Source organism: Necator americanus, chromosome III (genome assembly GCF_031761385.1).
Source record: "Necator americanus strain Aroian chromosome III, whole genome shotgun sequence".
Taxonomy (NCBI): Eukaryota; Metazoa; Nematoda; class Chromadorea; order Rhabditida; family Ancylostomatidae; genus Necator; species Necator americanus.
In genome coordinates, this window is record NC_087373.1 from 4,990,755 (window position 1) to 5,043,982 (window position 53,228).

At 38.2% G+C, this 53,228-nt stretch overlaps 7 protein-coding genes across 12 annotated transcripts in view; 3 read left to right on the forward strand and 4 right to left on the reverse strand.

The window, feature by feature from the left end:
- Positions 1 to 7,850, reverse strand: part of RB195_008647 (uncharacterized protein) — a gene marked incomplete at both ends in the record, with an annotated part of 9,776 nt that extends 1,926 nt beyond the window's left edge. For both annotated transcript variants that reach the window (XM_064195249.1, XM_064195248.1), the window contains 8 exons: positions 694 to 806; positions 898 to 1,016; positions 3,299 to 3,396; positions 3,963 to 4,067; positions 4,856 to 5,040; positions 5,217 to 5,344; positions 6,236 to 6,348; positions 7,755 to 7,850. In XM_064195249.1, coding sequence (XP_064046393.1) covers positions 694 to 806; positions 898 to 1,016; positions 3,299 to 3,396; positions 3,963 to 4,067; positions 4,856 to 5,040; positions 5,217 to 5,344; positions 6,236 to 6,348; positions 7,755 to 7,850 — 957 coding nt within the window. The remainder of the gene's footprint in view (positions 1 to 693; positions 807 to 897; positions 1,017 to 3,298; positions 3,397 to 3,962; positions 4,068 to 4,855; positions 5,041 to 5,216; positions 5,345 to 6,235; positions 6,349 to 7,754) is intronic.
- Positions 7,851 to 11,534: 3,684 nt separating this feature from the next.
- Positions 11,535 to 13,853, forward strand: RB195_008648 (uncharacterized protein; the record flags this gene model as incomplete). Its single annotated transcript, XM_064195250.1, has 5 exons — positions 11,535 to 11,629; positions 12,117 to 12,178; positions 12,355 to 12,411; positions 12,559 to 12,638; positions 13,710 to 13,853. 5 exons carry the CDS (start codon positions 11,535 to 11,537, stop codon positions 13,851 to 13,853), a joined length of 438 nt encoding a protein of 145 aa, XP_064046395.1.
- Positions 13,854 to 15,212: 1,359 nt separating this feature from the next.
- Positions 15,213 to 18,277, reverse strand: RB195_008649 (uncharacterized protein; the record flags this gene model as incomplete). The annotated part of the gene is made up of 5 exons (XM_064195251.1): positions 15,213 to 15,326; positions 16,592 to 16,726; positions 16,832 to 16,885; positions 17,549 to 17,647; positions 18,200 to 18,277. The coding sequence occupies 5 exons, from the start codon at positions 18,275 to 18,277 to the stop codon at positions 15,213 to 15,215; spliced, it is 480 nt and encodes a 159-aa protein (XP_064046396.1).
- A 1,440-nt stretch (positions 18,278 to 19,717) lies between these two features.
- RB195_008650 (uncharacterized protein) lies at positions 19,718 to 22,330 on the reverse strand (the record flags this gene model as incomplete). Of its 2 annotated transcripts, XM_064195252.1 has the most annotated exons (6): positions 19,718 to 19,831; positions 19,995 to 20,153; positions 20,219 to 20,272; positions 21,467 to 21,568; positions 22,059 to 22,137; positions 22,266 to 22,330. In XM_064195252.1, 6 exons carry the CDS (start codon positions 22,328 to 22,330, stop codon positions 19,718 to 19,720), a joined length of 573 nt encoding a protein of 190 aa, XP_064046397.1. The 2 variants fall into 2 exon arrangements, with proteins under 2 accessions (XP_064046397.1, XP_064046398.1); XM_064195253.1 differs by lacking the exon at positions 22,266 to 22,330 and having other exon boundaries at positions 22,059 to 22,136.
- Positions 22,331 to 24,003: 1,673 nt separating this feature from the next.
- Positions 24,004 to 24,687, forward strand: RB195_008651 (uncharacterized protein; the record flags this gene model as incomplete). The annotated part of the gene is made up of 6 exons (XM_064195254.1): positions 24,004 to 24,060; positions 24,132 to 24,189; positions 24,269 to 24,309; positions 24,378 to 24,480; positions 24,527 to 24,554; positions 24,618 to 24,687. 6 exons carry the CDS (start codon positions 24,004 to 24,006, stop codon positions 24,685 to 24,687), a joined length of 357 nt encoding a protein of 118 aa, XP_064046399.1.
- An 809-nt stretch (positions 24,688 to 25,496) lies between these two features.
- RB195_008652 (uncharacterized protein) lies at positions 25,497 to 34,092 on the reverse strand (the record flags this gene model as incomplete). Of its 3 annotated transcripts, XM_064195255.1 has the most annotated exons (25): positions 25,497 to 25,587; positions 25,733 to 25,840; positions 26,111 to 26,207; positions 26,459 to 26,556; positions 26,614 to 26,684; positions 26,825 to 26,889; positions 27,238 to 27,384; positions 27,442 to 27,535; positions 27,618 to 27,665; positions 27,724 to 27,818; positions 28,271 to 28,370; positions 28,639 to 28,709; positions 28,983 to 29,052; positions 29,170 to 29,285; positions 29,384 to 29,456; positions 29,519 to 29,644; positions 29,701 to 29,793; positions 29,856 to 29,978; positions 30,500 to 30,649; positions 31,782 to 31,831; positions 31,907 to 32,028; positions 32,094 to 32,180; positions 32,826 to 32,929; positions 33,159 to 33,307; positions 33,924 to 34,092. In XM_064195255.1, 25 exons carry the CDS (start codon positions 34,090 to 34,092, stop codon positions 25,497 to 25,499), a joined length of 2,517 nt encoding a protein of 838 aa, XP_064046400.1. The 3 variants fall into 3 exon arrangements, with proteins under 3 accessions (XP_064046400.1, XP_064046401.1, XP_064046402.1); XM_064195256.1 differs by lacking the exons at positions 31,782 to 31,831; positions 31,907 to 32,028; positions 32,094 to 32,180; ... (1 more) ...; positions 33,159 to 33,307; positions 33,924 to 34,092 and adding exons at positions 30,956 to 30,995; positions 31,056 to 31,102; XM_064195257.1 differs by lacking the exons at positions 25,497 to 25,587; positions 25,733 to 25,840; positions 26,111 to 26,207; ... (14 more) ...; positions 29,856 to 29,978; positions 30,500 to 30,649 and having other exon boundaries at positions 31,731 to 31,831.
- Positions 34,093 to 35,282: 1,190 nt separating this feature from the next.
- On the forward strand, positions 35,283 to 37,545 carry RB195_008653 (uncharacterized protein; the record flags this gene model as incomplete). 2 transcript variants are annotated; one of them, XM_064195258.1, is made up of 4 exons in its annotated part: positions 35,283 to 35,344; positions 35,495 to 35,514; positions 37,134 to 37,345; positions 37,420 to 37,545. In XM_064195258.1, the coding sequence occupies 4 exons, from the start codon at positions 35,283 to 35,285 to the stop codon at positions 37,543 to 37,545; spliced, it is 420 nt and encodes a 139-aa protein (XP_064046403.1). The 2 variants fall into 2 exon arrangements, with proteins under 2 accessions (XP_064046403.1, XP_013304669.2); XM_013449215.2 differs by lacking the exons at positions 35,283 to 35,344; positions 35,495 to 35,514 and adding an exon at positions 36,261 to 36,342.
- Between the last annotated feature and the right edge of the window lie 15,683 nt (positions 37,546 to 53,228).

The window sequence follows — 53,228 nt, forward strand, 5'->3', positions numbered from 1 at the left end:
TATGGCGAAAATGATATTGCAGAAAGGTGCAGAAAGGTGTACTGGTGTTATCCAGTACACCGCCGAAGTCCAACCCAAAAAGGTTGAATACCTTGAGGGAGCGTAAGATCCCTCGATCTCCGTTTTGTTACACGAAACTACCGGAAATTTTCGTTTTGAGGGTACTGGTGTCACTCGGAGTCGATCGACACTTTAAACAAAACCCCCACATTTGGTAGGATATAGAACAATGACGCGGCGGGTGTAGCGCAGTCGGTTAGAGGTTCCACCACGTCCGCACGATCGATCGGAGGTTCGAATCCGCCCTAGTGCTTACTAAGCCCCTCATCTCTTCGTGGTCGATAAATTGGTGCCAGACTTGTCTGGGAGGATAAAAGCACTGGCTGGACACATCGGCTAGCCACCGCAGGTCATTGTATGGGGCCAGTTACACGTTCGTGAACCTCAAGCGATTCTGAATTGAAATGAACGTGGTGGCGCAGGTCCCAAGCGGATTGATTAACGCCAGACACTTTACACACACTTTATGGAACAGCGAAGAATGGATGGATTCTCTACGAGCTCTCGCTATGGATAGAAAAGATCTGACAGAGCCAGGTTCGAGGACGACGCCCATGGAAAAGATGTGAAGAACCTCGTCAGGCGATGATACCAGCCACCAATTAAGTAATTTTTTAAAAGAGAAAATCCTACCCGTTGATCACACAAAGCTCCTCCGTATCCATACGGGCAATTACAAATTGTACAATTTTTTGGATTTGGTTCACCACCATTTGCACATGCAGCTGGAGCAACTGTACATTGATCTGAAATCTCGTCCATGCAATGGAGAATGCCTATTTCAAAGATCACATTCACTACTATTGATCCAGAGAATTCGGCATAAAATTAGCTTACCAATGCAATTGTAGTGATCGTTAATTGTTTTAATGTCATAGAATGAGATCGCACGAGAACCCAACGTGCGTAGAAAACGTCCTTCAAGCGGAATCATTGAGTTCCCTTTGCTTGTGAATCTGTAAACATATTTCTGTATCCGAAGTCATTTTTGAATAGAAAATATTGGAAGATTATTAGGTTGCCCCAAAAGTATTGCACGAAAGTTCACTTAGCTTTTTTATTTTTTATTCTTATTTTTTATTTTCTACTATTTTTCATCTATTACTTTATTTATACTATTTATTTATTTATTATTACTTTTTTACTTCATTGTCCACAGATATTAATCAACAAAATAATTACCATAATTATCCACTACGTTTGTCCAACGCTTCATTAGACCATCAATTCCAGAAGTGAAGAACTCTGTCGGCTGTGAGTCGAAGAAGCGCAAAATCTCACCCTTTAGCTCTTTCTGATCATCGAATGGTTTCTCCCGTAGATGCAGCTTCAGTGCCCAAAAGAAATGGTAGTCAGACAGGGCAAATTCAGGAGAATAAGCAAGCTGCAGTGGAATTTCCCAAAAGTAGAACTCCAATTTTCAGACGAGTAAGTTTTACCAAGTCAGGTCGGGTATGGTCATGAAGTAGAGCAAAATTGCCAATTTTCTTACACTTTTCTTAAAGGCATCACCTCACGAATCTGAGGTGGTACGGATTTCAGATGGAGTATTCTTATAAGGGATAGTAGATTATGGAAAGGAGGGTGATTCCGTCCATCTCTTCCTAATTCCCGTAAAAAAACGGCCCGGAAGATGCGGCGCCGCACAAGGCGAGCGCGCTTTCCAGTCGAACTCCTTGTAGAAAATAGTGCCCCAGAATGCCCGAAGCCGTATCTTCCGGGCCGTTTTTTACGGCAATTAGGAAGAAATGGACGAAATCACCCCCCTCTCCATAGTCTCCCCATCCCGTATACGATTATTCCACCTGAAATCTGTGCCATCTCAGATTTGTGGAGTGATGCCTTTAACGTGGCTCCCTATGACTGCCATTTCTTTGAGGCATTAAAGTTGCATCTACAAGAAAAAAAAATTCGACGATCACAAAGGGCAGGGAAGTGAGTTTCACGCCTCATCGACTTGCAGCCGCCGGAGTTCCGGATTTCAGGAATTGATAGTCTAGTGAAACCTTGGACATACGTAGTTGATCTTGATGACCATTATTCTATTGATTGATATCTATGAACAATAAGGTTACATTTGTTTGGGAAAAGTACGAAATTTGGTGAAAGACTTTCGGACCGACCGAATAGAAATAATTTGATAATGATATATAATATAATTTAATAGTAATTGAAAAATTCTAAAACTTGAAAAATAATAAAAATAGGAAAATAGAAATAATCTAATAATGATATATAATTTATTTATATATATATATATAATTTAATAATAATTGATATTTCACAAATCATGAGGTAAAAATTAACATATGGAAAAAATACAGAAGTCATGAGTCCTTTGAAAACACTAACATATCCCAATACTCCTATATTCCCTCCACTATTAAATTCAATACAAGTGCAGTCGTCATAATTTAAATAAATTATCGATCGATCGACACAACTGTGGGTACTTTAAAGCACAAGGCACCCCACGAATCTGAAGTGATACGGATTTCAAGATGGAGTATTCGTATACGGGATCGTAGATTATGGAGAGGGGTGATTTCGTCCATCTCTTCCTAATTGGCGCAAAAAAACGGTCCGGAAGATGTGGCAGGTGCACACGGCTGGCGCGCTCCAATCGAACTCGTGGTAGAAAATAGCGCGCCATTTTTTACGACAATTAGGAAGAAATGAACGGGATCACCCCCGTCTCCATAATCTATGATCCCGTATACGAATACTTCACCTGAAATCGGGTCCACCCAATAAAATAACATAACACGCAGACGCTCGGTGAAACAATGAAACACAAGAGTTTATGCCAAAATTTCCCCTATATTGACATTACAGAAACATTTGATCACATAAATAATTGCCTAAATTAAGGATAAGGGTAGAGGACAAAGGATAAAGCGTCTGGTGTGAGCGTGCCTGTCCGTTCCCGCAATCCACTTGGGACCCACGCCACCGCGTTCACTTCAATTCAGAATCGTTTGGGATTTACGAACGCGCATTCTACAAATACATAGAATGACTTCCGGGGACTAGCTGCTGTGCCAATTCAGTGTTTTTATCCTCCCGGACAAGTCTGATACCAATTCACCGACCCCTGAAGGGGTGAGGGGCTTGGTGAGCACTAGGGCGAATTCGAACCTTCGATCGATCGTGCAGTTACAGTGGAACCGCTTACCTACTGAGCTACATCTGCCCGAAAAGTAAGGATAGGATCTGATTACTAAAAAAAAACACTTACGTATTTGATGCATACTGCATAATACTGCCATATTCGTACGGATTGTAGTTTATAACTTCAGCCGAGGAGACCTTATAGAAATTTCCTTGCATATTTGGCTGAAATTTAATTTTTACACTCATTTTATGGAGAAATAATATCATTTTTCAAATCTTCATGCATCTGAATTCACAGCACCTTTTGGTTAAAAACAAGTTTCTCATCGAAGCAAGCGAATAGTCCTTAAGTCCTCTAATGATTTCATGTTGATGAAAAATATTTTACTGTGAAGATACGCATGACGAATAAAGTCCCTTTCATATTTGTTTAATATTTCCGCGATCAAATTTGACGCAGGAACGAAAAAAAAAGAAACTTGTATTAATTCTGATGACACACAATGTGCCAAATTAGATAAAACCAATCGGTTGGGGATATCCTCGAACCCTAATCATCTAGGTAAGTCAGGATTTATTCATTCCACAATTAGCTACATTGAAACGTCAAAATTCCAGGTTACCAGATTTTTTTTCATTTTTCTGCTTATCTAAGATCGATTGGAAATGAAAAAGGCAGCAGCGATTATCTGCCGGCGAAGTAGGCAACGACGATTCGTTCTAAGCATCCTTATAGTTCCCAAATAATTCTTAATAATTCCAGAAAAATCACGCTAAAAACACCTTACCGCCACATTTGTCAAATCAACTCGAATATAATCATCACGATCATCTCGCATTTGCATATGCCAAACCCCCAGGGCATGTGTGAATTCGTGTGCGACAAGACCCATCTGCAAACAACAATCGTTTCAGTTAGAGCCAATTTTTGAAATTTGAAAAAAGTTAATAATGATTTGTAACATAATTTAGTAATAATTTTAAAAATTTGAAATTTAGAAAAAAAATAATAGGAATAGGAAAGTAGAAATAATTTAATAATGATATATAATATAATTTAAAACTTTGGAATTTCAAAAAAAAATAAAAATAGGAAAGTAGAAACAATTTAATAATGGTATATAATATAATTTAATAATAATTTTAAAAAATTTGGAATTTCAAAAAAGGTAAAAATAGGAAAATAGAACTAATTTAATAATGATGTATAATAAAATTTAATAATAAAAAACTTTTAAAATTTCAAAAAAAATAAAAATAGGAAAATAGAAGTAATTTCATAATGATATACAATATAATTTAATAATAATTTTAAAAAAATTAAAATTTCAAAAAAATAGTAATAAAAGCAGGAAAATACAAATAATTTAATAATAATCATGTATAATATAATTTGATTATATTTTAAAAATTTTTGAAATTTAAAAAAATTATAATAAAAATAGGAAAATAGAAATAATTTAATAATGGTACATAATATAATTTAACAACAATTAAATAATTTTCAAAATTTTAAAAATAAAGAAATAATTTCAATTTTTCCAAAGCAGTGAAATTGTGTGCGTAATTTCGGAGTCATCACGTTGTTAGACGCAAGAATTCTAAGAAAAATTACAGGTAGACAAAAAATCAGATGGGACCCTGCCTTCAAGAGGAGCTGATCACAGAGATGATAAGTTACCTGAGCACAACCATCTCCCAGCGATAGATCTTGTTCACCACCTCGTCTGCCAACCGCTGAATAACATCCGCCACCGTTGAATACTCGTATTCGATTCGAAGCTGTTGAATTTTCGACAAAATTAATACATGTCCGAGCTTGAATGTAATTTAGTGCCATCTTGGTGATGGTTTTTTTCCGTTGAACTGAAATTCTCGGATAATTCATTGTCACCACCTGAGATTTTTTTTTATGAAAAGAGGCTTTTTTCAGAATTTTTTTCTTTTTCTCGGCTTTTTTTTTCAGCAAAAACGTTTTTTCTCCGAAGAGCTGCAATCCAGAGCAAAATGAATCAAAGCATTTTCTATCCTAGATATCATACCTATACTTGGATCATAGTAGTAATAGACAGTATTATCCAACCAAAGACCAGCATTCACGGCTACTTGACGTTTACTTCGAGTGCTTTCGTTCGAGGCGATACTTTTCTCAATCGACTCCAGCTGTTCCCTGTGAAAACGGCGACAAATTTTCACATCTAACGTTACCGATTCTATGCAAAAAAAGACAAAAAATAGTTAGAAATGAAGAAGTATACGGTACGTGAAGGCATAGAGCAAGAAGTAATAAAAATAAAATAAATAAAAATAAATTCACTGGCGTATCAAACCACTCAGGATGTGCCAACGCGTTTTACTGGAATTCGTAATCGTTGAGGTTTTCTGGAACGCGTGTTAACCTCCTACAATGACTTGCGAGGGTCAGCCGATGATCAAGTCAGTGTTTTTATCCTCCCAGACAAGTCCGGTACCAATTTATCGACCCCGGAGGGATGAAAGGCTCGGTACGCAATAGGGCGGATTGGAACTCTCGACCGTGTGACTACAACGGACCTCTAACCGACTTCGCCACACCCACCCCAGAAGTAATAAGAAGTAATATAATATTTATTATACACACACGAGTATCGTTACTAAAAATCTACAGAAAAGTATAACAAAGAAAACAAAAGAATCAATAAGTCTCGAGCTCCACCTGATTATTGATCGTAATCGTATACTAGATTGACCCTCTGTTTTCTTTGTTGTACTTTTCTCTGGATTTTCGATATCGGTACCCGTCTGTATAATAAATATTATAATTCTATTAATATTAATTCTACTATTATATTATTATAATTACTATTATTAATTCTATTATTATACCATTATATGCCGTTATATATACTATTATATAATTCTATTAATATTAATTCTTATTACTTCTTGCTCTATGTCTTTATTTACCGTACACTAGTTCACTTCTGTCTATTCTATGATTACCATGGATCAGTATTTGAGGCAATTTTATTTCTGGAATATAAGACAGTAAATCAACAAGTAAATAAACAAATAAACCTACTCAGATAAATTAATATCCGACTGGAAAAGAAAGTCGGCAACACCGCCTTTCTCGCTGAGTTCCACTATGTCGGGCTCACTGTCCGGTTCTAACAGTGTTTCATTGGAAAATCCCTGTAAAGTGAACTGTGAACTAGTTCTTAATTGATTTTTCTGAGCTGCAGCCAAGATTGTTATTGATTTGATATGATATTGATCGCCTTTATTAAACAGCGGCTAACGTTTCGGCGTTATCGCCTTTGTCAGAGCCTGGAAAAATCAAAGCCATTAGTGATTTATCCTCTCAAGCACCTCATCACCCTACAGAAAGCATCCAGACGATATGAAAACTCAACGAACTACCCTTCAACAACTTCATACGATTCTTAATAAACAAGAAAAAAAAAACAAAAAAAACAGCTAGCTATCACTAGAGTACATGAAGAAATCTGAATAAAATACATAATATAAAATAAAGTAAAATAAAATATATAATGTAAAAAAGCCAAGCCGAGCACCTCTTCAACTGTACTCGCATTCTGAGGTCTGGGCGTAGTTCCTTTGCTGGCATACAATACGGAAAGACGCTGCAATCTAGCCTGCCGCTCCTCCAGACTCTTACCTCGAAGACTCTGGAAGAAAAATTATTACTGATAAATTGTATTTAATAACCAACTGTTTAAAAGGATAAAGGATAAAGTGTCTAGCGCAATATTTATTTATTATTTGAATTATTATTTGAAATGTATTTGAACATCTATTTATTTGTTTGTTTGCGTTATTTATTTGAACATTTCCCCCTCAGTACTGTCGAAGAATATTATTTTTCTAACTTTCTTTCCTCTTTTTTGAAATGTTGCTCAAGTCGTTACATTAATTAAAAAGGATAAAGTTTCTGGCGTCAATCAATCCGCTTGGGACCCGCGCTACCACGTTCACTTCTATTCAGAATTGTTTGAGGTTTACGAACGTGTAACTGGCCTATGAAATGACTTGCAGGGGGCAGCCGATGTGTCAAGTCAGCGTTTTTATCCTCCCAGACAAGTCCGGGACCAATTTATCGACTCCGAAGGGATGAAAGGCTTGGTGAGCACTGGAGCGGATTCGAACCCCCGATCGATCGTGCAGGAAGCGGAACCTCTAACCGCTACACTACACCTGCCAACCAACTGCTTGTATTCATAAATGAAGCAACATTGTGGATTTAATTTTACTTACAGTTTACATGTTTATTCGAAGTTTACAGTTTACTTCGAGTAAATATGTAAACTGTAAGTAAAATTTAATATATAATGTTATTGCTTATGTTTATTTTGTTCATTTGTCCTCTCAAACAACACACAACAACAACAAGCTTCATAATTTGCTCTTGACTGATATCTACTATTATTTTTGAAGTATGTATTCTCTATTCATTTTTTATGATTATACTTCTATTTTATTATTTTTATTATTATTTTATTATTTTGATCATGTTTCTATTATTTACGTTTGTTTGTATAGATTTATGTTTATTTGTTTAGTAAGATAAAAGAGCTCACCTTAATTAAAGACTTCCTTGTCTCTGCAGACAATGCAGCTGCACTCTGAGCCAAAACGGGTAAAAGCAGGAGAACAAAGCAAAGTTTGAGGCACATTATTCCTGCGAAATCTGGGATTTTGGAAAGTTTTTTGTGTAAACCACAAAGATTACATTCATAAAAAGTCAAATCATTTCAAGCTTTTAGATAAAACTCTGATATTTTTTATTCTAACAATCACGATGAGAAAAGAATGCTTGAAGGAAATTATAGCCATTCAATTTAACTAAATGAAATTTAATTTAATTTCAATTTAATTATAGGCATAAAATTTCTAATAATTCCTTTTTTTTAATTACGCTTTCCTTTTCCCCTATAATTTTGCATTAGAACTCATCAATGATTAAAACCTCTACAACAGAAAAAATCTAAAACAAAAACAAAATATATAACAAAAAAAGCACCGCCAAAAGTATTCAGTCACGAAAAAAGTAGGAAAAGGAAAAGTAGGGGGCGGAGCGGAAAGAGTTCATAAACTACGAATTATTTCCGATTATGCGTTTAAATAAGCAAAGCGAACAGCTCATTAAAATAGTGGGATCGTACGAGCCTCCGTCGAAGTTCTCTCTAATCCTCTCGATCAAAAATCTTACGATTACAGTGAAAAAAAAATCAAATCTATAAAAAAACCACAAAAGAGAACTTGAACGGGTACTATGATCGAAAAAAGTAGCATATTTTTTCTGTAAATTTTAACATAAAGAGAAATTATGTTAATTAAGCTTATGTACTTTGTGATTGTAGCACCATTTATTAATATTTATTGTATTATTTTAAATTCCATCTATTAAAGGAAAGATATAGGACGGGTGCGGCGCAGTCGGTTAGAGGTCCGTTGTAGCCACATGGTCGATGGTTCGAAACCGCCCTAGTGCAAACCAAGCTTTTCATCCCTTCGGTGTCGATGAATTGGCGCCAGACTTGTCTGAGAGGATAAAAACAATGACTTGATTATCACTAGGGGGAATTTGAGCAATTCCATCTTTGCCTCCACGTTGCAAAATGGCAGGAATCGATCGATCTGCATCCCTTCTCAGTTAAAAACCGACTAATTACGAGTACTGTATTTGTCCCCAACGATACTGTAGTCCCAATACCGATAGAATTTTTTCTCGTATGGAAAACGTAGGAGGAGACAGGAAGACAAATTGTGTTCGCATGAGTTCCTTCCTCTTAATCTTCTTATCCTTACCGTAACCAAAACGTAACGTTTATATATAGTGTTCATTTTGTGTAAACTAGCATTCTAACTTCTATTTTCTATTTTATCTATTTTTATTTTCTCATTCTTATTCTACAGTTAATCTACAGCGTCCACTAATGAGATAGGGTCAGGTGAATCGCAGCTAACCAAGCAGTAAAGAATCCTCATGTGGATATCTCCAGAAAATCTCCTGGCACGATCCACAATCATGAAACCGAACACACGGAAATTCCTATGACTATGCACCTAGAAAGATATGATAGATTCTCAATGATATCCTCATATCCAGGGAAATTTTCGATGATACCGTCAAATCCTGTAAACAAATTTTATTTTTACCGTGAATTAGCTAGTATACATTGTAGTCAATGATCGATCGATGATCCCAATGAGGAACCGTCTAATGATTTGAAATGAAAGTGAGTGAAAATTCTTCCAGACAAAATTTAAAAAAAATAACAAAATATAACTGAAGTCAACCCAACCCCCCCCCCCCCCCAAAGACAGGGGACTTTTTTACGCATCTTGCCCCAATCGACTTTTTTTCATCAAGGAAAAAATAATACATAGATTACACATGAAATTAAAGAAGATTAGACTCATAAAATACAAAAAAAGAACTCGAAAAATTTAAAAAATCGCGAAGAGAGTCGATGAGAGACGGTGAGCGGCTCACCGCGTTGAGCCGCGCTGTCGTCAAAGGATTAACGGATTCCGTCCATTTATCAGCCAGCATATCAATATCACGAAGTGATCTACTTCTGAGGGATTTTCTAAGGCGGTACGGTTTATTTGCTCTACTCACATCATTTTAGGAGCCCGTCACGTAATAATCACATCCATCATCTGTAAGTACCGTATAACACTCTTCCTTCTCCCTCATTTACCACCGCTAATAGCGCCGCAATAAAATTGACCACACAGTCTTGATTGTAAGGATATTATAATTTACTGGGCTTTCTCATCGTTTCAACGTTCATAAGGTGGCAAGAAGTGAATTAAGGATAAAGGATAAAGTGGTATGGATCCGATCCCTATGGGGATGCGTCTACGCGTTCGACTTTAATGCAGAACCTTGTGAGGTTTATGAACGAGCGAGTAGACAAAACTTGCGCGGCAGCCTACGCCCCGATACACGAAATGTTTTTATCCTTCCAGATAAGTCTGGTAGGGGCGGGTGTGGCGCAGTCGGTTAGAGGTCCGCTGTAGTCACAAGATCGAGGGTTCGAAACTGCCCCAGCGCAAACCAAGCCTTTCATCACTCAGGGGTCGATATATTGGTACTAGACTTGTCTGGGATGCTAAAAACACTGAATGGATCATCGGCTGGCCCCCGCAGGTCATTGTATAGGCCAATACGCGTTCCAAAGCCTCAACGATTACGAATTCCGGGAAAACGCGTTGGCGCATCCCAAGTGGATTGATCAGCCAGTGACCTCATCCTTTTTTATCCTATTAGATAAGTCTGGTACCAATTCATCGACCCCTGATGAATGCAGGGTTTTGTTGGCACCAGGGCGGTTTCGAACCATCGATCGATTGTACGATCATAGCGGAAGCTCTTACCTACTGCGCTACACCCGCCCTTAAAAAGCAAATTATACAGATTAAAATCACAAGGGCAAGATTTAAGGTTCCCAATTGTAGGTGACTATGATCAGCTCATACATACTACTCAAATTAGTCAACAAATTTTCTGGATTTTTTTCTCTTTGATTGGATGGAAACGCTCAGCATAGTGGGAGTTTGGGGAAGGGAATCAATAAGAAAGAAAAGTTTGGAATATTCGAAAGAAATCTGATTAAAACTATAGGTTATTTTAAATCAAAGACAGCGCATCATGGAATCGACGACGTTGGGATCTTTTAAAGAATCGATGAGGTTACAGACGAATTAAATCAGTTTGAATATCTTACCTTATCTTATCTCTTATCACGTTTGTCTTATCACGTTTCAATTCCACCTAGTTATCCCGAAAAAAGCATGTAAAGCGTGTGGTACAGCAGAATGTGATCCCGTCTCCCCAACGATGCAACTCATTACGCAACGCTGTCGTCGTCCAACTTTCGCAATCCAACTAATATATAACACAAATAAAAGTATGGGCGAAAAAAGTTACGCCATCCAATCGTGGACATGTTGCGGTTCGCCCTCCTTCTATTGCCCGTAAAAAGTTGTGTCGTTAGCAGGACGAGATCACTCAAGGGAGTTTCATCAGCGTTTTTCTGGATTATTTCGAGGATTTGATCGCAATGACACTTATGTTCGACCCCTACTCCTATTTATTTATGGAGCAATCCTAACATCGCCAATTTCGCGAGATGTTTTGTTTAAAGCCAATTCGACTCGAAAAAAAATCCGAAATTCAAAATTTAATCACGAAAATTGAACGATTCGACCACTAAGTTGTGGAGAATGTGCAGAAATGGTTTAGAAATTGATGTTATCATCTAAAAATCATAAACGGAAGATTTTGAGATTTTGGCATCGATCCAGATACATCAATACTAGCCGATCGTTAAATGTAGTGTTCAGGAATGGCAGGAAGAAAGAATAGCACGTTTGATTTGGCACCGTCTGCACAGAACTCTAAGGCTCACTTTGAGGGATTCCAAGGCGTCGAACCACTAAGGTAAAATCGTCGCAAAACGACATTGGCTTTTTTTCTGGACAAATGAAGATAATGTATGGCATTTATTGTGCTTTATCACTTTCAAACAAGAAAAAAAAGAAACCTGAACAGAATTTACTCGGCGATTCCCCAAAAACCTGCCGGAAAAAAGTACATCGAATACACGATGGGACCCAAAACTTTCTTGTGGGACCCTAATGGGATTTTTCACTCAACGTTACGTCCACAATCTAACTTCCATCAAAAACATCATCTTCATTTATTTTCATGGAATAATGAACAAAATGTAATAATGACCATAATGAACAGAGAAATGAAAAATTTTTCCATGTTCCACCAATAATCTGTACTAATAATCCACCATATATTGATTTGTAATACAAAATGAATATCAAATAATTTGTGGCTATGGCTATTCTATTTCTTTTTAAATTTTTCTTTTCGTTTTTTCTTCTTTTTTCTCTTAATCATTGCCCCAATTTTTTAGGGACGGTGATGATGTAAATTTAAATTCAGAGAACGAAGTGAATGATGATGTAAAAGGAAAAGGTGAGCAAGAGCATTTGCGAAGAAAAAAACGGCAAGAAAAATTGATTGAGCAGATTTGAGATTTTTTCCAACTGGTGTAGTAAGGATAATTCCGAAAAAAAAACTATAAAAAATGACTTGAAAAAATTAATAATGAGTGATAACTGTGCCTAGCAAAAAAAAAATAACATATTTAGACAATCTGGATCAACAATCTAAAACTAAACCACCATCAACAACAGGTCCACCACCGTGTAAGTTTGTTTCATGAAACTTACTGAAATACAGTAATAGTACCTGAAAATTGGGGAAAATGGCTATTTTAGTTACAGTTATTTGATATTATTGTTTATTTGACTGCTTTTACTACGTCTACTGTCAAAATCTACCTCTTTTTAAAGCAACCTCTAGAAATGTAACAGTGAGCAAGAATTCAGCACCCGGAAAAAGTAAAAGTAAGTCGGAATCATCGGGAAAAAAGGTCAGCTCCACTTATATGATTCTGCTTTTACGATTTTGTACTGTCGTTAGAGAAAATTAAGTTTACTAAGCCAGTAAAATGAATATGAAATCCCTCAAATGTCATATGCCTTTTACTGCTTAAATAATTACATGTGAAGAAGTAAATAATGTTTTAAAAATGTGAATTAAAGAAAAAGAATTACCGGTTGAAGTTATATTGACTCTGTTATATCTTTTCTCTTGAATAAGTTGACGAGTGGTGATATTTTTTGCAAAATATTTTTTTTTCAGTCGAAGTTTCTATCATGTACGCATATAATGAATCTCTTTTTGTAAGAAGATTCAAAAATTATTACTCTTAAAGGTAGTACAAAAATCCCGACCTCTCCACGATAAGTTAGAGATGCAGAGTACGAGTATAAACGTCATCACTCTCAATTTCCTTTAATTTTCCTGAAAAACAGCATAGGAAATGAGCATGGCGATCGAATTTTCCTACGATGCATCTGGCAACGTGTCACGTATGCGTAGCATTAGTCAGATGTGCCGCATCTGCGGGACAAATTCGGACAATCAATGGCCTGCTAAAGTTGTCTGTCACGGTCTCGCTTTACAGGCGCGGCGCGTGTACTTGCGTTCGAACACACGAGATGTTGTTAGGTGCGTCGTAGGGAAATTTTATCGCCACGGCACATCACTATCACACGTCGTTTTCCAGCAAAAATTAGGGGAATTAAGCCGTAGTCGCGCTGATACACAACATCTACAGCCTTACCCCTCTTCCTGGAGAGATTCCAATATCGTCAATTTTATAGGATCCCGCCTTTAAGCATAACCTTATGAGGTTCTGGTGGAAAGAAATGAATCCTAAAGGGAAACGTCTTTGAATCTTGAATTTTAAATCTGGAATAATAATAATAATAATAATAATAATTTTAAATCTGGAATAATATGGAATCTGTTTAAAATCTATTTTCTGATAGATACTATGAGAAAACAGATTTTAAACAGATTCCATATCAATTCTCCTGTATTCACTTTTTTTTTCTTCGTTTTTTTTTCCAAACATCACTTATATTCTTGATTTCAGAAGGTGATCGTGTGTGCACTGATAATCATCATAGCGTTGTTAGTGTTAACATCATCGATGACAATAATAGTTACATTGCATTGGCATGGTACGATTCATTGGTTCCCGACATTATCCGAAGCTCTTCAAGCACCAGACGAATGATCAAACAATACCATATGTATTTCGCATATAATCCTTCCAGTTTACTGTCAAAAATGCTATCTTCTTTCGAAATTATTGCACTACTAAATACAATGGGAATAAAAAAATTGATTATTTGACATAACAGCCGTTTTTATTCTTTGTTGTTCATAAAAAATGTTGGGAAACTATTTTACAAGGTCCAAACAAACTCCTATCCATCACTACGTTCAACAACATTCAACAGTGAATTTGTATGTTCTCCTTCGTTCGAGGCACTTCAGCTGATCTTATCACATTTCTGATAGAATCCTCTTCAACGCTTAAGGATATGTTGACAGAATTTCCGAGAACTCAAGTAAATTCACTTGAGAAATCCATTTCAAATCATTTTTATTCCTTCTTTTTTCTTCTGCTTCCGTTCCTTTCTTTTACTTCAATTAACAGCCATTTCGCTTCATTTCTAAAAGCACTTTTTGATCACGTTCATGGTCACCCAATCTTATATTGTGATCTACCCTTTCACTATGTCTTATATGTAGATGAAATACAGTTGTTGTTCTATCCAGATAGATGAACGCATTCAATTGCAATTCAATTCAACTGCATTCAACAGAGGCAGCACGCAAGAGAGAAAGAAGAAAGAGAAAGAATGAATGAATGAGTGAATGAACGAATGAATGAATGAATGGGTGAATGAATGAATGAATGAATGAAAGGGGGTGTGTGACGATCTCACCGACAAGTTCCGGGTGTCGCGTCGCGTCCGACCGTTTGAACATATATTCGAATCTGACAATGCAGCCCAGTTCAGCAAATCTCTAGCAATTTCATCTACATGTAATCCTTTTCACTTCTTTTTTTTTCAAGACAGAAAGAAATCGTATGGGAATTGCTTGGAGGAACAGCATTTCTATCACAATGCTCCCGGGGGAATCCAGATGGTGATATCCAGAAAATTTCAATAGATTCGTGACCAGTGATCGTAGATTCTTTCATCATCTTTAGAGACATCAAAGATATGGCTTGACGGTTCAGAAAAAGACATGTCAGGGTCCCATGACATAAATGCTGCTAGTGCAGTGTTATTCGTCATTCAATACCAATCTCATAGGATCCATCTGAACCGATCCAGCAGAACCAACAACAGGAGTTAGAACCAACATTTACTTGTATTCGACAAATATTATCGAAAAAAAGTGCTAAAAATGGTTCAAAATTAATAGTAGTAATTACCGATATGACTTTTTTCATAATTAAAAACCGATAACATAGGCGCTTTGATAAATGACAGTGACATTTCGGGATGGATATGAAATTTGAGGAACTTGATCATTAAATATTAGATTTTAAAAAAATTCTAAGGCACCAATAAGATGTCTATGAAACGTGTACGGAATGAATTTCAACATCTCCAGTGATTTCAACCGACGAGAATTTGAAGCCTGGTTGACGTTCACGAAACTCATAGGTAAATCGACCATTTATGTAAACCTAAAAATAGAGCACAAAAATTCGTTATTACTGTGGTTGGTGCCCCTATCTTCCACTTGTGGTTTTGGACAAAAATTCAAAAAAAAAACCGATCAATCAAAAACTTACAGGTTATTTACTAATCGGAACTAATCGGACAGGTTTCATTAGGTGCATTGTACTGTTGCTGTCGCCAACACTATACCACTACACTACTAACCGAAATAAAAACAAAGATCACAGTCCCTGTTCACAGGATATTTTTGATTTTCTTTAATAACTTAAAAAAAGAAGAATGGAATAGTTTTTCTAAATGCTAGGATATCACAAAATTGACGATGTTAGAGTCATTGTCGGACAATACAGAGTGTAGACTACGAGGGTAGGCGTGGATACGCTCAGTTCTTTCTGATCGTCCTGGAAAACACGCGTGTAAACCGCCTTAGTTCCTATGAGGTTTGTTAGAACACTCCACCACTGCGCACGCTACGGTTCCCTCTACAGCCTATTGATCGGTTTTACTTGAGTAAGCTGCTGAGGAGAACTCATTTATTTTCGACCGTTTGCTCATGCAGGAGGTGTGTTCTAACGTATCTCGTGGGAAATAAAGCTGTTTCCCACGCTGTATCTGAGGACGATTAGGGAAAATTGAGAGATTAGATTGATATGAGAGCGGCCATGCTCATAACAAACTACTCTCTATTGTCCCACAGAGACCCCAACATCGTCAATTTGATTATGCACTTTGCCATTAGGGTCCCAGCACTTTTTTTCGTCAAGTCAAACTCAACAGAAAAAAATAAAGTTGGAGGAAAACCAAGTACTGAGCAGTTTTAATTCTACCGGTAGCAAGAATTTGTTTCACCATCATGCTCCATTTCTTTTATAAATTTGAGTTCCCCTAGCCAATAAACAAAAATATAGCAAGAAAAGCTAAAGAGAGAAGCTATGCTCGCCACCTACACATTGTTGCAACAAGACAAAAATATGAGCGATTTCTACAGCTTGTGGCACAGCTGCATAAAATTCTTTAAACCAGTCGCCAACGCGTTTGTTATCACAAGAAACCTGCGAGATCAAAGCACCGTGAAACCAGTCATATTATTGCGATCAATTCCGCTTTTCCTTGTTTTCGTGAAAGAATTATATAAAATTATCCCAGGAAAATCACAAAAGAAAAATAATTTTGTCGCCGAAAATCAAATTTTGGCAATAAGTATCAAAAAATTCACAGTTCCCCACTTCCTAGAATTCTGCTGATGATTAAGGAAGAAATAGTCACTTACGAAAATAGAATGAAAACGAGTTGGCACGAAGTCTATAGTATACGTTTTAGCCATTTCAATCGGACACGGATATGACAACGTTTCTTCGATTTGCCAATGACCGTTGTAGAATGAATTGAAGGCAATGGTTTGATGCTGGAAAAAAATAGTTCGACGATTAGATATCTATCAAAAATGGAAAACAACTTGATGAAAAGCATCAAAATATTCAAAGTTTGCAGAAATTCCAAACGAACGTACCATAATCTTTACACTCATTTGCATCACAATATCTTTTCCATCTTTGAAGTTGATCTGGAATTGTTTTTCTAATAGACAAGAGTTGAAAAAATGAAAATAGAGAAGTGGAATGGAAAAGCTATGTTCGAGACTGCGATTCATATACATTCATCTGATTCCCAGATTACTAGTAACGAGTCTGGTTACAAAATAAATGTGATCTCATCAAAAAGACTAGTTGAACAAAAAGCTACTACCCGTTTTCGTGTCCAAGTTCTGGATAACTTAGGCTTTCTCCACAGTCGGATGAGAGATCAGTGGCAAAAATGTGCACTACCCGATCCATCGCTGACTAATCTCCACACTTTCCATGCCCAACGCATTGTGTCGTAAGATCAAAACGACATGACGCACCATGCGTAAGCGGATGCGCTCGAAGCGGTGCGGTACAGATAGCAGGTTGGAATCGAGGTGAGCCCATCTGCAGCGGGACAGTGGTGATATCAAGGGTCCCCACTCGATCCTTACCGGTACACCCACCGCACCGTTTCGAGCGCAGCCGCTTACGAGTGATGCGTCATGTCGATTTGACCCTACAGTAGTGAACTAATACGGAACTTCTAACCAGACTAACTATTGACTACTGGTAAGCATATCGCAGACCGGACCAACAAGGTTTATACTTTTTTCTATTCATAATGTACACCATAAAATTCAAATGAAAATGAATATTCTCACATAATAAAACCTGTAGAATAGGGTTGCGAGGCATCGCAGCACAGCTCGAATTCGTCGTACATGTGTAAACTCCGTCACTGGGATTTCGAAGGGAGCGTTCTGCAAAAGATGAGCCTCAACCACCATTTATTCATCATTCGATAGAGATCTTTCTGAAGTCATTGGCAGCGACTATAAAGAATCACGCCAACATGCAGTTTTTATATACACAGAGTACTTGAATCTAGAATTTCTTTTGAGAAGGATTTACAAAAAGAAAAGAAAGCGAAGGAGATTTTCAGACATAAGCATAGTTGACCGTGAATATTGTTAGTGTACCAGGAACTTTTCGATTTCGAGTAGCCGAATTATCCAAATGATCGAAATCGATCAATTCATTCGAAAGATCAAATAATCTATCAACTCGGTACTAAGCTAACCAAGAAGGATAACCTGTGAAAGGCTCGAAATAACTCAACAGAAAGATACTCACGTATAAGAAGTAATGGATTTCCGTAGCCTTACTACAAAAACTGGTCACTACGCGGATGCACCAGTTCAGTCTAACAGAACAACGGTTTCTCATGGATCGTCCTCTTTTTGACTATCTCCTTTTATTCTTGCGTACTTCTTGTTAATAAACTAAACAAATGAAAGCAAATAAGCACATACCGGTCTGAACACTTCCGTAGCAAATTCTACGACTGGGGAGCGTTCGTTATCGTTATCGTTAGTACTATTTGCTGTCATCCTGGAACTAAATTAAAATGCGTAAACACTGAAGCGACTGTAGTAGTTTTTGAAATCGATGAAAGATTATACCCAAGGCAAAAAAAAAACACTTTGTAAACACTTTTTTCTGGCTAGTTGTTATGGAACAGAGTGAGCAAAATATTATTAAGTACTGTGAATTCGAGAGAATATCTGCAGTGATTTTGCATGCGTTGTATGCGCGGCAACAAACTGCACACGGCCATGAATTAATCCAACACGAAGCGAAATCAGATTCATAGACATGAACGATTACCTCTTACTTAAATGGATGTTAACACTTTTGAAAAGAAAAAAAATGAAGGAAATGCAATCATGGGACATTACTACAACTCCGCAGTCACATCACCCTCGGTGATAGTACAAGTACAAGTAAACATAGTACTGGAATGGATGGTAGGAAAAAATGAACATGATTTGCCTGAGATGACTCACACTGTGCAGCATCGACATCAAAGTGTGGACAGGCAGAATTGTTGCTCAGCAATAATTTGTCGATACTTCACATCTGTAACCTGAATATTCTGGCAGTGTTAATAAGTATGTTAATCGTGATAATTTCAAATAAAGTTGAACGTAAACATTTTTGCAGAGACAGCTAAAAAAAAAACGGTTACATGAAGGTAAAGTAGTTGACATTAGAGATTGAAATGCAACGACAGCAATAACGATTTAAAAAAAGGCACATTATTAATGTGGGAACTCTCACCATTTTCTTTTACAATGACAAAAAAAAGACTTGAGATCAATAATTTATTGTCAATACAACATTAGCAAAGGAAAAGAAATTAAAAATTGGCAACAACCTCTTAGGAGAAATTTCACTAAATTTCTGAGTGATTTTACAGTTTATTTCATTTAATATAATAATATATACAACATTTGTATCTTGGACTAGTCCGTTTACTAAGCTTGTGCTTTATAAAGTAAAATATCAAAGCTTCACGCCAGTATCGACCATTTCTCCACTGCAAAACAAACTGTTTGAGGTTTTTCTTCTTAAACAATCCTTTATATAGATAAATATTTAATTAGACATTTGCACTGTGACAAAAATTCCCCTCTTCTTGTGCACATCAACAAAGTATAAGGGCAGAAGATTGTGTGGGGTAGTAATGCGTTTTTAATGAGAAATACCAGCGCGGACGGGAAATTATTGATGCAGAATTATTGACGCAGAGCTATAGATTACTACATGCCATAGCTCGGACCAGTGTAAGGCTATACTGTATACTTATTGAAATAAAGGAGTTTTTACTTAGTATTTCACTTAGTAAATGAGCTCATCGAAAAATATCACATCTCAGAACTTACAAGACTCACTTGGGCCAGTCGTCGGAGATAAGGCAATGATTAATACTACCAAAAAAAAAGATGTTACCAAACACCACAACACTCAGTGTCACTAATAAAAATAAATTATGGGAGATGTATAGAGTGAACTTCAATATCTCCAGCGATTTCGAACGAAGATACTTTGAAACCAAGATGACGCTCACGAAATTCATGTATAGTCCGACCATTGACACGAACCTAAAAGCTATAGCACTGGAGACACAGTAAGCACTAATCATGTGCTTTTTTTTCCTGTATGTACGCAAATTTCTTTGCTTTCTCGATGAATAGCATGGCGAACAGTAACCAAATGGATTAAGGAATGGCAAACGAAAAGTTTACACATGAAAAAAGCACTCACATAAATCGAGTAGTGACCACTGGGTGCAAAATCTATAGTATAAACTTGGGCGATGTAAAAAGGGCAACGATCTGCGGATTGCTCCCCCGATTCCCATGCCCCCTTATGGCGTGTATTGAAAACGACAAATGCAGAGAATGTAGTATCCCCTTCGTCCATCTAAAACGAGAGAAACATTTAGGAAAAAGGGATTTAGCAGAATTCAACAAGCTTTTTTTTCTCACCAGTGTGCGAGCTTCGAAGCGAAGGATGACCTCACTGCCACTTTTAAGGTCGATCTGAAAATTAGCTTTGAGACTAGAGAAGAAAAAAAGGAATAAAATCACTGGAAAGCGACGCAATATCGATTAGCATCTGTCGAGCATAATAAGAAAAAATTCACGAAAAAAAAAACCTTTGCTGTACACACCCTTCGATTCTTCTTCACTCAATAACTAGTCCTTTAGGAAATTGTTACCGTAGAAACACATCACTATAGTCGAGTCAGAAAGAAATGAAGCTCGGTGCAGTTGCGCAGGAGACGCAGTGAATCTAGCGGCTAGGATCGCTGCTGGACCATCACGAAGTGCAGCGATGAGTGGTGCTTGCGAAGGTTCCACTCAATCCTGATCGCTACCTCTACCGCTTTGAGCGTAGATGCACTAAGCTTCGAGTCGTTCGGACCCAACTATATCATACACGTTCTATCTAGCGAGAAAAGTTTCCAGACACTTGGGTTGAGTGAGCCGTTCAGCATAACTTGGTAGTAGAACTTTTTTCTTAAATCTCCAGGTTTTCCACATGGAATACATGGACTACTATGCTCATCGTAAGGATGAAGAATAAGAATGAATGTTTATCCATTCACATCGTGGAAATTTTAAGATTTCCCAATCCTATACCTGGACAGAAGAGCGTTTAATGTAGTATTCACATCCACATAAGTCGGATGTTAAGTTCAATGAAGTCAATAGTAAAACCCTTAGCGGGATTTCTGAAACTCGAATTGTGTGGCACGCGTCTAGTCGGAAATAATTGTAGAGGAATACGTAGGTGCGATAGAGAGGGGCCGGACCCTCGGGTGAAGGGAATGAAGCTCATGAGGTGCAGCTCAAGTGATGAGGATCCCTTCGCCAGCCGTCCAAAAGTGAAGAGGATCGGAGCTCCGGCTCCGATTATCGCATTTAAGGAGGAATAGACTTTAAGAAGGGGAGAGTAGATCAATAACCCTTATGATTTCCATAGTACTCACTAACAACCAAATTAAATTGTCAAACTATGCACAATTCGAGTTTCCAAAATCCTGCTGACGGTTTTCCTATTCACTTTATTTAACTCAACTTCAAGAACGTACTTCACAGTTCTGCGTGAAGCAAGCAATATTCGTTTGCATATCTTTAAAAAAACACTTCTACTAAAACATCCATTCCACCTATGAATATTCTGACGAAAAGAAAAACAATGAAATTGTAATTGAATGCAGAACCACTTACATCAAACTTGTGATTTGTGACAAAACTGGGCGACAAGACGACTCGAATTCGGTCTCCGATAGCAAAACTGCTCACAGGGAACGTCAGCGGCACCCCTCGCGGCTATAATAAAGATAACATTACTGCTCAGTGAAAATGTTTAAAGGCTTGGCTTCAATTTACCACAACTTGCCCTACTTTCTCACAGTAGTAAGTGAGATATTAAACAGCAAAGCGATCTATCGGCAAAGTAATCGGCAATGATAGCGGACTAAAGATACATAGTCTGCGCGCCTTTCCAGCATATTCAGAAGAAATACAGTGATTCTACGACAGTAAATGTGGAAATTCACTCCTTTTTTTTGTAACGGAACCATAGTTCTTTTCTTACGCTACCTCTGCTGTCCAAGGCTTCAAAAAATGGACAGAATATTGAGGCGGCTAACCTGAGGAATTAGTTATTCATATACTATTTCACACACAAACAGAGTGATAATGATCACATCTACCATGAAAACCTAAGTAAAATGTGAGCACGAGTAAATAGCGTTCGATTTTATAGTAGACCGGCGGCTTGTTCACCATATATGATCAAACTCGAAGAAAAACGCACGAGATTAAAAATATCCTTGGAAAAATGCGTATAAGATGGCGTCTCAGAGGATAGCCGCTGTGCGGTAACAGTAGCCATGCTGAAAGTAGTAAAAGAACTCAAAGAAATCTTCCAATATGTAATAATAAGGTTAACATAACCAGTGCTAACTGTCAGGGTTTGACGAAGGAAAAAGGATTAACAGCAATTGTTTTCGTAGGAAAATACCTACAGTCTAGAAAGTGAACGCCATACAGAAATGACAGAGAAGTGAACGATAAGCCATCATTCATGGAAACGAAACGGATTCGATAGATGGATGAGTCACAGAAAGTGCACAAAGTGAAAAACACTCGATAAACGTACGTAGATGCACAACGAAAGCAGGCAGGGCCGCATTTTCACCGTTGCTAGGGACGTTGTTTCTGTACCACTTTCATCAGCTTCTTTTTTTTTCGTCCATTTTGTGAACCTAAGCGGTGAGTACAAAACCTCATTCCAAAGGTGAATGACTTTCATTTCACCCAGAACAGAATGAAAATAACAAGACGATGGGGGATGTTGGAGTATAGTTGGAGAGAGGTGCACTCAGCTGCGCTCTTGTTTCTGGAGGCTCTATCTTCCTTGTTCTCACTAGTGGGCCATGTCATAAATCCTCCAAGACTAATGCTTAGGTTTTAGGACCCCTACAGAAGAAGGAGAACATGTATTCTATTAACAAGCGGTGTGTTCTCGTACACACACGTTTGAATATCTTAGCAATATAACGTCAGTTGAATCGAAAACCATTGATAGGGGTTTTCGATGTAGCTTGAGTAACAAATAGGAGACGATAGAATAACAAATAAATGAACCCTACTAAGCTATTCACCACCAGAAATAAGAACAGAGTTGAATACCCCATTCCCTCTTACACTTCACTCGTCGATGGGTTGCCTAGCAACATAAAAACTCAATGGTTCCCATTCGATTCAATCATTTAGAACTATTACCTTGAAACAAGTAAACCAGATTCAAATCTGCACCCCTGCGCGTGTAAAAAAATACATGGTGCGTGTGATTACATGAGGTACATTGAAACAGACGGCAATGTATGGAAACGATTCACGATAGGTTTGTAGTCACTATAATTGGGTCAAAACGAAATGAAGCATGGTGCAGTTACGTAGGCGGCTGCGCTCGAAGCGGTAGGGTTGGGCGTAGTGGCTCGGATCGAGTGAAGACGCCTGCTGCCATCGTTCATTGCTGCAGTTCGCGATGGTCCAACCTTGATTCCAACCGCTATCTCCGCCGCTTAAAGGCATCACCCCACGAATCTGAGGTGGTGCAGATTTCAGGTGGAGTATTCGTATACGGGATGGGAGACTACGGAGAGGGAGGTGATTCCGTCCATTTCTTGCCAATTGCCGTAAAAAACGGCCCGGAAGATGCGGCGCCGCACAAGACTGGCGCGCTCCAATCTAACCTCTTGTACAAAACGCCAAAACGAATGAAACCGTATCTTCCGGGCCGATTTTTACGGCAATTAGAAAGAAATGGACGGAATCACCCTCATCCCCATAATCTACGACCCCGTATACGAATACTCCACCGGAAATCCGTACCACTCCAGATTCGTGGGGTGATGCCTTTAACCTGGAGCACAGCCGTTTTTACGCAACTGCTCCCTGCTTCATGTCGTTTTGATCCGACTATATGTTGCGATGAACGATCGGGTGAGGGAAAGGATGGTTTAGAAAAAGGCACTGTCGTATAGGTACAAACACTTGCTCTCATCTGCCTGATGTCAGAAGTAAAATGCGATCGTATTCATTACTACACCTGCACTGAGGAAGAAGAAGGATCCTATCTCGCCTTCATGGAAGCTTTTTTTTCTTGATCATGCTATCTTGATAGGTGCAGTTGATTATCACTTAGTTGTTATGTGGATATGTACACATCACTAATGTAACATTCCAATAACGGGATGGTTGCGCGCAAAAGACCACCCGGAAGCAGCTCGGGATCAAAATCTGGAACACAGGCAAGCATCTTGCATGGATCCTCTCTTCCGTCTCTCTAAATGTTATCGACACAAACGCATTCAACTTCCAGCTGGACACTCCAGATATTGACAAAGTACCTGATCCATCAATACGATCCGAAAAATACGGTGAGTTGGCGCAATTCTCAGTCTAGAAAGTCCTCAGATTTACGGTTTTCGCTAACTGAGGTAGCTGATAGCTTTTCAGATGAAGAGGAACTTGACGAAATATGGTACAACGTGAAAACAGTAGGACCACAATACTTCTAACATTTATCTAGAAACACAAACACGTTACCATCGCAGGGAATTTGCAGTTTTTTCTCGGATGTTTCGTATTTCTACTCTTCGGTATAATGATAACTTCATGTGCGATGGGCTTTTGGATGCTCATAGCAGCAACGCTTAAGAAACAAGGAGGTGATATAACAGTTATTATGGAAACCACCACCGTTGCACCGATAAGAAAGACAACCAAAAAAGGCAAATAGCAGGTTAGAAAGCAACTTTCTGCATCAAAAATGTTCTCATGTGTTCACAAAACAGATACAATTCAGGACTGGAAAAAAGACACCAAAAATGAGAAATACGAAACGATGCAAAGCAATTCTCTTAAATAAAGTGTAGTCATTCAGAGTGTATTTGTATAAATGAAAGTACTTGCTTCTTTCCCAAGAATTACGAGCTGCAAATGGCTCTGGTCCTTACAAATCCCAGGAATAACCAATACAGGATATTTACTGGAAATTGAAAATGAAAATACCATATTCACAAAAATGACTTACATGAACTCAATTACATAACTCTTCTCTCAAATTTAGAATATAGTTGATGTCAACAAGAACGAAACTTTAACAACAAGAGCAATAATGTCAAAGAAGAGCAATAATAGTAACAAAAATCTACAAAAAGAGCAAGAAAAACAACAACAACAACAAAGAAAACTGTCAACAGCGAGTGTGGCTTCGCGTGTGACAAAGCGTAAATGCAGGTGCAAGAATAACAAAAATCTGATGGAATTACTTTGTGAATGCCCATATTTCTGTAACATTAAGTAATATTATGATTTCGCAACTACAAACATGTCTTCTTTCACAATACAAAAAAGAAAAGGACGGGAGTTGCAAGAAAAGGTGGTACTACGGTCCGTTGCGAACCTTTCGAAAATCGATTCTTAAAGAAATGACAGTAAATTCAAATAAAGGAGGAGATAAACATTCGGAAGAGAACGATGGATACACAACATTACAACGAATCAGATCCAAATACCTTCAAATAGCTATACAGAATTTCTAGAAAAGAAATAATTTACTAAAGATCGTCACGGACTTTTACACACTTATCTCAACCATTTTTTTGAAGCCCTTAACAATTCAGTCAAATCTTTAAGGTTATATTTTTTGTCCTCGCCCCACCAGAGCGTGTGATCCAGAAGATCACGCACTAGGTTCATCCGTGGAGCTCCTATTCTGACCCATAATATCCGGGATGTCCGCACGAAGTTGCTGACGTACTTCTTCGAGGCTCCTAAAGAGAACTCAGTTCTAATTTTCCTTTAATGATAGTTGCCCTGTGAGATCAGGAAGATTAGGGATCAGTCACTTTATAAAAATGAAATTAGAGAACTTTTACGGCGCCAAAAACGCGACAAATCTGAAGAGATCCAACTAACCTTATCAAAGTTTCTCTGGTAACCAAATTTTTTGAAGCAATGATCTGGCGTAGACGATAGGCAGCCCTCAGCAACGTTCTGCGCTTAAGAGTTTCGGGATCCATAGTTCTGAAAGTCATTTAAATGGGTGACCACTTCTGCAATTCATAACCAATAAGAAAGTTCTTTGAAATCCCGAAAAGCATCAGATTACACCCGCAGCTATGCATAGTTAACAACGACTTACCTTTCTTAATTCTCATACAAATGAATAAATGAGAATGTAGGTTGCTTTGAAGCAATTTTCATAGTCATTTACTTCGGTTTGACTCCTTTCATTACTTCTAACTGGATTCCGCAACGAAAAATTATCCTGATAAGCTGCCGAAAAAGAATCACCTTCTACCAACATTCTTCTCATGAAGACGTTGGCTTAGTTCCCTCGCTGCTTCGATGACTTCTTCAGGAAACGTCGACAGTTCCACCAGCTCAAATCCTAGGAAATATTGGTTTAGCTACTTCATAATGAAAATGAGAGCATCGACGCTTCAGCAGAAAAAAAAACTCATGATCGCATGCGATAAAAAAAAAAACACTGAAGACTTGTTTTTTATGGAAAATCCTGGAGCAGTTTTGTCACAATGTTTTGAGCAACAAATAAACAGCAAGGATTAACATTTTAGCAGATATGAAAGTCTGGTGTTAATTCTTTTCATTTTCACAGAGACGCGGCTGGAGATGACTGACCGTAAAGCGGCCCTCTATAAGGTCCCTTTTCCAGTCTATGCGTTGGAGCTAACTGCTCCTCACCATCCACGTAGATGACCTGAGGAGGAAAGTGCAAACTGAAATAAGCGTCAAGAGTGCCAACGAATTATACGGCAGATTTATTGTCAACGTACTTTTCGACTTGGGGATAGTTGATATCCAGAGCTGCCAAATCGAGGAAATGTGTAGCAAACATGGTAAAGGTCTGAACATAGCAAACAATGATCTACATTTGATTTAAGAAGAAACATGCGAAGTTATTCTTTCATAGCACCATAGAGGAAACAGGATTAACACTAGGACAGAGAAAATGAAATCAAACAACGAGAAGAAACAAAAATTTACCTTTTGTTGGAGAAGTTTCTCGATTATTGCATAACATATGCTAATGCCTTCCTCTACTGATGTACCTAAAACACTGATTGAAACCAGTTATCAGAGCTATATTATATTCTTTTGCCTAATATGCTTTTGCTCCGTTTATATCAAAAAGAATCAACCAGTTAGTTTGAACCGGAACTTCCCCGTAAACCTCTCAAACTATATCGTTTCATATGTTCGGAAAATCTGGAAATTGATTTCTGATTATGTTAGATCGTCTGCCTTTTGTTGCAAACTCTGCGCTTGCCATCAGCTGAGTGGCAAATACGGTATTTTTTTTTATAAAACTGCTACGGGAGACAATGAAATTCAAGTTCTACAGAGGCAAAATCAAATTTTAAATGAATATCAGAGAAAAATTAAAACAATGAACCAACTTCTTGCCAGTTCATCAATTACAAGGAGTGTGCGGTCATCTGAGTACTGTAGAATCAGTGCCATCTCCTGCATTTCAAGAGCAAAAGCGGACAGATTTTTGTAGAGGTTGTCATTGTGCCCAATTCGAGAGAAAATGCGTAGAAAAACTGAAAAAAGTGGACAATTGTAACTAAAATTACTCAGAATTTTTAACGTAATTTTACCTGGAAGTACAGCTATCTTTGCCGGTACGTAAGAGCCACATTGTGCTAGAATACATAGTTGGCACACCTGCTTCAAATAAGTGGATTTTCCTGTCTAAAAAAAACCAAAAATTGTCCAGCTCATGATACCTGCACAATATTTAAAAAAAAATCAATGAAAAAAAACCACAACCAACCATATTAGGTCCTGTTATGATATTAACCCTCGAGTCTGGAGAAAGATACTGAAATAACTCCTTATAGTGTTTCTATAAATAAGAGCGATTATCACACAAAGCATACCGTATCATTGGGCACCACTTCGTCATTCGTGGAATAGTCTAACAGCGGATGCCTTCCTTCCTTGATTATGATGCTATTCCCAAACCTCGGCCGAACTGCAAATAAGAAGACAGGGGTAACAAGAGAAAAGACTGAATTCTGGTGGACAGACACCAACACGAACAGAAACTCAAAGAGTAATATATTTGCAATATAAACCAAATAACACGGCAGCTTCTCTATGATTTGTGCAAATTTTTCGTCTTCGCCCTGCTTCTTCGGTATTTTAAACTTCAGACCACACTGCCTTTTTTATGTTTTTCATAAACTAGGACATGATGAAAATTGTAGGGTTGAGTTAACGGGACTCTACGTGCTTGGAAGAAAGATTTCGACGGCAATTACTGGATTTCTCCCATTGCTGCTGTGCACGAAATCGTACCAAAACGAAGGAGAGAAGATCAAGTGATGGAAGTTTACACGATTTCTTGAAATGAGCTTTGCTAAATCGTGATCAATCGCATCTCGACTAATCGAGCAACTTTTTTTCGCCTCCAAAGATACACACCTGTTTCCCTATTGAATGCATACACAGCAAAACTGCAAAGAAAATCAATCGTAGCAATGCAATCCATAACGTGATACAAAACGGCAATAGAAGGTCGAATCTGAAAACATAGGAAGCGGACGACAATTGAAGAGTCTTTCATAATACAGTTAAAACAATGATAACACATACATAATACAAATAAACTATAAAAAGAATAGAAAAAATACAAAGTAATATCGCTTAAGCTGTTAATGATGAAGTTATACCTTGTTCATCCTACATGTTTAAGTAAAACTGAATAGAAAAATGTATGAAATCTCAAAAGTGACGTTGGAAATGTGAAGAAATAAAAATGAAAAGAAAATAAAATAGAATAGAGAAGATACCTCCTTGATAATCTCCTGAACAACAACATTTGTGGCAATCAGAACTTCCGACATGGACTGCTCTATTCTGTCTACAAAAGAAAAGAACAAGATATTCACTTCGAAAACAGGAAGTTACGATTAGGAGTGAAACGATTTCTATTCAGAGCCAGTCTATTATACCAACTAAAGTACCAATTGAAGCAAATGCTCCCATTGATAGTGAAATAACTCTTTTGAACAAGACGCTCAGACGGAGCTCAAAAAAATCCTACTGTCATCTCGTTTTTGCGCTGATTATTTACTGCACTTAGCGAAAGCGCTCTTTTTCTTACAAAACTTTGTTTAGAATTTGTATGACCGACCGCTGTAGCGCAATAGATTCCTTGATGTGAACGTTAGAGACGAACGATGTCGTACGACGTTGATGAACACCTGAATAGACTTGAAAGGTTGGATTTAGACTTTACAAAATAAAGAAGTGGGACGGTGGTCGCTAGCGAAGAAAATTAGAGGACACAGTGAAAGAGAAGATGTGTAAGAGAAACAAACCGTTGGCACTTTAACTGTACCAGCATTACCGCACACCCATACATAGTGAAATCCACGAGATTTGGAGTAAGCAAGGCGAGTGTCCTCTCCCGGTAAGAGTTTATTGAGCTCTTCTTCTAAAAATTAGGCAGACAATGAAAAGTTGCAAGTACTTTCAGATTAAAACGACTGTTACAGCAGGAAGGATTTGAAGAAAAAAATCCCTTGCATCCACCTTGTCCTTGGATATCCCGTAGTAGCTCTTCGTAAGCTCTCCTAGCGACATCTAGATTCACAGAAACACCATCCTACATAGAAAAGTTTGAAATGGTCCCGTATACATGAAAGTTCAGGAAAAAAAACAAAATACCTTTATAGCATAACATTTCTTGTGTCTCTGACTCAACGAATTCTTCTTGTTACCGCTTATAGTCTCTGACTGAAATCTGTCATCCAAAAGTTTCTTGATAACATCTATCCTCTCATCACTGAGCAGCTGAGAAGGGAATATTAAATGACATAGCGACAATAAGTAAAAATTCTTACTCCAACCTCGTTTTTTCCACTTAGGAGATCGCACTTGAAAATCTTTAAGACTTGACGTAAAGGACTGACTACGTTTAACACACTATACAGACGCAAAAGCTAAAATATTCAAAAAAAAAATTTAGAAAATGAGCGCACTAGTGGAGACAATAAAGCGTAACCTGAGTCAAGTTGTACTCCGCGCTCTGTACCGTTGTAGGCTCTATAGGAGATTCGATGAGTGCATCAAAAACATGGTCCAGATCGTAAGTTGAGCCCAAAACTTGACGCAATTTCTCAATTAGCTGAAATTAGCAAATGTACTCAAATTTTTACACACATATGTTGCTCAGAGAGTGACATTAACTTTCAAGAAAGAACATTTTCCTTATTGGGCAGTTGAAAATTTAGTGCCACCGCTGGAAAAAGTGACGGCAGCCAAGTTTCTGCATCTCCCTCAGTTCGTGTGCCAGTCTTGGGGCTCAACCGATAACTAACGTCAAACGTACCCTGTTCTTGACGTTTTCAAGGTTTACGTCATGGAAACTGATTATATTGGATTCCCGGCACAAAGAAACTGTAGGCAGCAAAGGTATACAAGGCATAAGTATATACATAGCATCTCAGCACGTCTATTATCTATCGTGATGTTCACGTATCACATCCTTTTGTAGTATTTTATGGTTACTGAAAACAATACGAGAAAACAAATGTGGACATGGTAACTTGAAACACTGATCAGATTACTTATAACACAGGTTAGATAGTAATGCCTTATGTCACACATTACCTACTTCCACATAGTAAAAGTAAGAAGCGAACTTACATAGGGATTTTCCACTAACTCTTCAACTGCGTCCAACCTTCCGTTAATAACTTCCTGGTCACTAGACGGTTGGAGAAGGTTGGAACGAAGCAATCGTGCTCCACCAGACGTTAACGTTTCATCAACTACAGCCAGTAACGAACGTCGTTCCTGGTAAAGTTATCAACTACAGTAAAAAAAAAGAAAAAAATGAATCTGATTGGAATTGTGTGATCTACAAATGAGTAAACGTGTCTGTTTATATCGTGAACTACTTTTATGAGCAGAGCCAAGATAGTTATCGATCTTTATTCTGGCGCATATTTCGGCATCATCGCCTTCTTCAGAGCGGGGAAAATCAAAGGCAGGTGTAATCAACCTTCTCATACGCCTCGTCACCCCATAAAATATGACTTAGCAAAACAGATTACTGAAAGATAATGTAAGAAAAGTAGACAGCGCTACAATACCGCTCACCTTGATATCCACGACGTTGCGGGACAACCGGTTGTTAGGACTGCGTCGTTAATAGTAACTAATAACTATGCTCCTTGCCTCCGACCCCATAGGTCAAAACCCGCAGAGGTCTTGATATGGCGCCAGATCGTCGGTCACAGCATTCATCCTCACGATTCATGACTGGACTTTTTATTGCTATGTAAACATCGTGTTTGTGTGCTAGGTGTTTTTTCATGTTTTCCGTTCTTCTATGCAATGGATTGATTTGCTATCGATCAATAATAAACGTGTCCTTAACATTATCCGGCAATGGAAGCTTCGCCAGACATCAGAATATGTGTTCAAGGTTTTTTTAAACGCAATAAGATAATAAAAATTGTCCTGATCACCACTTCGCCCAACCGGTAAAGCAAATTCTCGTTCACTTCTCTGTTGAACTCCCTTAGACAAACGATTTTCGAGCTTGCTTCCGTCAATTGGTGCCCAAATCTTTTTGTGACCTACTTATTTCTTGAGACTCATGCTACCTTCGTGGTTTTTGAGGTTAGGTTTTCAAAGACTGCGGCCGATTCTCTCTTGCAGTTGGGTTTTTTCCTTAGACTTGGTATCCAAAAGTGCGGCGCAATTATGGCTGTGACCCTACAGGTAATCTAACTGTTCTATTTCCTTCTGTTTCGCGTAGAACTTGTCGTTAAGATAGCTGTACTAATTTCTTAAACGTCAGATTTTACGTTCACGCTACATTCATATCTGGCAAACTGCTTCAAGATCATTACGCTTCAAACTCGGGTAATTAGAAGTTTTTTTCCAAAAACATCACGTGACTAATTTGATCTCTCCTTACCTTCTTCGGAAAGCTGTTGACGATCTCGAGGTTTCGCCAAGATCCAACATCTGTTCAGAAAATCTTTCATATTTAGTCCATCTAAAAGATAAAAAGAAGAAATTCTCTGGCTCGAGGAAACCAACCTAACATGCACGTCTTTTCAACATCACAGTAGCTAAAGCGTAGGGTTTTTGAGGCAAAAACCACGTTTTGAATATGCTCCACATATTTAACAAGTGCACAACAAGCTTGCATGCAAAATTGCCTAAAAGTAAAGGAGGTCCGAACAGAAGAAACGGAAATGAACAGAGAAACAAGAAATTCACTTACTTCTGCAGTACCACAGTGTCACAGTTGGATATTTCTTCATTTGAAAGCTGAGTAACAATTTCTGCACCACGGACTGGATTGAAGAACCTTAAGAAGTTCCCTTTCAACAAATATTTCGTTTAGAATATCATTGCGAACATCGTTATGGATAATTGTATTAAGGATGACGCATGATCCCTTCGGCACATCCTCGATGACTGACTGAATCCTTGGTGAGTCAGCAGTGACGCAATCAAACATTAATTGGTGAACAGAAGACAAAGAACAGCCTCAGAAGCAGAGGAATGATTCACCACCAAAAGACTAAAGAGACACCTCCAAAATTTTAGCACGGAATAAGGAAATCATATCGTAGAGGAGGGATTTTTCTTCATTTTTTGATTCATTCAGGGATTCATTTTTGACGTTATTTTCTTGATTTCAATCCACAGTTCCTGGAAATTTGTCGTCTCAGATCACATTGCATCATAACGCAACTTTTTCTCCAATCTATACGTACTACCATCTAGAAAGTCGTGGAGAATAGTAGAATTGACGAATACCAAGGCCCCAACGCTAGTGGTCGCAAAGAATCGTAGCGCGATAATTCTGAAGACAGTAAACATGCTAACGATTCACTTCATTGCGAATTTCCTACTGATTTTTAGAAGTACTCTAATTAATAACTGAATATGTGCAGGTAAAATTAAAAAATAGAGAGAATTTTCATCTAAAAACCATTAGGAAACAGACCTCCGATGAACATTGGTTACAGTAACGTTTGGCAAAGAGGATCGGATCATTTCAAGGAGTAGTGCGTTGCTCGACTTGTCGTTAAAGCTCTCAGCCACAATAATCTGGAATGACCCAATGTTAATTGTCCTAAATATGGTCCTAGACGGGATTTTAGTCCTGTTAGCATATCGTAATAACATTTCTACCAGTATCTGAAACTAAAGAATAGCGGTGGAGGCTTTATAACTCTGCACAGTGCCATAATAGGGAAAATGCAGGAAATTCAGCGACAAACGCTTCACAAAATCTATAGCTGTGACTATTGTTGATATTGGTAAAGAAATAACGAACCTCTTCAGGTTCAGCAACCAATAGCTTCATTTTCAGACGCGAAAAAGTTGAAGAATCAATGAATTCATTGATTTCGATGTCTGCCTGTCGAAGATCCATAGTTGCTAGACCTACATAACCTTTGTAGGCACCACGACCTTCGGATATTGCTGAAGTAGCAAGGGGAACTATAAACTGAATATTTGGAAGAAGCAGGCGTATTTAATCAACAGAGAGAAGAGCACAATAGTTTGAAAAATATGGTTGTCTTGTGAATCCTGCTATATTAATTGGCAAAAATTGGAAAACTAAAGAATTAATATCTTGATTCTGAAGTGGGTGACTTTTGTGACTTAATTGGTTTGCCAATAAGGTAACAGTCGTGATACTACACCTGTATTAGAAGGACATCCATAAATCACGACTATTTCATCGATTTTCGCCTCTTCGAAGATCAATACTTACGATATGAACGCATAAGCGCTACCGCTGTCAAGTCAAGTATAAACGCGGTCGTATGAAACGTTTGTGTCCCACATATGTGACATTTGCGTCCAATAATGCTAAGACATCTTCGACCAAGACAGGATTCTCAAATTTGATACAAAAATCAAGCCAAAGTTTGCAAAAAAGAAAAGAAAAGATCCTTCCTTATAGTTCAGGCATAAAACTTTTAGGGAGAGTTTCTTGGTTATATCAAAGCTACGGTAAGAATTCTCAATAGTCGCACGCAATAAGGAAAGGAAAGGATACATAACGGTTTTTTTTAAGAATAAAGAAACTTACCGGCAATTGAGCATCGTCTATCAGTGGTATTTTTCGATGAAGGTGTGCGTGGAGTTCGCGAAGAGCTGGATGTGTGGACGCGATACTTTGCCAGTGGAGGTTTGGTCAGTGTTGAAGACGAATCCAAATCATTGTCAACGGAGAGAGAAGATTGTGAAGTAGACAACATACTGAAATAGTAAACCGACGTGCTAAAATTATAAGATGTAGCAAATCCGGCAAAAATTGAATGGGGAACGTGTAGAAGAACGCATTAGACGCTTACTTCATCTATATACATTCGCTTATATAATACATCAATCTTAGTCCGAGAGAAATGTTATATTACGATTTCGCACTGGGAATTTATATACAAACGAAGAAGTTATCCAGCACAAAATAAAGAAATTAAAAACTAGAGAAATTTCTCTGCATTTCCCTCCGCAGTAAAGGGTAACAAGCCAGTATACCCAAAAACAGGGCTTGAGGAATCATGAGGAAGACCTCCAAGCGATCCAAGCTGTGATTGTTGCAGCGAGTGGTCGAACTTTAAATTCCTCTTAAATTTACCCTTATCTCACTTCGGGGCGGGAAGCGTTGTCAGGACAACAATTCGCGACCTCTTTTCAACGTTTCATTGAGCGCGATGTACAGTAGGTTTGTGCACGACGGGACCCGCTCAAATCACCTGCTCTCATACTGAAAGCTGTGTTAGTACTCTCGTAGCTGCATCAAACCACCTAAACCTGCAGTTGCGTCGGTGAGTAGCGGTTGGGATCGAGGTGGGACCATCGGTGGCTCCACTCGGCGATTATGAGAGGTGCAAGCGATGGTCCCCTTCGATCCTCACCGCTGCGCCCAACCGCGCCGCTTACGCAATTGCACCTCACTTCACGTTGTTCTGAGCTGACTATACTCGCTTGAAACTTGTACCACTTCTTACTTAAAGTTGGGCCAAAACGACATGAAGCGCGGCGCAGTTGCGTAAGCGGCTGCGCTCTAAGCGGGGCGGTGAAGCGTAGCGTTTGGGATTGTGTAAAGATCCTCGCTACCGCAACTCATCTCTGCAGTTGGCCATGGCCCCACCTCGATCCCAATCGCTGACTCCACAGCACCGCTTCGAGCGCAGCCGCTTACGCAACTGCACCGTGCTTCATGTCGTTTTCACCTGACTATATACAGTGAACTATTGTCTTTTAAAAGATTTTATTCTTGGCAATCTCTCCGACCTCTTACTTATAGTTGGGTCAAAACGACATGAAACACGGCGCAGTTGCGTAAGCGGCTGCGCTCTAAGCGGGGCGGTGGAGCGTAGCGTTTGGGACTGTGTAAGGATCCTCGCTACCGCGACACATCTCTGCAACTAGGGCCGCAGAATCCATGCACAATTTCTTCGTTGACGCTCCCAGCCGTTATGGTGACTTCATTTTTCCCATTCTCAGGTTGAAACAAAAACTAATTGTTGTGGTTCTAAAGATGCTAAGTTGATATCAGGTGTTTTTTTTTTTTCTGTTCATTCATAAACAAAGATAAGTCATTACAATCCCCTGTACACAGAGGGTGTGTTATTGCATTACGACTTAGTTGTGAAGGCGGTGTTTCGAGTTTTGGGGTGAGTTCGCGTAACTTTAGCTTTCATGAGATTTTTTTCAATTTTCAACTGGATCATTATCTTGAAGGCCGAGTTCTCCACAGAATAGGGAAAAGGACATTCTATTCAGAAAAAGAGATGCGCGCAAATGGAAGAGCACTGAGCTGGTTTCCGTTCCCTCTCGGATGCCTCCTCATGATTCGCGCACGAGGAGCGCAGCGCACGGGAACCGGCTCTTTTTTATGGGTTGAATGGCATGATCAGGTCAAAAAACTACACTGACGTGCGTACGTGGTGGGACCCTCCTTGGATCCAACCGAGTTGCGAGACTTTGCGAAGATCCGGCCACGCTAATTCGAGTTCAACCGCCCTCATATTTGCAACGAGGTTGAGGTCGTTCTGACTTGACGACCACCGTGAGCGTATTAGGGGCATCACTCCATGAATCTGGGTTGGTACAGATTTTAGGAGGAGAGTTCCTATGCGGAGTTGTAGATAGCGGAGAAGAGGGTGATTCCGTTCATTTCTTATTAATTGCCGGGAAAAAAAACGGCCCGAAAGATGCGGCGGGTGGACAGAGCTGGCGCGCTCCAGTCGAACTCGTTGTGGAAAATAGCGCCCCGCAACGCCCGAAGCCTCATCTTCCGGGCCGTTTTTTAAGGCAATTAGGAAAAAAAATGAACGGAACGAATCACCCTCTTCCCCACAATCTACGACCCTGTATACGCACAACCCACCTGAAACCGGCACCACCACAGATTCGTGGTATGTTGCCATCTTCTAGTGCGGCAACGAAGACTGGTGGAGGTCCTGCCGCGCACGGACGTACTGTATGTCCGTACTACAAAGGTTAGGTTGATTCGACCCGACTGCCGAGTTGGACGTGTTAAACTTCATCGATCGGCATGTACCTTCTTGGTATTGACTCAGACTCGAGCAATTAAATCTGTCGTGTTACACGCCTTTATAGTATGAAAGGGGAAAGAGAGAGGATATTGCGCGTAATTTGAATAAACATAATGACATTTATAGTTGGATCAAAACGAAATGAAACACGGACAGCTGCGTGAGCGGTTGCGGTCGAAGCGACGCGGCGGAGCGTAGCGGTTCCTAGCTACCACCACCCATCTCTGCAGTTCACCGTGGTCCCACTTCGATTCCAACCGCTGTCTCCACCGCACCGCTTCGAGCGCAACCGCTTACGCAACTGCACCGTGCTTCATGTTGTTTTGACTGCACTGTACGCCCATTCTCTGCCTCAGTATGATCTGAAGCCTGCTGCAGTTGGGCGTGGGCGGCTGCACCTGAATCGGTGGTATAGAGGTGGTGTTTGCGATCAAGATGGGACCTTTGCTAGCGGCACTCATCTCTGCATTCCAAGTGACTGCCAGTGGTCCTGTCGTAATCGCGATCGCTAACTCCACCCGGCCACTTCGAGCGCAACCGTCTACGCGACTGCACCGGGGAGTCAGGTCGCTTTGACCCTAGGTTGTATTTCACGTAAACCAATCATACACAATCTTAGCAACGGAAATAATGCTATCAACAAAAATTCAAAAGAAATAAAATCGTAAGAATTGCTGTGTACGAATATAAACTTCCAAATTCTGAATTTTACACGAATAAGAGTGGTTTTTTAGGAACTATGGCTGCAGCTGAAGCGCCGTCAGTGGATCCTACAGCGTCAGCGGAAAAGAATCAACCGAATGAAAACAAAGCACCAGCCGTAGAAGAAGCGGAAAAGAATCAACCGAATGAAAACAAAGCACCAACAGTAGAAGGAGCGGAAACGGCGGACGTGGGGGCAGAGCAACAGGGAGAAGCGCAACCAACCGCGCAACCTTCAGCGATCGTAAGCTGATTTAGAGATAGAGGGATGATTTCAGCGAACGACATACCAACGAACAATTTCCTTCTTAATTTCAGACTCCACAAAAAGCATTCTTCTACATGGCTCTTACTATCGTCGTTCTTACCATAGTAACAACAGCAATAGTGTTACTTCATCTGAATGGAACATTGAAATTTATCTCAGCATTAGCTGAATACTGAGTTGTTTTCCCGACAACAATCTTTGTTTACTACAACTTCATAGACTACAAACAAAAAGTAATAAATTGGATTTTCTTATTTTCGCATGTGCTCGACTAATGGTCTCTACTTTACTCTTCCTATGTCACAGAAATACACCCATTTAAAGCCTATTTAAGAAAAAAAAAACCTTCCGGAATTATCACTCATTCTTTATTGATTGATTGCAAGTGCAACTTACTTTTTCACGTATTTTTTCCTTCTTTTGAATTTGTTTTTTTTTCGTATGTACAGACACCTATCTCTTCTTTGTTGACCGAATGTAGCTAACAATTCCGCTTTTTCGAGTACGCTTCCAACAGAGTCGGGTTGCAGTCGAGCGGGCGGCGCGGTTGTTCTTGTAAACATAAGTACCGGCGCCAGTCCGTGAAGAACTCTTTCTTTGTTTTTTTACGGACTGGACTTTTTACTTACTTTGTCATTTTAGTCAGCGATGACCATCTACATTGATTCAATCACCCACATCTACATCTAGATTTCATCTATAAGTTCCAATTTTGATAAGTATTGATTGGTTATAGTTGCTAGCATTGGAAGAATATCTGCGCTGCTATTAATATATATTAGGACCTTTGCTATTTAAAAGCATCACCACACGAATCTGAGGTGTTACGGATTCCAGGTAGAGTATCCGTATACGGGATCGCAGGTTATGGAGAGAAGGATGGTTCCGTCCATTTCTTCCTAAACGGCCCGGAAGATGCGGGGCGTGCACAAGGCTCCAATCGAACTCGTTGTAGAAAATAGCGCGACGGAACGCCCGAAGCCGTATCTTCCGTGCCGTCTTTACGGCAATTAGCAAGAAATGGACGGAATCACCGCCCTCTCCATAATCTACGATCCCGATATACGAATACCCCACCTGAAATCTGCACCACCTCAGATTCGTGGGGTGATGCCTTTAAACTTCATCATTTAACCATTTAATCATGGCAATATCCTTAGCATAGTGGAATTGTGTAAACGCCTGTGATCGTGGTAGGACCTTCCCGAATTGTGTCGATAACTGGTGTTAGCACGGGTGCTCACTTGCTCCTAACTACGCTCCACTCCACCGCACAGCGCGTCGAACGTGGCCGCTTACGTGAGCGCGCCGAGCTTCAGGTCGTTTTGATCCGGCTATACTAAGTCGTTCGAAACAAATCGAGTTACCAGTGAGAACCTGATAGAAAACCATTCGAACGAACTAATCACGGAAACGCGTCTCCGCCCTTCCGGAACGTTGTTCCACTCGCCTCGGATAATTTCCGTAGAAGAAAATAGAAAATGTTGCAGTGTATGTCATATATTTGAAGGAAGAACTTTGTTTATCATAATTCTAGGGAACGAAAGAAAAACAGAATACTGTATTATTTACATTTATTTATTTATTGACTCAAACATTACGGTATGATATTGTAAAAAAAAATTAAAAAAACAAAAATAGATAGACAAGGGAAATCTCTCTATCACGCCACCATTTATCTCAATTTAAGTTAGATATTTTATGTTCGCACTTTTCCACTTCCAGATGTATGTTGAACACAAAATCAACCAAAATTGAATTGAGTTGAATCCAAAATTTGTACGAAAGTAGGAAACAAAAATGTTTGCGCTGGGTTTTCTTATTCCAGAAATAATTGTTAGTGTTTCACCTTAATACTTTCTTATTCCAGAAATAATTCCTATTCCAACCACTTCTTTAAGTGTTTGATATGCGGTTCAGCCAAATGGAATGTGTGCTGAATTGGAGGGAAAGCGCCGCGAGCAATACGAGCATACCTCAGCCAGACGAATTGCGGCGGTCGCAACGCGGACTGCGCGGCGGTCACGCGGATCAATATGCGCTCAAACGTCACCTCCATCTCCTGACGACCGTAAAGTACCATTCGTCTGTGATTTCTAATTAGATTTTTTCCCATCTGTCCTCAGTTAAAGGCATCACCCCACTAATCTGAGGTGATAGGGTGGAGTTTCGAGCGTTCCGGTGCGCTATTTCCTACAATGAGTTCGATTGGAGCGCGCCAGCCATGTGCACGCGTTGCGTCCTCCGGACCGTTTTTTACGACAATTAGGAAGAAATGGACGGAATCACGCCCCTCTCTATATTCTACGATCCCGTACTCGAATACTTCACCTGAAATCCGTGCCACCTCAGATTCGTGAGGTGATGCCTTTAATGCGACCCAATGATAACTGTGGGATGGAAATTGTTAACGTTAAGTTCTTCAGGGAAAAATTCCATCCTCTTCCAATCCACTTTTCTATTTTATCACTACCATAATCTCTTTGGTAATTAAACCAGAGTAATCGAGATGTCCTTTATCCGAGCTTTCATCGATTCCCATTTATTTGGATACAACTTTGTAATTACGTTACTTCTCCCCTCGTAACTCAATTGCCGCCGTAAATACATTGCGATGAAATTGTAGTAACTCGATTTTCTGGATTGTACTACGAAACGAGGACTACTATACACACAGATTGAATGCGAAGCAACGTTCTTCTTCGGATTCAGTTAATTTCCGGTGTTTTTTTTTCCACTTGCTTTCTCCCTGTTTTCAGGAGAAGTGCATTGCCCAAGGAGTTCGGGAATACAGTAGTTGACTTGTCTCCTTGAATTGATTAGGTCTGTACTTTGTGGAATTCTTGGCAGAGGAATTTGTTTATCGGTCATGCCAACATTTTGTGCGTTCCCTTTAATTGTCGTCTATTTACTCAACCGGAAAAAGGGAGAAGGCGAACTTGACTTGATGCCATTCGTTTTACGTTTTCTTTCGTTACGTATCGCTTTAGTTTACTGTCACTTCAGCTTACTGTAGTTTATGTCAAAGATCAGCTGAAGAGAATCTTTTACCGGGATCCCGGATCTCCTATACAGTATGATCCTCGCCACGGGGATATTCTTTGCAGAAAACAATATAACCTCCTTCAAAAAAGCATAAAAAGGGCTCAGTTTAAAAATATGCGTATCGATCAAAGATGACTTCCCTTGCAAAAAGGCCAGCGCTAAAGCAAAACGCAAACACTTTTCAAGCAGAGTTGATCAGTTTAATAAATAGAACGGAAGAATTAAGAAGGTGGTTTTGCATAACAAAAAAAATTTCCTGGAAAATTCCACAAACAGTAAGAGTAGAGAAGACGAACTGCATATATGTAGAAGATCGGCTTGATCGTTTTTTCTTGTATTTATTTCATGGATCGCCCCTTACTTTTCCAAACTGTTAGCTCACCTTAACATCTACCTAATAAAATCGAATCCATGAATGTTGTTGCTAGCTTCGTTTGTCTACTTTACTGAAATTTCCTTCCTGCTTGTTTTATTCTTTTTTGAAATCCAAAATTGTATGAATGAAACTTTTTGAAGTAATTTTTATTCTTTTTTTTTTTGTTGAGAACAACCCTGATGTGAGTTCTAAGTTCCATCGTTCTCACATTAAAATATTTTTGAATGTCGATTCTTTCCTGTGAATCATTCGCAAAACAAATCTTGCATTAGTGGAGTTTTATCTCCCACAAAATCTACAAAAGATTTCCTGTTAAACTGAACAATTCCTCCAATTGTTCTATTTTTTTCTTCATTTTGTGTTCTTTGAATTTCTTTGCTAATTTATTTTCATTCTTCTAGAATGTATCGCCCACCGTAATCACAGTTGTACTTTAATTTTTAGTCTTAGTTTTATTTTTATCCACATCTTTTCAAAGAGATAGTGGATCTGACACCTGTAGTGTACATCCGGGGAAGCAAAATTACAGTGAATGCGTCGCGGTCATGTGCGATGTCATTAGTGCATTTGTATACGCAAGAACACATCATTCACTTTCTCATTGGGATCTCTATAGTCGTCCTGTGAAAAAGGTTCAATTAGTATGGAAAGCAAACTTATTTTTCGGTATTTTTTTTTTTCGTGCAATTTTTTCAAAAAGACTAAAAGACATGACAATTAATTTACTTGTGATTTTTTCTCAAAAAAAAAAACGAGTGGATTATGTTGTCATGTCTCTTAGTTAGCTTTGTGCTGTTGAAAAGATTTCCCGTCTACAGAGGTTTTTTACGTCTTATCGAGGGCGGAAGAGGAAAAACAAAACAGGGACAGTAAGGAAATGCAGAATGAGAGAGTATGAGAAATAAGGAGAATTAAAGAAGTAGCGTGCCACAATGAGAGAAAGTGTCAGACATGCAGAGTGTGTTAGAAAGGAGGAAAGACATATGAAGGTAGCGTGACGCTGGTGAAGTGAACTAAATATCAAAATAATTATTTTTTTTAAACAGCAATTTAAATATTTTAATATTTTATAAATTATGTTATAATTAGTATCTTTATGAACTGTTATATTAGATCTGCTAAAAGTTATCTTGTAATAAGGCACAAGAGAGAAAAATCTTGCAGAGGTTTCTGGAGCTTTTGGTCATTTTCACCAACATAAAACAGTAATTCAAATCTATTTCAATTCTGCTTTTTTGAAATAATTATAAGAAAAAAGAAAAAAGAAAAAAATTACTGAATTACACATGTATCAAGGTTGAGATTTCCCGAATACTATCCTGAAAATTGATTTATACTTGTCTTCTCGAGAGGCTCAGTAATATCATCAGAAGGGTATTTTTCGGATGTCACTCAAGCTCTCATCCCAGCGAATTTGTCTGCAAAAATTGACAGCTGAACTGACATATTGTAATCTTTAGACATCAAACAAAAGGAAAATAATCCTTCCCAGGAAAAAAAAGCGTATATACTTTCCCAGTGCAATGGACATCAATAAAATGATAGTTTTCTCCGAACATTTTTCTTTTCTCGCTGAGTTCCCTAATATTTCCTAATAATTTCCTAATATCTAAATATTTCCTAATATTTCCTAATAATTTCCTAATATCCTAGTAAGAATTTTCTAATATTTTTCGAAAAATTTTTGCTAAATATTTATCTAATTTATCTGCACATATTGTTTATACATTTTACATTCGTTGCATTTCGAATAGATTATTTTTATCTGCTCTTGTAAGGAGATCCTCCCGTCCATTAGGCACGCCATGGATGACGTCGTTTTGTTTCGTCAACACGATCATTTCGCCTAAATTCGTATCCAGACGCTTCTAAATTAACATAATTCCAAAGGTCTTCTCGACTTGTTTTTTCTTCTTTCGTCACAAACAAATTACGGTAAAGTAGAATTAGAATTAGAATTAGAAATTAATAGAAGTAGAGGAGTTTTCGATTTATTTCTCGAATTTTCTTTTTGAGAATCGAGACCATATGTGCATACAAGGATACTCTGAGATGCGTACAGCTCACCTTGTCAAACCCAAAAATTTCTACTTGTTTGTTTACCATCATTCTGTTCCGGTTTTTTTCGCGTCTCACAAAATATTTTCTAGCATTAATTTCAGTATTATTTTATTATTTCGCTCTATTTTTAATTAATTTCTTTTATTATTAACTTTAAAAGTGATTTCAAAGTGCTCAATTTTCGGCAATATTTAGAAATTTAATATGTATGTAATGGGCATAGTTTATTATTCTTTTCGAGAATGTCTGAAAAAAAATTGAAAAATTTCCGAAAATTAATCCTATTTCGAAGAATGATAAAATTTGTTTGTCTATAGTGAAAGTAAATACAGCGCTATAAAATATTATAAAAATATTAAAAATATTGCACTGGACCAAATAATTTCCAGATTTTGAGACTAATAGAACCTTCTAACATCGTTTTTAAAATCAATACACATTATTTGTGTGGGAGGCGAAGAATCTACAAAGCTGCACTGTTGGTCTGATGGTAACCAGATAAGTATGTTTGTCTTCTTGTTTTGAAAATACTATGAGTAGTAAATAAAGCAATTTTTCTGCATCTGATGTATATCCATGCAGGTGATTTTCAGGTAATTTTCGCATCTTTTTGGCTATTTTACACTTGTGCTCTCTTTTTTTTGGATTGATGCACAATGGAAAACTGGAGAGAATAAAGGAGAGAGCAGAGATGTAGTGCAATTTCCCTTTTTTTTTCAAAAGTCCCTGGTTTCTAATAATAATCTATCCGATTTATTACCCGCTCACTGGCCTTTGACCTCTTGAAACCTCTTGGATCTCCCCTCATTGAACCTTTTTTCACCAGCTATTCCCGCTGAGACATTTTGTAGAACGCATAGTTTCAGTTTTTCTGCTCTCGAACAGAAAAAGTTGCTCTTGGTGCTTCTTAAAAATGTCTTTGAAATATTAATTGAATAAAAGGTACACTGAAAACTACAGAATCTCCTGATTAAGAAAAGGTTTTAAAAGTAATTTGCCAGCAATGGACTTTCTAATGGATAAGAATAGAAATGGAGGTATGGAGGAAGATTGAATTAGTTTTTTTTTTTCTAGAAAATAACTCATCTCGAAGAAAATTTGGACTTCCATCTTCCATTTTTTCAAAAATGTTAGCGTCGTCAACTTTTAATTCGTTCCAGAATCTGGCGCGTCTTGCAACAAAATCATGCAACAGTTAATGAGAAAGGAAACCTTTGGCTTGGAAGGTTAAATGGTAAATTCTTTCCTGAAATTCTCTTTCCACACCCCAGAAATTCTAGGATCCTATGAATTTTGTTGATGTCATTGCTTTCTAAGTGGTGCTGAGGACTCATTTATCGGTTCCCAATGATCCCCAATGGCTCTTCAGTTAATCTTTTCCGATAGTCTTCGCATATAATTATTTTGCCACGACGTTGACTGCTCTTGACATTCTCACTGGACCATAAATCATCGCAATTTTCGATAATTTATTTCGAGGTTCTGGTTTTGAACGGATGGGGGAAAAAAGAGGAGAGGTGTCAGCTGAAATTGACGTGTTGTGGAGCTGATCTGCCCAAGGAATCCAAAGATTAATGGTGAAAAATTTTTGGAGAAAAAAATTTGGAGAAACAAAATTCATAATTTTTGTTCGTTCCTAGGGCTGAGGACATCTCTTCGGAAAGAAGAATTTTAAAGTTGATTATTTTCTTGATCTTTTTTTTGCATTTTTCTAAATTTAAAATCCATTCAACTGTTTCTTTTTTTGAGAAACGTAAAAGTTCGATCTTCCTTGAATCTCGGGAAGAAGATTGCTACTTATCGATTCTCAAAAAGAAGCAAGAGCAGAGATTTTTAAGAAAATTTATTACAGCTAACGTTTCGGCGTCGTATTTCTTTATTTAAAAATAATTTTAACAGTTATTCATGATTATGGCCTGATTATTATTTCTGATTATTGATTATAGTCGATTGTTTTAGATTTTTTTTTTGTTTTTTTTTTCAAGGAACTTTTCTGAGTTTGCTGATGTCAATAGTTTTTGTTCTTTTTTTTATCCTTGCACTTTTTTATTTATTCGAAAGAGCAATTTGTACGATAATATAATGTCCTTTTAGTATTCTGACGATTTCCTTGTTCCCGGAAAACATCCCTCATGCATCGCTTTAAGGGTATTAAAGCCAGAGAAGAATGAGGATTGCCTGAGCGTCAGCACGGCGGCGAAGCGGTGTGTGAGTGAGGCGCTATCGATGAGTTGCGGAAGGCACAAATCCCTTTAGAGACATTCGGGGGCCGATGGTGATGGTGGCGGCGGCGGTGGTGGCGGCGGCGGTGGTGGCTCGGTGCTCGGGATGAGTCTCGGCGCCATCAGTCGCCGCCGATGACTCATCCGCGAGCGAGCTTTCCCGGGGGCTCGTATTCAATCCGTCGGAATATCAGTCACAGTATACGCAATGCGGCAGCGAGAAACGGGAACCAACCGAAAATAATTCCCCGAATGTTGTTAGCATTGCCGGCCCATTCATTTGTGAAGCTATGAGCAGCGTACCAATGTACTGCAGTCAGATGGGCGTGGCTTATTTGATGCGAAAAAAATCTGGATTCCAGCTAATAAAACGAAAAAAAACAAGCTTTGCTAAAAGCTGCTATACGAATTGCACACATTAGAATTCGAAAAAAAAAAAACTTTTAAAAAACTGAAAAATTTCGCTGGACTTGTAGGATCATGACGATGGTGCTTATTTCACCAGGAAAAAATCCGAATTTCTATCCATTAAATTTAAAAAAAAAGCTTCTCTAAAAGCGGCTATATGAAGATTAAGGATTAGATCAGATTAAAACCCAAAGGATAACGTTAACTGAATCATTTTCCCTTACTGTAGTCATGTTGGTGGAGCTTATTCAATGAGAAAAAATTCAGGATTCTCATCCATAAAAGGAAAAAAAGCTGCGAGAAAATTCTTCAGAAAATAAATAGTAATTAGTGTAAAGTTTGTAAAAAAAAAACTAAAACTAAAACATTTCCCAGCGGTTGCCTAAACGATTTGACCCATATTTCCCAGCGGACTACGACTATTGCTGTCCTTTCGACCTCATCAGCATCGTTAGGAGGTTGAGGTTCGAAGCGTTGAAGGAAATTTGTCCATGCTCCGTCCGTGCTAGTTGTTTACTGCACATTGTTTGTCGTATCCATCGGGGACATCTTTATGGTTTTTCGGGACAACAGCTCCCTCACTCTCTCTCTCTCTCTCTCTCTCTCTCTGTTCATCCGAGATTTTCCCGGAAAGTACTTCCGCTTTTATCTAAAAAGAAGTGACTAAACGCTGGATTCGGCCTTTTCGAGCGAAGCTGTATAGTTCACATAAGAACTATGTGGCTCCTCGGTTTTTTTCTGGATGCTAATGGTGGAAGTGGAAGGGGCCTTAGGGACGAAAACAATCCCAGTCAGTAGCCAGTAGTCATAAGTCTTCAAATTTATGGTTTGTTTTGTCGGCACGAGTGCAAAACGGGAGGAGATTATCCAGGAAGTCCGCCTGTACATAAGCGTAAATCACAACCGAAGAAAGTCGGAAAAGAAAAAGAGAAGAAAAAAGGAATGTGGAGAGCTGTGAACTCGATAATATCTCATTTAAATTTATGTGTTTTGTCTTTTATTTTGCATTTTATCTGTGCTTTCAATTGAAAACAGGAAACGATCAAAATTTTTTCTATTTCAAGGGAAATTTCCTCGAGTTCTAAGTGGGTGCATACATTTTTACCATGAACCCATCAAGAGATACTTTGTTTTCTTTCTTTTTATTTTTTTATTAGTTTAAAAAAAATGTTAAAAAAAAGCCCTTTCTATTCATTTCCCAGCACCATTTCTCAATTGCTCACCTGATACCCTAGTTTAGTAGAAATGAATTGATTTACTTGGTTTTTTTTATTTATTTTTATTTCGTGGGATTTTTTGAATCAGCTAACGGCTGATTTTCCTGCATTTTCCATCTGGCCTTGTACCCATGGACTTACAGTGAAGGATTTCTCGAATTTTTTTCTTGCTTTTTTACTTTTTTTCACGTTTGTATAGTTATTAGTATGGACCATGGTGCACATAGACACATAGACAAAACTTCCATAGTTCGAAGAGAATGCTATTTTTTTTTTGGTACTTAGAAATTTTGAGCAAAGGTTCTCTTTTTTATTTGGTCGGAAGTCTTTTTTGTTCGATTTTTCACAGTTTATTTAGATTTGTTCGGGGTTTTTTTTTGGTTGAAAATCGTTTTTCGATTTTTTACAGTTTTTTAGATTCGATCTTTGCCATTTTTCCTCTCGTAAGAAAAACGCAGATGAAATTAGAAATACATTTCCCTTGTCTAATCGCAAAAAACATTGTACTCGTATTAAAAGATCGCTGTTGTTCGCTACTATTTAAGAATTTCCTTAAGTTTCCAAGAATCCAGAGCTTTTCAAATTCATCAAGATGAACTGTAGGTAATGTTGAATAATCTATTCGTGTACGTGGGAGAAAGGAGGAGTTCCAGCTGAAAATTTTAATCAGTTCCACTTTTTACTTTCTATACTAAGAAGATCATTTTAAGGGACATTTTTTCTAAAATGACTTCTCGGAGTGTTTCCTATTGTGAGTGAAAAAATTTCGAGAAGAGTACATCTTACATATGTGATGAAACTTTTGATTTGTGCTAGGATTTTTTCTATATGTAAATTTTTTCCATTGAAATTTCCAGGTAAATTTTTTTTTTGCTTCTGGACGATGACGAATAAATCAGCTTTTTCGATCAAATCATTTTTTTTGCTATTGGAATAGGAGACAAAAATTCAACACACCCATTCATGAATAATTGAGTTGTGATTTTAAAAATAACAAAAAAAAGATTATCAGCTGTTTCACCATAATTTCCCTCCTCGTATTTCAAAATATTAAAAAATGAACGGAAATCGAGCGAGAATTATTTCATATGTTTAACATCGAGCGATTCCAGACGCTTGAAACTTTTAAAACGTAAGATATTTTTTGTGAGCATTTCTATGAACATTTTCCGGGAAATTCCCAACATATCTACGTTTGATTCCAGGATATTTGTCTTTTTTCATAATTTGGGAAGAAAAAATATTTCTGCACTTGCACCTTTTATGTACTCGTATTTAGTATAGTTCGTTTCGTGTGAATTTTCTGCCGAGAAACGTACGGAAAAAGTGTAATCTGACCCCGTACTGCTGTTAAGGAATCGTTGAGAAATCAATTTCATCGAGGATTTGTTATTTCGTACTGACCGGGGGAATTCCACATCGTAATAGCCAGAGACATCTGCGTTCACATTCACTTTTCCGTGCGCTAATAAATACCCGAGGGACGGAATGTCAAAATTAGCGAGGTCATAGTAGATGTGCTGCGGTAGTGCTGCTGTAGTCGGCTAGGACTCTATCAAATCCAGGTCCTTATATGTTTGAAGATATATGAGGGACAAGGACTATATGAAGTTTAAGGACTATATGAAGTCCTTGAATCATAGGATGTTGAACAAGTAGTTTTTTTCTAAAATTTGTTTGTTTGAGCTGTTGCTAAGATAGGTATTGATCTTTTTTTATTCCGAGTTAACATTTTGACGTTACCACCTTCGTCAGAACCTGGATATATCGAGGCCATCACTAATTTATCCTCTTAGACACCTCATCACCTTACAGAAAGCATTCAAACGATATGGAAACTCAAAGAACAACACATCGGTTAGCGTTTACCTCATTTTTTGAGCTATGGTGTCGTAACTGACCACCAGTGCCACAACTACGAGTCACAAGGGTTTTTTTCAAAGGGATCTGACGTCCCGTCTCGTAGATCAAATCCCTCACTCATCCTGAAATGGGGTTAGTTCGTTACTAATCGCAATGCACTCATCGTTTCTGTTTTTTTTTCGGATTTTTAGCCCAAAAATGTTTCATCCAAAATTCCTCCAGTTCCTCCTACGCGCTATGATCGCGGACTCGACTGGTGGCATCCATCAAATCTCTCGGTACGAGATGGTGATTGCGGCCGTGGACCCATGGGTCATCCTCATTCTCATCAACATTATTCTATATACTGCTGCAAGCGTGGCGGGGGGGAGGGCAACGAACAAGGAGCAGGGGATTCGGCCTGAAATTAACGCGACGGGGATGAGTGACGGTAACGTAGAGAGCGTTCGAATTACGGAGAGCGGCGGAACGAGCGCATCGGCAGAGGGATGACGACGCTGACGACGACGCCAGCCAAGCGGGCGAGGAGGCGAGGAGCGGCGAGGATCAATAGAGAGGAGGGAGGGCTGACTGGCTGGCCGGCCGGCTGGGCTGGGCTGGGCTGAGGGTGCTGCTGAGGCAGATTCTGACATGAATGGCGGTTTATTAGCGCGAGCGGCGACGACGACGACTCCAAAGGAATTCTCGCGTACCGCGCTTTGTGTTATCTCAGCACAGGACCTCGTTCCATTACTCATTAATTTTTTTCCAGAAAATTCTTAGTTTTTCCTCTTCAAATTCATTCTTCTCACATATTAGTGTTATTAGTGTTCTAGGATGGAATTTCTATTGTTGGTTTTAAACATATCCGGGACTCGACGACACATTCCCATCGATCGGCAATTTTTGTTCTTTTATCTCTTCAAAAACCATTCTTTTCACATGTGTCAAGGTCCTACGATTACAATTTTCATATCTTCAATTGAATCTGAAATTTTTGTCGAGAAATTTTGCTGCGATTTAAAATTTTGTATTTAACTTAAACGATAAAAATTTAAAATTAAATAAAATTTTATACTTAACTTAAGCGATGGAGGTGAAACGGTCCATTTTTCAATTTTTTCCACTATTTTGTTTATTTTGCCTTTTTTAATACATTGTAACGGGATCTGTACAATTAACCTTGTTGCCATCTGCAAAGAAATTTCTACGGTGGCAATAAATATATAAACAATAATTCATTGACGGTTCGGTCCTTTGATGAATTTTCCAAGAAAATTCAGCATGAAATACATGGATTTTGAGAGGAGTTTTTCTAATTACTCTATGTAGTATTATCTAAAAAGGGAGGAGCTTAAACAATTTCTTTTCCTAGGCTTTTCCAGACATTATTTCTTACTCGTTATTGTACTCGAATACTCGGAATAAGTAAAGATAATAATAAATAAAAGATAAATAAATGATAAATAATAAGGAATAATATATCTAGTATTGCCAGAAGTTTATTTCAAGTCACACAGAGTAATCTGAAAAATTTGATTCTCGTTTAAATATGCCATAAATGTCGTCAAAATCACTTTCGATCAATGCATCTTCATTAATTTCCTCAAAATTATGTTTAAAAAAAGCGTAAAATCAGAAAAAATGGTAGAAAATAAAAAAAAAACAGAAAATAAACAACTAATGGTACAATATATGCTAGAAATACTATTTTCGATCACTTTTCCTTGCTATTTTCCTTGAAACTGAAATGTACAGTTGTGTAAGGATTTTTTATAAGAAGGAGAGAAAATCGTGGGAACATTATTCATCATCTTCTTCTTTTCCTCTTTATTTCCCTTCTTTTCATCCTTCACTCTTTTATTTCGTTCTTTTCGTTGTTTTGTTTTCTTTTCACACGTATATGTGTACGTTTTCGTTCGTCCTTGAATCTCGCACTTTTCCTGAATTCTAACCGATAATTTGACTGGATTCTTCAATTTTCTAGTCCTAGTCACGCAGTGAGAATTTCTTCGCGTTTTTTTTTGTCGACGACGATAAACCTCACTCAAGAGCAGTGAGCAATTTCCCCATGCAGTGCAGTGCTGCCGTCGATATCCTTGAAAGACAAGTCAATCCTCGAGCACGGAGGGAAATACGATTCTTCAGTTTTCTTTCATAATATATCCGTAAAACGATATGTGAGCAAAATCAGTGACGTGACACAAAATCGGATCTTACGGTAGCGGAGTTGGTTGTCGTTTGCGTTTTCCACAATTCCGCATAATAAAACTCTTTCGAATACGCACTCTCGCATATTTTATCGTTTTTCATTTGCATGCTCTCGTATAAGACACAAAAGAATTCTCATGAGGGTTTTTTTCCACCGCTTCGCAAAAATTGGAACTCGTTTACTTTCTCTAGATTGTATTTTATCCTGCGAGTAAGCAAAATATACGCGCAACATGGAATAGTGCAAATTTTCTTAAGTTTACTTCTACTTTTACCGAAATCTCAAATTTAAACCAGCTTAATACTCCTTTATGCAGCGTCGGAATCAATGATATTTTTGTAGAATTTTTTTTTTGCAAATTTCAGAATATTTTCCATTTTTGTGATCAGGAAAGTTGCTCTGTTTGGAGATTGAAGTCCTGAAAGCGATAGTTATGCTGATCTGATCTGAAGCACTGCAGAATTTCAGGACTTCCTCTGCCTAAGAAACTTTCCTGAGATTCCATTTAAGGGAAATAAATTTCAAAAAAAATCTACTCATAATATTTTCAAAAAAGCAAAAAAAAAGACAGAAGACCGCAAAACTTTTTTCCCATTGTTTTTCATATTTTCTACACTCATTGCTTTTCGAATGTTTTTCTAGGAAAAAAAAGGACAAAATACAAGTAGAAAGTGCTTCCAGAAATCTCTTCATGAAGTAACTCATAATAGTTTCTATTGGAATTCGTATATTTCTTTCTTCTCTCGTTAATACCGATCACCTTTTTTTTATTCATCCAGAATGGGAAACTAAATCGACAATCTCAAGACCACATGAACCAATAAAACTCCTTTCTCATGTGAAAATTGATTCCTTCGGATTGATTTCTGGATCGGTCCTTGAATGGTTTTCGGCGCACTTTTTCGTGTTGATATTAAAAAAAAATACTGGCGTGAAGGAAATTACATTTGCTGGTCCTGGAAACTCTCACTTTTTAATTTCCCGGTGCTTATCGGACAAAGTAGCATCGCTACAGAAAGAAAAGTTTCTGTTGTCCATCTTCTTTTGTTCTTCTTTTTCCTTCCTTTCTTCCTTTCCCTCAGTGGAGCAAACTTCTCAAGAATAGAAGAATTTTTGAGGAAGTTAGAAAAAAAAAACTGAGTGCACTGCCACCGCAAAACTTTTTCCCACTGTTTTTCATATCTTCCACACTCATTGGCTTTCGAATATTTTTCTAGGAAAAAAAGGACAAAACGAAAATAAAAAGTGCTTTTAAAACTCTCTCCATGAGGTAAATTCTCAATTCTTATCGAAAAAAATTGCAGAAAAATTCCAAAATAACTGCCTTCGAATGTTCTTCTAGGAAAAAAGAACGAAATAAAAATAAAAAGTGCTTCCAGATATTTCTTCATGAAGTAAATTCTCTTTTCTGCGCAAAAGTGATACAGAAAAATTCTGAAATATTTGTTTTAGGTTTTTTTAAGTGTTAACAAAATTATTGCTATGTATTTGTCGTCTTTATTGTTGTTTTCACGGCTTGAATGCACAATTGCATTTGAATGACGTCATCATTCGCACAAATACCTCCATGCGTTGCTAACGCAATAGCGCAGAACCATAGCTTTCACTTGCCCTTTGCCGATCTCTACCAGCAGTCCTTTGGTGTTTTTTTTTTCCTGAGCAGCTTCGTAATGGACCTTATTATCCTGGAATATCTAATTTCATCATGAATTCGGCTCATGTTACATTTTTTCTTGTAATAAGACATTTATTCGGATTCTACACCGTATCAGAGATTTTTTTCCTCGAAAATTTCATAGGTTAAATTCACGTGATCATGAACAGTTTGCAGATTTTTCTGGAAAAAAATTAATTCAAAAAAAGAATACCAGCTCAGAAATTAGCATTTTTAAGTTAAATCTATCTAGATAGTATGGCACGCAATCCTTACGTGGGGATAAAATTTTCAAGAGAAAAAATATTGCAACGCCTTTCTGTTTTTCTAATACAGGTTTGCGGCTTCCTAGCTTTTTCCGGAGGAAATTTCCTCAAAATCCCTCTGGTTTTTCTCTTCAGGACGCACAGAGTCTCTGAGCGATCTGTGAAAGATTTCGGGGCAGTCTTGAACAGTAGAATAATAAAACTCTTGAAGCAGATCTTTTTTTCGATTGAGAATAAGTTTTCCACTCCATAGCGGCGACAACGCGTGCTCCATCGCCAATATTTGACCAGCGGCCAATCGATGGGTCGCGAATTACACGTATAAATTATAATTTATAATTAGTCTCATCAAGCATAGATGTGGGAAATGGCATTTATACTACTGAGACTCATCATCAACTCAAAGGAGCTACTCTCCATAGCGAATCCTGGGTAGAAGTGACCTAGAACTACAGTAATCCAACATTTTGTGGATCTGTTAAATCCTCTGATTGCGCATTTTACAGTCGCAAAGGCACACAAACTATTAATCCAATTTTATGGAAGTTTTCTAAAC